At 46.3% G+C, this 70,033-nt stretch overlaps 6 protein-coding genes across 8 annotated transcripts in view; all 6 read right to left on the bottom strand.

Annotated features, from left to right (window-relative positions):
- Positions 1-3,233, bottom strand: part of LOC124484821 (vegetative cell wall protein gp1) — a 9,049-nt gene extending 5,816 nt beyond the window's left edge. Inside the window, exon 1 of the mRNA XM_047045933.1 lies at positions 3,082-3,233. The gene's annotated coding sequence lies outside the window, so the exon portion shown is untranslated. The remainder of the gene's footprint in view (positions 1-3,081) is intronic.
- Positions 3,234-3,323: 90 nt separating this feature from the next.
- On the bottom strand, positions 3,324-5,031 carry snrpd3l (small nuclear ribonucleoprotein D3 polypeptide, like). The gene is made up of 4 exons (XM_047045934.1): positions 4,959-5,031; positions 4,429-4,571; positions 3,999-4,191; positions 3,324-3,736 (listed from the first exon to the last, which is right to left on the bottom strand). Exons 2-4 carry the CDS (start codon positions 4,552-4,554, stop codon positions 3,672-3,674), a joined length of 384 nt encoding a protein of 127 aa, XP_046901890.1. The 5' UTR covers positions 4,555-4,571; positions 4,959-5,031; the 3' UTR covers positions 3,324-3,671.
- A 4,606-nt stretch (positions 5,032-9,637) lies between these two features.
- Positions 9,638-19,556, bottom strand: adora2ab (adenosine A2a receptor b). Its single transcript, XM_047045741.1, has 3 exons — positions 19,262-19,556; positions 16,029-16,791; positions 9,638-13,156 (listed from the first exon to the last, which is right to left on the bottom strand). The coding sequence occupies exons 2-3, from the start codon at positions 16,358-16,360 to the stop codon at positions 12,049-12,051; spliced, it is 1,440 nt and encodes a 479-aa protein (XP_046901697.1). The 5' UTR covers positions 16,361-16,791; positions 19,262-19,556; the 3' UTR covers positions 9,638-12,048.
- Positions 19,557-22,609: 3,053 nt separating this feature from the next.
- specc1lb (sperm antigen with calponin homology and coiled-coil domains 1-like b) lies at positions 22,610-42,994 on the bottom strand. Of its 2 annotated transcripts, none has more exons than XM_047044714.1 (16): positions 42,777-42,994; positions 38,225-38,429; positions 37,935-38,097; positions 35,953-37,733; positions 35,424-35,631; positions 34,983-35,056; positions 34,583-34,758; positions 34,282-34,448; positions 33,166-33,287; positions 31,452-31,530; positions 30,790-30,876; positions 28,535-28,688; positions 27,743-27,845; positions 25,267-25,383; positions 24,908-24,967; positions 22,610-23,727 (listed from the first exon to the last, which is right to left on the bottom strand). In XM_047044714.1, the coding sequence occupies exons 2-16, from the start codon at positions 38,390-38,392 to the stop codon at positions 23,638-23,640; spliced, it is 3,549 nt and encodes a 1,182-aa protein (XP_046900670.1). In that variant the 5' UTR covers positions 38,393-38,429; positions 42,777-42,994; the 3' UTR covers positions 22,610-23,637. The 2 variants fall into 2 exon arrangements, with proteins under 2 accessions (XP_046900670.1, XP_046900669.1); XM_047044713.1 differs by having other exon boundaries at positions 30,790-30,879; positions 42,777-42,993.
- Positions 42,995-46,994: 4,000 nt separating this feature from the next.
- On the bottom strand, positions 46,995-52,785 carry LOC124484716 (eosinophil peroxidase-like). Its single transcript, XM_047045781.1, has 16 exons — positions 52,725-52,785; positions 52,196-52,267; positions 52,018-52,105; positions 51,572-51,756; positions 51,342-51,474; positions 50,498-50,627; positions 50,176-50,382; positions 49,670-50,033; positions 49,296-49,456; positions 48,844-49,102; positions 48,568-48,738; positions 48,007-48,244; positions 47,718-47,929; positions 47,483-47,535; positions 47,249-47,296; positions 46,995-47,036 (listed from the first exon to the last, which is right to left on the bottom strand). Exons 2-16 carry the CDS (start codon positions 52,263-52,265, stop codon positions 47,022-47,024), a joined length of 2,334 nt encoding a protein of 777 aa, XP_046901737.1. The 5' UTR covers positions 52,266-52,267; positions 52,725-52,785; the 3' UTR covers positions 46,995-47,021.
- A 7,820-nt stretch (positions 52,786-60,605) lies between these two features.
- bcr (BCR activator of RhoGEF and GTPase) overlaps positions 60,606-70,033 on the bottom strand; it is a 61,483-nt gene continuing 52,055 nt past the window's right edge. Inside the window, exons 16-23 of one of the 2 annotated variants that reach the window (XM_047045618.1) lie at positions 69,949-70,033; positions 66,634-66,693; positions 66,155-66,264; positions 64,951-65,090; positions 62,343-62,477; positions 61,933-62,038; positions 61,531-61,693; positions 60,606-61,178 (exon numbers count right to left, since the gene is read on the bottom strand). The exon at positions 69,949-70,033 is cut by the window's right edge and continues 47 nt beyond it. In XM_047045618.1, coding sequence (XP_046901574.1) covers positions 61,089-61,178; positions 61,531-61,693; positions 61,933-62,038; positions 62,343-62,477; positions 64,951-65,090; positions 66,155-66,264; positions 66,634-66,693; positions 69,949-70,033 — 889 coding nt within the window. In that variant the 3' untranslated portion in view covers positions 60,606-61,088. The remainder of the gene's footprint in view (positions 61,179-61,530; positions 61,694-61,932; positions 62,039-62,342; positions 62,478-64,950; positions 65,091-66,154; positions 66,265-66,633; positions 66,694-69,948) is intronic. The other variant, XM_047045617.1, reaches the window with a different exon arrangement.

Raw genomic sequence — 70,033 nt, 5'->3', positions numbered from 1 at the left:
ACAACTATTTCTGTAACTCCTAGAAGCGGAGCCGACAGCTAGAAGCCTGTGTGCTTCTAGCAGTTGTGCAAACACAACTGACCCTCGTTTTTTTCCGGCTAATTAACAAAGCTTCATAAAAACCTTCGCCCTCAACAATACTTATGGGTAGCATATCCATCTCGATGGACTTACAGATCCGTTGGGTAATTTTCTCTGCTCGTTGTGCATCGCAGCTCCTCCGTGCTAGCACCAAGAGCAGGATGCACCGCCACTACCCAGGATGTACGTTATTCAAGTGGTACATCATTTGAGTCGTGGAGGAGTTGTATTTATACTCAGCTTTACAGTGTTGGCAGTGAACAAAGGAATTTTTTAGTCAATATGGTCTCACGCTACACTTCGCCGTGACCTGTTCATATTTACTTTTGAAATAGCTACATGGAGACTCGCCGGTAATTGAGTAGGCCTGTGGCGTTTTTTTCCAAACAGTGGCTTCATTTGGTAAAATGTTTCGCTAATTGCTGCCACATAGCGAAATCAATTGCAATCCTTCAAGATTCACACTACGCAACAGAACACGCATTAGTTTTATCGATGAACAAATAATGTTGTCGACTAAATTCTTAATGATCGATAATCGATCGTCGATTAATTATGCCCATCCCTAGTAACCACATAAGACAGTGGTCCCCTAGCTAAATTCAGAGTGAGTGTGTGTGGGAGACCACCCCCTCCAGGTGGCCTTGATTCCAGCCTCTCTCACTCCTTCACAAACAGTGGCTCTGCATTGCCCTTCTTTAAACCTTTATTTTTTATTTTTTCATCCCTTAAGGGAGCAAATTGCTTTGCGTTCTCCTTGGTTCTAACCTCCCCCTCACTCTCTTTTCTTTCTCTCTTTCGTAACATCTCTGCCCACCTTTTTCAGAATAGTCTCTCATCCTCTCTCTGCCTACTTCCGCTCCTGTCTCTGTTCCACTTATCAGTTTACAGTAAGGGAGGGATCACTATTTGGGAGTGTCGTGGATGTTTCGGACGGCTGCCAACTTTCCTCCTCCTTTTGTGAGGCTGTACCTGAAATCCTAACAGTTAAACCTCAAAGGTCCTTGGCCTGTGATGCCTGACACTACCGATACAAAGACAGCCTCCGGTCTTTTCCACAGAAGAGTCGTTTTTTTGACTACGACATTCTGTCGAACCTGCAAAAGCCTCTGCACTTGAATCCAACAACCTTCAGGAAGCCCTTATTTAGGCCTACATAGTTATGTATATCCTAATATATACCAAATGCTGTATTTTCAGCATGTAAACTTAATGTACACAGGCTATAGGTTGTGTTGACTAGGCTGAACAGAGGAAAACGGAGTGGACAGGCAAGAGGGCAGTTTTACATCGCAGGCCAAAGTCCATATTTACCTCCTTCCCCTCCTCATCCTTATTTTCCACAAAGATAACCCTGCAAATCTAACGTAGTCTGGCCCGAACAGTGCACCCCCTGCACATACATTTGCGTGTCCTCGTAAAACATCTGATAAGGTAGAAAGAGGGCATAGAAGAGTGGTGAGACCCGACCAGGGTTGTAGCCTAGCCTCCTCAACCATGGAGCACCAGCCACATTGAGCTTTTTGTGTCCGGGGGGAAGGGGGGCGCTGTGTGAGCATGACCTACTTTGATACGACTTGCCCATGAGAGATGATGGCCAGTCACAGAAATGGCCTCCACACATGCAGCATTACAATAAACACTGTGACGTGCTGTTACCCTGAAGCTAGTCGCAAGACATGGATGGACAAGACAGCGGACATCTCATGCTAAAGGGATGAGATTTGATCCTTCTCTTTTCCTGAGAGGAGCTAGGAACAAACAGCTGCTGTCTTGGATCCAGATGTGTGCCATGGATATTACTCATGTCACATGTCTGACCTTTGGCCTTTGTGTTGGTGGTCTAGGGGACGGAAGAGGGAGAAAAGGGGGCGAGAGAGTGACATGGGGAGGTTTAACAGGATATGGGGGTGAGGCTTCACCAGATGACTGCAACATTCACATGCTGCAGGACCATCTGGAGCAGAGGAGTATCCTCAGCGTCATTAAAAGATTAACAGAACATCTCTGTCACTGATCTGTGGACTGAGAACAGATAAGCTTCTGCCTCTGTGACTGACAAGATGAGTGTTCCTCTCACACTCAGCAGACTACTGTTACATTGGATCGGGGTTCAAAGAGCTTGGGGGCGGTCAAAAAACAAGCGAGTTTGCAGGCCATCATGATACCTAAATAGGACTTATCATTGGCTGGTTGGGCACACTCCATTTTCATCATTCATCATCGATGCTCAATGATCAATCCTGACATTTTCGCCTGTACTTGAAGGCCTACCGTGAAATTGTTAAATAAGGAAGTGTTTCAGTTCAAAGACAAAAGACCTGATTCTGTCACTGTTCAACTCAAGATAAAAACACATGGAACTGTGGGACATGAGATGCGGAGACACTATGGGCACAGACTTTAAAAGTAGGTTGTGATAGCTAGCAAGCTAGATACATCCTAATATTTTTTTTTCTTTCACTATTGTCTGCATGTTATCAATGAACATATTGCGAGAATTGCTTTCTCGGTGAGAGCCAAAACATATGAATAATGCAGAAGCATAAACATTCAAGCAGGATAAAAAAAAAACGATCAATGCAAGGTTCATAACAGCTTGCAACATGCAAAATTCCCAGATTCAAGAATAAATATTGCCACGACGAAGCAGCTTAATAAAAAATACAGCTTTCAACTATAACGCAACATAGCAATGTTATAGCTATAATTCGGATAATAGTTGAGCATACAAAGGCCACAATTGCAAGACTATAATGGACGGAGAATTTCTGGTCATCGTTCATAAACACAAAATAGTCCATTATAAACAGCAAGCTCGCTAGGAAGCTACAGTCATTTTGCAAGTATGTAAGCTAGCTAGCTAGCTAGCTGTCACTTGCGAGCTAGCCCCGTCTGTCACGAGACAGATGTTGGTGAAGAGATGCCCGCGCGTATAGCCAAAACACCTCTTGACAAAAGTCACGTTTGTGGGCGTGTAAACAACGTTCCTGAACTTACCTTTTAGCAAAGATAAATGAATGTTATAGTCCAATTTTCGTCATACAGTTATATTTTTGCCTTTGGACTGAATGCTTCTGCGTTAATGTTGTAGGATTCTAAATGAAAACGGTATGGGGCACAGCGATAGGCAGTGAACACTTTGAGGGACCAATGGGGCTGCGCGGCACAAAATAGACCGCGTGTGGAGGAAGCGTGTGGGTGGCAACCAGCAAAATGCTGTTCAGAAAACGTAATAAAATCGTACATTTATTTTGACAATCCCACATTTGAATTAACTAACACATTTTCAACATCTTCATGCGTTTTGGTAAAGTGCACAGTGCATGAAAAAATGTTTGGCCCTCTGGCTCCACCATGTGATTAACAAAGTGTAACAACTTCAGACTGGAAATAGCTTTGCATGCAACTGACGTCTACAAACTTAATGTTGAACAGACAAGTCAGAAATATCAATTAGAGAAGGCTTACAAGCAATCAAAAAAACATGTATTTAACTTCAAAATAAACAGGAGCATGGCTCAATGTTAGACAGATAGCTAGAAGTATTTATAAAAATAAAAAAAACTTCAAACTGTCAGATAGGCCTATTATCGCCTTTTTTGGAAAATGTTTCCTCTTCCCATTCCTCCACGACCTCGCCCTCTTGCAGCCACTGCAGAAAGAACACACATTTGATGTAATGCTGGCAACTGCAGGGAGGCCATTGAAGTAGCCAACAAGCACTGTGTTAATTGTGTAAAATATCAACATTATTTAGGCAATTAACCTACAGAGTGCAGATTTTAAAAAATCGGCATTATTTTACAGATGCTTCAAAAATGGGCATATAGACATAGCCAAGTAATTTATCCTAGGCCAGGAGAGACGACCCAGAAGGCTATGAATAAGAAAACCAACAAAATGTAGACACTCACCCTGGGCTTTAAGAATGGCCGCCTTCCCTCTCCCAGCACCAGCGGCCTGGTTCTTGTTCTTCATGCTCTTTAACATGGGGGCATTCTTTAGCATGTCCGGTAGGATCAGGAAGCGGATTTTGCTGCCTCTAATGTAGACCAGCTCCAGTTGGGCAACACGTCCATCTCTGTGTGTAACTGTAATGTTTGACATCTGGGAGAAGGTTAGTTTTCAACATCTGAAAGTCCAGTGTTACTTCACAACCACCAAGAGGGATGTCACTAAAACAATCATCCTTCAAAACATTCACTTTATGGCATGCTATCCAATACAATGACTAATATGCGCCAACTAAAAAGACAGCAGATGGGGAGAAAGAGGTCACATTAATAACAGTGAGACAGACCCAGTCAGGCATTGAGGAGTCTAAGACAACATGGCACAACTTACCTGGCAATTCATGTTGTCCTCAGCTTCAATGAGTTTACCTCTGTACACCTCGCCAGTAATGGTCTCACAGGTAACTATGTGCCCCTCTGCTTCATGAAGAACTTTGATGGGAACACCGATAGACATGTTTGCTCTTTTCCAATCTGTAAAATACAGACACCGACAAACATGTAATTAACTCATTAGGCCTAACTTCTAAATAGATTTAGCAATTAGTCCTAAATCACAGAGCAAGCTTGATGAGTAAAGCATCACTGAATGTGTGCCCTATTGTCTCAACTTTGTGGGCATAACTATATTTAGCAAGATAAGGCTGAAGAAATGAGTAGCTATGTAGCTATCCCTAATGCGTTGTCAAACTTACAAGTTGCACGAACATAAAAACATTACATGAAAGTTGTTCGACAATAAACAAATCAAGTTGTTAGTTAAACAATTCAATTTGTCAGGGAGTTGTACACAGATAAATGAAATAACGTTACTTTAATTCAATGTGTAAAGATATAAATGCTTTAAAGCATGTCTTTTACCTTCGGTCTTCAAACTGCAACATGTGTTGAACAAGACAAGAGGGAGATTTAAAGAGCGTTGTCTACAATACCCACAATGCAACAGGGTATTAAAGCTAGGGTGTGTAATCGTTTCCAGAAATCTTTTTTGTTTACTGGTTGAAAATATTTTCACACCTAACAGTAATCAATAATTGAAGTGGTCTAAATGTAAAACAAAATATATGAGGATTTAAAAATATTTTCCGTGGAAGGGATATATCTATATTTGCACACCACTGGGCAACTTCTCACACACATTCACAGATCATTAGAGGGTTCCTTGGCCCTTTGCAGAGTTAGCATGAGAATGTAAGGCAAACTGCAGCTACTTTATGTTCCTCCTGAACCACCAGTAAAAGAAAAATGAAAATGAAAGACCATGTTAGAAACTTCTACTATAGCGGCCATATGCCATGGTTGAATTGGTCTGTGCTTTGGTGCTTTTATTTTGGTATCTGGTGGGTGTGTATGCAGGTCACGTGGGTATTGGCATAAGAATTAGTGAATGAATATATGCACCTGGGCACCTGTGGTAGTATGGCAAGGGGGTGAGTAGGGAGAGCACATTTTTTGTTGACCGCTCAATATGCTGACTATTGGAATTTTAGATCAACTAAAACGCTTACTGGAAGAATTGCATGTATTTTAATATCGCCACTTTGCACAGAAGCACTTGCACTTTTCTATCTGCTGTCTTGTTCAAGAAATATATGTATCTGCCTATAAATAAACAGAAGAACGTAACTTCCAGAGCGGACATTGAAATCGATGGCAGCGCGTCACTCACGTGAATCTCCCTTACTTAACCTCTCAGCGACATTCTTGTGGTCGCTACATCTACTATGAAAAAACATCTGGATCAAGAGCATGCTAAAAGCAGAATTAACATTGGCATTGCTTTTCCATGCTGGAGGCAACTGTCGGACTCAAATAGTCTGAAGAATGACCCCATGGTTTGATTCGTTTAAAAAAAATACAATTTATTAATGTAATTAAGTATTTAGCTTTGATTCTGCATGTTTTCATGTATAGAGGAGGCGTGGCAATGGAGACACCTCTGAAGCGAGGTGTTCAAAGCTATCTTGCTAACTGCTAGCCTCTCTGGATTACACATCCTATCTTTAAGTTATCTACCCAGATAGTAATTTAAATCAATCAAATTTAATAGCCAAAAGTGATGCCGTTTGAGACATTCATTTTCTACATGCGTATGGAATGGTGTTCACTACGTCAGGTTTTCTTCTAAAGGTTTGTAGTCAATAAAATAATGTATCGTTAAGCTCAGAAGGAAGTTACCCCAGGCACCACAACCTTATGAACTATGGAGAATAGGAATGTTGATTAACTCTTTCTTTTGCTGGTATAAACAATTTGTGGTTCACACAAATTGCAGCTTACCGTTGGACACCAATAATAGTATAATACAACAGTAATATTATATTGGACACTGGCAGCAGAGTGCAGCAGAGAGTCAAGTTTACTTCATATTCCAGTCCTTAGATATAGAGAATACTGACTTTAAATCAATCACATTTTATTTATATTGCCATTTTTTACAAGTTTTACAGAGGGCTTCACATACGGCCATAGAACTGTACCATAACCAACATAAACCTTGAAAAAAACTCTGAAAAATAGACTTGATTGACAGTAAAATTACTTATCAACGGTTTATTTAGTACTATTTAGCAACACTGTCACAGTACCATCTATGACAAGCCTTGGTTTGTGTTGCTAAGATTATATTCTAGATGATTAATTTCAATCATATTTCCAAAGGAAACCCCAGCTGTATTAGCCGTCAACCACTCGTTCTCTCACTCACCCCGCTCAACCGGGCGAGGAGGTGGGACAGGTTTGCTCCTTTTTCCACATCTTAAATGCATATCCACCCCACTCTCTGTCACTGCCAAATCATTTGAACATCATTATGTGAGGCTAACTGATCCTGTCAAAGCTTTCTTAGTTGTCCTCTATTGCCCACCAGGTCCGCCATCCGACTTTGTGGAGGAGCTGGACATGATCCTCAGCAAGGGTGACCAGAAGCATGACCCTGAAAAGGAGGACAAAGGGTTAAAAAGGAGGACAATCCCCCAAACAAATTGACCGGGGGGGATGGAGGTATGAGTATGAAATTAAGACAATAACATTGGTCATTTTAATAAGTCAACGGTCTAAACGGCAGTCTAAACTCCTTTAAGAGTGGTGATGTGCATAAAATAATTTGTCAGCTCAGCAGCGGTTGTTTTTTCATCCGCTGTTGTTGTGTTCGGAGCAAAAAATAATATTAAGGAATAGTGCCCGGCAGAACTAGCATTATCCTTGCGCCGTTCTGTAGCGGCATGCCGCTTTAAAGCCTCTTTCTCCCTACTACTCACGTCTATATCAATGCGACAGAGCATAGAGAAGGCATGATATTGATTTTGCTGCTCTTAGTGGCAAAGTGGAGTTCTGAACTCCACGTAGGTTTGAAGGAGGTCTTTCTTTTTGGCACTGAAGCTCACGCGAGTGGTGAATTGCGACTGTGGGCAGGAAGGGTAAAAAAGAATGACAAAAGGGCAAAAAGGAGGACACGCAACAGTGGTCCAGACAAAGGGCTGGAGAACTGTACTGTCAGGATGAAAATCGGACGGTCCGGACAAAATCCGGACGTCTGGTCACCCTATCCTCAGCATCCTCCCGGATGATGGAACCCCGCTGATGATCCTTGGAGACTTCAACATTCACCTCGAAGGAACGCAGGCCGAAAACAGCTCGACCTCATCCTCACCCGTAACTGTATCAGTGACTTAACCTCTGTAACCCCACTACGCATTTCTGATCACTTCTTTATCTAATTTCTCTGTCTCTCTCCCTTCAACTCCTCCTACTCCCCCACAACTCGTAACTTTCTGCCGCAATCTCCGCTCCCTATCCGCCTCAAATGTCTCCTCCATGGTAACATCCTCCCTCCCATTGACAAGTTCACTTCTCACCCCACTGAAACTGCCACCAACACCTTGATATCCACATTAACTGCATCACTTGACACTCTCTGTCCCCTGTCAACCAGGCCTGCACGATCTTCTCTCTTTTGCCCGTGTTTCACGGATGTTCTTCGTGAAGAAAGATCCACTTGGCACTGTACTTCAGTGCATCACATCCTACCTGTCGGGAAGATCCTTCCAGGTCTCCTTGGGAGGCAATGTGTCAGGCCCCCGCCAGCTCTCCACTGGTGTCCCACAGGGCTTTATCCTTGGACCCCTCCTGTTCTCCCTGTACATCACCTCACTTGGACCGATCATCACCTCCAATGGCTTCTTCTACCACTGCTACCCTGACGACACGCAGCTGTACCAGTCGTTCCCCCCGACTGATCCGGAGATCTCAGCCAGAATCGAGGCCTGCCTTACAGACATCTCCGCCTGGATGACCAAGCACCACTTCCAGCTGAACCTCACCAAAACAGAACTCCTCATCCCGGCCAAACCCTCTATCTCCCACGATCTCTCAATAACCCTGGGATCTGCGACGGTGACCCTATCATCCTCTGCCAGGAACCTTGGGGTTACCATGGATGACAAACTCTTCCTCACTGCCCACATTGCTGCAGTCTCCCAGTCGTGTAGATTCACCCTCTACAACATCCGGAAGATCAGAAGATACCTGTCTGAGCATTCCACCCAGCTGCTAGTCCAAGCACTTGTCCTCTCCAAGTTGGACTACTGCAACTAGTTCCTCGCCGGTCTCCCAGCATGTGCAACCCGCCTTTTCCATAGGATTCAGAACGCAGCGGCCCGCCTGGTCTTCAACCTACTCAGACGCTCCCATGTTACCCCGCTCCTCATCTCCCTCCGCTGGCTACTCATCACGGCCCGTATCAGATTCAAGACCTTGGTACTGACCTTCCGAGCGGTGAACGGGATAGGACCTGCCAACATCAAGTCTCTCCTCCAGCCTTACACCCCCACCCGCCACCTTCAGTCTTCTTCTGACAACTGTCTGGTGGTCCCACCTCTCAAGAGCTCCCAACCCAAGCTCTTCTCCTGTCTGGCCCCCCAATAGTGAAATCATCTCCCCACCTCCATCAGAGACACTGACTGTCTCCCCACCTTCAAGAAAAGGCTAAAGACACACTTTTTCTGTGAGTACAACGGTACTTAATAAAGATTTGTGTTCCTCCAGGAACACAATGAGACTCATTGAGGGACTTGTTGCACTTGTTGGTTAGTTTTAACTGATTTAATTACTTGTACTCGCTGTCAATTATATTATTATTGCTTGCTTTCCTGCAGGTACACTCTTGCACTTATGAGGTTCATGCTGTTTATTTGTTTGACTACATGCTCTTATGTTTCTTCCTATTGGCACTTATTTGCTTTTCACAATGTATGCTTCGTGTTTTGACAACCAGCAATGTTTTGGGGGCTATCTCGTTGTTTATGATCATTGACCAGTGCACTGTAAAGCTCTCTCTCGGAAGTCGCTTTGGATTAAAGCGTCTGCTAAATGAATACATCTAAAAATGTAAATGTAAATTAGGTGATTGGGTAGTTTACTGTCTGCAATAAGATGGCACTCACACAATGTAGCAGACCAGTTCCACTGCTCACTCAGGCACTGGGTTTATGACTATATTACTGCCTGTAAAAGCAACCAACATAAAAAGGCATTGTTTTCTTGCAGGACACTGAGTCACCAGAGGGTCTGTCATCTACTGTCAGTCATTGTGCCTCCCCGACATCTCATTATGCCGTTTTCGAGACATAAATCTACCACAACATTTGGTGAGAGGTTTAATGATTGTCTAAATTACCGTAGATAATAAGTAAGCCTCATTTTCATATTTCCCATCATACTGCATTGATTATTTTTAGTAACGCAAAACAAAAACGTAATGAGGAGTCTCCTGGAGTCTGCTCTGCATTTGCATACATTGTTTACAAATTGGCTTCCGTGATAAATTGGTCAGTATATTACCATAATGTTTCTGTACTGAAACCCCTCCAACACACAAACACGCGCGCACACACACGCACAGGTGTGCACATACGCACAAATACACAACCACATAATCAATGCTTTGAGCACTTAAGCCGGCCCCCCTTCCCTCCATCAGGAGATTGCTCCTGGGAAGCAGACTCTACTTAGCGCAGGCCTTTCCCACAGTGAAGGCGCTTTCTAATGAGGAAAGGGAAAGTGTAATGGCATAATAAAAGACATCATCGAATGCACCTTCATTTGATTTCCATTGCATTAGGCCCAGTGACTGGCGTCAGCAGCTCGTCCGTAAACAGTCACACCGGTTGGTCAGTGTGTGTGCCTGCGGGTGTGTGTTTACCCCTTGAAGGGGAACAAGGGCACACTCACTGTTATATGAATAGACCAAGCGATGTAGAACACTTCTGTATTTCTTTGTTTGGGGCAGTCGGAAAGCCCTACAGTGAAGCTGCCTTTTGAGATTGTGAGTTGAATCAGACGATGTTTGAAGCTAGGTAGTCTGTGGCCTATCAAGCTGCCATCGGAACAAACTGGCAATCCTCTGGGATCTGTAGCTACAGTCAGACTCCTAAACTATCATTGAAAAGTTGCCTGGGGTTATATGACAAAAATTGATCCTGCCCCTCAGAGTAATGCGATTGTTTTTTACTACAGCTGTGATTTACTGTTCAATCAAATCCCCTTTTACAGCCCATAACAATCCCAAATTCAATTGAAATATGCTTCACATTTGTCTTATCAGGAAATTAGTATAAGGCCTTGAGGGAGTGTTGAACTAATTATTCAGTCAATGTCTTTTTCTGTCAGTGACAGTACACACACTAATAGGTGTGATCAATAATCAATTAACCATTGACAATGGCCATCAATCTACAATCCAAGATCGTTTTTTCAAAGACATTTAATCATAGTAACAGTACAGTACATACACCATCATTTGACAATACACTTTGGTTGATCTGATCAATCTGACGATGACTTAAACGTTCGTATTGCAACTGTGAGCTTTGGTCACATTCACAATGCAGTTGCACTCACTTAGTAGGAGCAGTGATTTTCAGGCCTTAAATATGGTTACATGGTTTACCACCAAGGAGAAAACAGACATTCACTGACCTTGATCATGTTCTCTTACTGGAATAATAAATGTTGTTAAACTGTCTACTTGTTTCTTACAAGCTAACAAACTATTTGCGAAGCTCTCTCTACACAATAACTAGAGCTGTTTTGGGTGCAAAATTTATTTTTATTTAAACTCATGCCCAAATGTGTGGAATCATACAGTACAGTCATGTATTTGGTCATGGTCGTATACAACTTACAGTAGTACAACATGGCAATGTGAAATTAGTACAGAACATCATTTTTTGTGGAAAGATACATTGTGTAAAAACATGTTTCCATGTCAACAACCTAAACAAGGTGTCAACTGGAATCTAGTACAATCCATCAAGAGAAATCAGAAAAGTTCTAGTTCATGCAGAATTCTTTAACAGGTCAAATTCCTGTAACAGTTCATTGCAGCTTTTCCAGCATGGGCGGCGCTAAGGAGGGGCCAGCAGGTGCTTCAGCTCCGCCAAGAAAGACCAAAGCACCCCGATAGCACCCCAAAAAATAATTTCTGGAAAATCCGATCGGAGAATCGGATGTCAATTGTACAGAGTCTGACACGGAGCAGTCCGCTGATGCGTTTGCCACGGATGCAGAGACGGCAGCTAGCACAACTGCAGTTCCATTCAAATTAGCATCAAGATCGGCCAAGTCTTACTCATTTATTAATAGTATTTATATATAAAATATATATATAATTGTGCAACTATCCCCCTGTCGATGATCTGGCACCCCCTCAGCACCTGCATTCAAAATTGTCTGGCGCCACCCCTGTTTTCCAGCCTCCAATTTCTTCCCCCTCTTCAGATTAAAAAGATATTGACACATTATCTTTGGTAACTCTCTTCTTCTCCCTCTCTTAATTCATGACATGTGACTCGTCCACAATGAAGCCATGCTCCAACATGAGGATTCCTGTCTTGAAAGGTCATGTGATCTAATAACCTTGAGATAATAATGTAGAAAATACAAACAGCTGTCATGCCACTTCAGTCAGCTCAACGGAGCGTGTTGGGCTAGTCTGTGTGAGGGACAAGGGTCTTGGATTAACAAAGAAAATGTGTCCTCCATCCTTCACCTCCATCAGTAGAGTTGTAGTTCCCCCACAGTGTGCAGCCTCAGTCCCACCTTGAACTACATGTCCCAAAATGCCAGTCGGGCCTAGTTCCGAAATGGAGTTCTCCAATTTATGGTGTCCATTGCTGATGACACTGATTGGTGCAGGGTCTGAGTGGGGCGGCGGTGTCCAAGGACAGGGGGTGGAGGAGACGTCTCTACCGACCCTGTGGGCCTCCTGGGTCATAGGGGGGCTGTGTTTGGGAGTGTGGCTCGTGCTGGGGGGGTCCCGAGCATAGTTGTTCACCACCGTCACACTGGAGCCATCCACCATGCTGATACGGCTGGACGTGCGCACGGTGGTGCTGCCCCCATCGCCCCTGCCGCCCGCCCGGCCATGCCCGTCCCTCTGCCTCAACACATGCTGCTGCAGAATCCTCCGGAAGGTCAGCCGGAACTCGCGTATGCGGTAGGCGTAGATGAAGGGGTTGACCACCGAGTTGGCATGGGAGAGGAGGATGGCAATGTTCATCAGCCATATGTGCAGGCGTCCACACTCCTGGCACAGCAAGTTGAAGCAGTTAACGAGGTGGACAGGCAGCCAGCAGAAGGCGAACAGCCCCACGATGATGGCCAGGGACTTGGCGGCGTGCACCTCCTTCTGCAGAGTGGACCGGGACGCCGACGAGCCGGCGGGGGCCGCGCCCGCCCCGGGAGCGTGGCCGTGCACCGCCTTGAGCTCCATGAGCCTGAGCTGGCGTCGAGCGGCCATGAAGATGCTGGCATAGATGGCCAGCATGGCCGCCAGAGGCGCCACCACGCAGCCGAAAAAGTTAAAGTAGACCATGTACTGCAAGGTGACCACGCCCTCAAACAGGCACTCGGTCAAGCTCTCTGGGCACAAGCTGCTGCTGTTGGTGGTCAGGCCCTTGTTCCAGCCCATCATGGGCGTGAGGCCGATGCCTGCGGAGAGGATCCAGCACACGGCGATGATCCCCTTCGCCCTCTTGCCCGTCACCAAGCTGTTGTACCTGGAGGACAGAGAACAAACAACCGTGGGCGTAAAACATCTTCGACCAGTCCATCTACCGTCAGTTGAAGCCAATGGATTTACGTGAGGGGCTCAAGTCACACGCAGTCAAGGATGGTTCGTTGATGACCATGTCGAAGGTAGGCCTACATAAATACACCAGCATTTAAAAACACAATGATGGCATTTGATCATAAATGAATACATTAAACCGCAAAGTCTAATGTCCATCACCTTTGACCGAGAAAAAAAACTCTGTACGTGATTAAACATTCTGACATTAGAAAAGGTTCCTTCATTCAACCCTACACGTTAAATTCAAAACACACCCCTTATTGTTTAAAAAAGACGGTTTCCATCTTCTGGTCTAAACGTGTGACTTTTGCTTTTCAGCAAACATACCAGTGAGTTCAAAGAATTTCTGGACAACCATCAGACTGGAAAGAAAACGGCATGTGGCTGGTCTGTGCATGTAGCAGCAACAGCTGGGGAAATGACTCTATTGTGGAACAGACCTGCACATCGCAATAACAGATGGAACAGCGGAAATCAGCTCTTGGTCTGTATGTGGGTTTAAGATTAGCATTTCCCAACCTGTATTGTGATGTGGCAAGAGTTACTATGGCCCACTCTTATCTCTGGCTTCTTTTTTGGCGGGTTAATCAGAAATTGTGTTGAGAACTACGGTGGAACTAGAAACAATGGTCTCCACCTTCAGCCTTGTCATTTCAAAACACATGTCTGTGACAAGCTCTTCTGAATGATTACAAATGGTTTATTCTTATTCTTACTCTCTCACTATATTATAGTATCTGTCTATGGGAGAGTACACAAACACATACCCTTTTTCTAGGAGGTTTAAGGGTTTTTTCATGGTTAGAATAATGATATGGGTTGGGGTTAGGAGTTCAGGATAGTTTTTTGGGTTAAGGTTAGGTTAAGAAAAAACTGAAATGAGACGGAATGATGATTCATACAAGAATAGCAATACAAACGTGTGTGTGTTTTTGTGTGTGTGTGTGTGTGTGTGGAACAAGGGGCGGCAAGATTATTAAACCCCTTGGATTATCGGTTATTGTCACCAAAGCTCAGGCACCAACCAAAGCTCATTTACTTACAACAAACCCGTAACAAACACATACACACACACACTGTTGGACCTTATGCAATCGTCACCTGCTACAGCTTTTCCGCCAGGGTGACGATGCCCCCCCGCAGAGACAGGGACACAGCATTTGTGACTCTGCATCGACAGCGTAAACACAGACCGGGTCTGGCAAAGCACACGGTGTTAAAATGGTTGCTGCAAACTGACTGAGTTACTGACAGAGAATTGGGTTTTAAAATTGAACCCCGTTATTTCCTCTTTTGATATTCTTCCTATAAATGGGAGAGGCAGCGCATGGGTTAACATCAAATGGTACCCTTGTGCCTCATTAGTTGCCCAGAAGTCACATTGCCGTCATGCAGAACTGAGTACTGCGCTAACCACGGCTCACAAATAAACAGACTTTCGAGCCATTTATTGGGGGCAATTTCACCCTATTAACGGTCAACGTAACAAGTGTCGAGTGGATAAGAGCAAGCTGTTTATGTAGCTGTTCACTGCCGCTCCGTCATCCCACCTCTGACCCTGGAACTGGACCTATCTGGAGATCTGAGAGAGCTGATTCTCATACCGTAAACAAATACTATGAAAAAAGCTTTGCAGGTTCGCAGACCACACCAACAACTGTTCCCGACCAACAGGTGTGTGATGTGGTAATACAGTATGTAACTCTATTTTTAGTGGGTTTCTGTTTTTGTCCCAGTTCTGTGTCAACATTACAGGCAGCTCTTCTTGTGGTAATATATGACAGGAAATAAAGGAACCAACTGCAACAAATAGAATACACATAACCTGTGTGATTAAATAACGGGTAAAAAAGAAAAACAAAAAAAACCCATATCTGTTTGATAGTTATGGACTCATAAATCGACATGACAACCTCTTTCTACTTCTTATCGGTCGTATCTTCCCGTTGAAACAAGTTCTTTCAACAGGAAGTCAAAGCTAGGGAAATGCAGCCCTTTGTGATGGTATACCTTGGGGACATTCAACACTATAAAATCTAGGGTGGATATGAAAATGCTTTCTGGGTGTTTGTGTGCTGACATGGCATGCTGCCGACCCCTACTTACATGTGTATCAATCTCATAATGCACCCGATAAGAGGCTCCTTTAAGTGTCCTCTTCTATCCTGTCTTCTCCACTCCTCTCCTCCCTTCCCCTCTCCCCCTTCCTCTTCTCTCCCCCCTCTCCTGTCCTCTCCTCACCTCTTCTCCCCCCCCCCTCATCTTCCCTCTCCCCCTCTCCACTTGGTGTTGATTTTGCGAGATGATAATGATCAAAGCACTGCAACACTAACCCACTCAAGCATGTCGTGACATATATCTCAGTCTAGGCTGACATTGGTGGTGGCGTGGGGTGGGGGGTGGGGGGTTGCCACTTTGGGGGTAACCCTTTGTCTGTAATTCAATGTGTTTCTCCATACACAAATGCATTATGCTTGGCACATGAGTTAGCCAAGAAGCAGAGCACTCCTGGTGTCCTCCGGGGGCGTACGTCCCAAATGACACGGAACCTCCACGTTTACGTCTAGCTGTGGAGGCTAAAAACGCACGCCCCCCCACTCCGTGTACGTTTTCTTTCCCTCTCGTTCTCAATCCGTCTGTCTCTCCATCTCCTTGCTTTCAGCGAAACCTCCGTGAAACCTCTGCGTCCGTCTCCGCCGCTTCCTTTCCCCCGACTTCAAACGTCGGCTGATGACCGCGGACCACTCAAGCCACACTCCCGCCCGCCCCCCCCCCCCCCCCCAAAAAAAAGGCCTCACCTGAGCGGGCTCTTGATGGCGATGTAGCGGTCGACGGCGATGGCCAGCAGGCTGAAGATGGAGCTCTGGGTGAGCACCAGCACGAAGCAGGCAATGAACAGGCACCCGTGGAAGTTGGCGCAGAAGCCCGTGCTGATGGCGATGGCGAAGGGGATGGCGAGGAGGCCCACGGCGATGTCGGCCACCGCCAGCGACACCACGAAGAAGTTGGTGATGCTCTGCAGCGTGCTGTTGAGGCAGACGGCCCAGCAGACCAGCACGTTGCCGACAACGGCGAGGATGGCGATGATCACCTCCAGGCCCATGTACACCAGAGAGTCGGCCGTCAACATAGCAGGGCGCGGGGAGAGGCAGCCGCGGGGTGAGACCGGCAGGAGATGGGTAGGAGACTTTCACTCTGCGCAAGCATTGCTCCACTGGCCCGTGCGAAACGTCATCCGGCGACGCGCTCACATACTCGCCTCTCGTCCTCTCGGTCTTTCTCTCTGTCTCTGCCTGTGGATCGTTATCGGTTTTTCCATTTGCCTATCGTTCTGTCGCCTCACCATCTACTTCCTGTTGATGTCAGCGGCGTTGATGAAGTGGTGTCAACAGCCACAAACACCAGGTTTGCGTAGTGATTTGTGTGTTAATCACCCTTATCTCTCTATCTCGTTCTCTCTCTCTTTCTCTCTATCTTGATCTCCTAGTTCAGCTGGTTCAGATCAGGCTAGTGCCTGAGGAGGCTGAAGGAGTGATGCATCCCCCCTTGTCACTTGCAATTCTAGGATGAGAGAGAAAGACACGTTGTTATTGTTACATTCATGCCGATAAAGCAACATTTCTATTTGAATTTGCGAAGGCTGCAGGTCAGTCACTGACAAACCTTTCGCACACTCCTCGCACACACTCACTGTGCACAGAGCAGGTCAGGAAGACAGTGTATCTTGCCGGAATTAAGAGGTCAATTTCTCACAGAAAAGAGGTCAACAATTCAGCTATATTTTACGTTTTCTCTAAAGCCTCTCCCTCCCACATAGATCACGCTGTGACATTTTCCTCCCTGATTACTGACAATTACGTGCAAGATAGTTCATTTGAATTATTGCTAGTTTTACATCCACACTGTTATTCTTGGAACAGACATTTTTGACTTTTGTTTGTTCTGTTCAAGGTGTGGTTTTCACCGATCCATTGAGAAGTCAGGGACTCCTATTCTAAAAACAGCTAACGATATATTGTTGAGATTGTTGGCATGTTTCCCTCCGGTTACCTTTAACAAAGAGAGTTTGAAAAGTGGGCTAGTCCGTTCAGTTTATTGGGTTGGATGGGCCCAGGGGACTGGGAGGAACGGAGAGGGAGAGAGAATATTTTGAAAATTTTTCTGAGAGAGAGAGAAAAAGACCTTACACCTTGGTAAAGAGATCAATCAGTCCAGGTTGTGTGTACGTGTGTGTACGTAATAGAGAAGTACTTTGAAGTAGTCAGGACTAAAGGAGCATGATGTTATCGGATCAGACAGCAGCCGTGTGTGTGAGAACGTAAGCTAATTACCTATCTGTGAAAATGAGGAGACAATCTGACTGCTCTCTTTATCCTCATTGGCCCTAAAGGCCCCTGTGTGGGAGCACACAGGAGCCCATTGGCCCACACACAACCCGTAAGGGACCAATAGTGTGAGATAAGGACATTGAATAGGGTGCTGGCCAAGGACAGTCATCCAAGTTGTAATCTGCACGTGCAAACATGACCTAGCTTCTTCTCAGGAACTGCCCGTGTGTCATAAACCAGGAATACCACATACTTGCTTCTCTTACTCCACTGTCTCATCATCAACACACCTCTTTATTCATTCTGACATCGAGCCACGCAAATGTTGCTACAGGCCACAGCCACCAACAATGCTGATGCATTTCCGGTGTAGTCATGTTGAGAGCTGAGACCTGACTTTCCCCAACAGCATCTTATCATAAATGTGTCTGTTCCTGCACTTGTAAACAGAAGGCTTCGTAAGCTGGGCACGAGTCAGCATAAAGACAAATGGAGGGAGAGAGAGATTTCATAGAAAGCCCCATTACTCTGGCATTACCCCGATTCCATGAAAGTCTATAGACAACCGTTGACCTCAGTGCTTTGAAACGGTTTGGAATTCCAGCTCAGACAGGCTAGTCACACCTGAGCCCAACCTCATGTCAAGACGAGATAGATGGCTAACACAGGAGAGAAAGTTTGTTTCTTTTTTCTACCCGGCTAACTAGCCTACCTCCCCTGTCCTCGCCTAACCCCTGACAGAGGCAGGGTCTGTTTCTGTGTCCTGCTTTCATGCAAGGGTAGGTCATGTGTTATGATAAAGGTAGTGCAGGAGTTGTTTATCTGTCTGTGTGTATTTGTACATGCGTGTAACTGTAGGCTATGTGCCAGCGTATGTGAGGCAGTAATTACAGTACATGACTCAGCATTGGTATGAGTGAGGGAGGGTTTGTGGGGCACATGTGTGTGTGCCTTGCGTTGGGAAGTGATAAGCACCCTCACATCCTTTGGAGGAAGCCTATCACAGTGCTGTCAATCAAAATATTGCCTAGGCACCACTACAGTAAAAAATAACAGTGGTCATGTTGCTTTTGGCTATGACTCTGTGTGTAAAGCTGGTGAAAGACAACAGGTCTGTCCTGCATCAATGCCCTGACGAGTCGACTAAGATTAGGACGGAAACAAAAACCCAGTTTCAACCAAGCTAACTATGCAAAACAAACTCGAACCGTCACTAACATCGGATCGTGTGACTTTTGAGATCTAGTAAATGAAAAATACATTTTGCTGTTAAAAACAAGTAGCCTATGGGCATCAGACCTTAAAAGAGTTGCTGCATACCACGTGTGGCTCTGAGACGAGGATAGTTTTATAATCTAGCGCACGCAGGAAGTTAATTTATTAAGGTAGGTATAGCCTTGCATTATCTTTTTGAGTCGTGACCATCAGACTCTAAAATGTTCAGTGTAACCGTGATAAAGTAATGAAGAAAACGGTTTCTCCCAAAATAACTCAATATTTTTAGAGCCAGTTACAAAACAATGTAATTAGGTAAATTCAGATATGAAAAAATGAATCAATCAATTAAATTTGGTAACTGTAATGCTATGTCACCTGTCAGAAAGCAGAAGCCTAATACGTTATTAATTCATTAACAGAGAAGTCCGGATACCTTTACATTGGATACAAAGTGTGGATAGAGAGAGGCTACGACTGGGACTTACCTTCTTGGTCAGTCTGCAATGCTCTGAAGGAAACGCACAACAACGATCAAACCATCTATCCAAGCAGGCTACGTGCGTCTTTGCGCTCGCCTTTACTTTTACAGTTTACGAAAACTATAAAGTTAATCATCTTTTTAACCCTGACCCACGAAATATTAAAATGACTTGTTTATTGAAAAAGCGTAAATTGGAGGAACGGTTTCTTCTAACGGGTGCCGATCGGTTATAGAGGGTCTAGAGAGCGTTTTGAGCTATTAACAGGGAAACGCAGTGGCAGGCGCTCTTTTCCAGGCGCGCGCCTTACACGAGGCACATGTAAGGCGCGCATTTTTTTCTTTCTTTTTTTTTTACACAGACTAGATCAGCCGGATAATTATTCTATTTCAAAAGTTTGCTACCACGCGTGTGTTCTGTTCGTAAATGTGTGTTTGCATAACAATACTCTAAAGCCTTGCCAGGATCCGTTTTAGTGGTGAGAAGATAAATAGACTATAATGGGCCATGTTGAGGTTTAACATCATCAAGTGTACAACTGCAGGGATCAGTCCTTCTCAGTGTCAGAAGAATTCCTAGTCATGTAACCAGTCTGTTGCTAAAATTAGATCACAATAAAAATGCATCCATTGTTGTAGGCATAAGACCACTGATCTATAGTATTATATCAAACTGAAACCACTCATTAACTTGCACACACGTCAGGTTTCAATTAATCATAAACTTGACTCAAAGGGACACAGATTAGAAATGAGATAAACGCTACAATAGGTATGATCTGTTTTCAGTAACAATTACATTTCCCTCTAAACCTGTTCTGTAAGATCATGTGGCTTTCCGAGAGTCGTTTAGAAACACAGAAAGCTCAGTGCCAGCGGAATATCAATGTCAATTTGAATATCAGTTCCTTGCTACTTCCAGAGAATGATGTTCCAGCTATCCTGTTCCAGGCATTAGCATGTTTGAATTCCTGTTATACTGTTACCTATTGCAGCTTTAAATGTGTTTCAAATCCCTGTGGCCTCAGGACACTCAACATTTGCTCAGACGTGCACATGGACGTGAATGAAAAGAACACAGATTTGATATTACATTGATTTGAAATCCTAGAGTCCAAGGCACTTTCTCATAAATGCAGTCATTGCCTTGGATTAGAGGGTTCAGAGAAGTGCAACCTGGTTGATGACCGGTAACACTGATGTCTAATCCTGTCTCCAGATAAATATGTTAAATATGGTTGATTTGTGTGGGCACCAGTCCATTCATATGCCCAGAAATCAGGGAGACCGGTAAGACTTTATTTATATAGCACATTTCATACAAGAATTACAACTCAAGGTGCTTTACATAAAATCAACAAAAAAAATAATACAAGTGATAAAAGTAATATATCTAAAACATATAACAAACCAGACAAGCCACACTATCTGCAGTCTCTCGAATCCGTCTTAGATCCGAATAGACCAGTGTTTGAGATGGGCTGATCGGGATTTAACTGGTACAGGGACCTGCATCAGATTACGGATTCAGAGTTTTAAGAGACAACGGAACATAAAATAAGAATTCTAATCCGACTACAAATTCGACATACACACCCTTCAAAGAGATCATCGGCTGTTATGCAAATGTCTCTGTAAGTGAATAGAAACATCCCACCCCTGTTGCACGAGCTATGCAACTGTTGTACTGCTTCCTCCAGTCTGATGTTGGGAGATGCATGGCCTGGCCCACACACCGACCTGACGTGGAGATGTGGGTGTTGTGGCAACACCTCAACCTATTCTAGGCTGCTCGTGATGTGGAAATAAACTGTTTCCATCATCTGCTGGAGGGTTGAAGCAAGGGTTTCACTTCCAATTCAGTTTCATTTCATGGTTTTTACAGAAGATTTCCGGCCATGTTTTTTTTTTTACCATAAAGACAACCAAAAGAATAGAATGATGATAAGGAATGATGAAAAGGAAACTTTTGACTCAGTGATTTTATTAGCATCAAATGGAACAAACACACAAGTTAGTACATAATGGAGTGAGGTGTCTGGCACAGAAGTATAGAGGTGCATACAATTATGATAAGTGTCGAAGATTAACATTATACACTCAAATGGAATCATACTGTATAATACTGCTACAAGGGATCTAGTACCCAACATACACACACACATACACCACTAATAAAGTGGGTATAAAACACACTTTAAATATACCTTTTTCCTCACACAATTAAGACAAATCCCCAGCAATTTGTCGAAAATAAATTACACCAAAATAATCTTTATGTGGAACTAACCCCTTACATCAAGGTTTTGACCCCCCGCCCCTCCAAAAAAAAAAAATAATAATATATTTATCACTCAATTCACCAAAGCCTTGAAGAAAATGGTCCTCTAATTCATGAATGTAGTGTTCAATATTACAGTACATAAAAATAACAGACACAAATAACATTCTTTGAGTCCATGGCTTGGGAGGACTGACACATCAATAAGTCACTCAGCTACCTGTGACTCTGGACATGTGAGGAGAGGTACAAGCAGGAGAGGAATCAACACCAAGCGTCAGTTTCCTGTCGACTGAAGACTCCCTTTCAACAGCACGTGTGTTAGATGTGCGACAAAGACTCGCCATTACACTACCCAGACCTTGACTAGCAGACATAGATTAGCAAGCCCAGACCAGCAGGCCTAGACTAGGTTATGCTGAATATCTGGAAATGACAGTAGATGAAAGGACATCGATAGCCCTATTTTGAAACAGATAGCTATCTAAAAAGACGTCTAGAAGTTTTATGGAGATGAAGCCGATTGCTGCTTAATTTGGTCGTTTCTACTGCGCAGGAAGTGAAATTTAAACCACAAAGTGCTTTTCAACCGCGCCACAAGCGTTTGACCGAGGTGAGAGGCATCACAGCACTTTGATCTTCCTCAAAAACTCTGTATTGTTGTTGACGGATAGGTCAGTTGACTGACTTAACAATTGAGAGCCACTCTATTTGACTATGACAGTTTGCTAGTGAAAGGCATATGCGGACCGAAGCTCATATGAAAGCTACACTGACTACCTCAGTCAGAGGAAAAAAACAACAACTTCAAAAGTCATTTCTTTGTATGTGATTAGTAGCAAATGAACATAACTGATACGTTTCTTCGTAGTGTGCTTTCATAAACTTTGAAATTGTCAAACATATTTTAGCAGTTCAATCAGCTTTCTCCGTGATTCGGAGCATATTTACTATAACTAACCAGTTTCTCCTCTTTGAGGGGAGAGGCTATGAAAGTGGTTTCCATGGCATCAATGAAGGTTTAACACATTCCATTGCAGGAATGAACAGCCAAGCCCCCCCCCCCCCCCCCCCCCCCCCCCGTTGCGCTAGGAAACCAACAAGGATTTGTTAAACACTAATCCATGCCTCGTTTACTGTAATGCCCCAACGTTTAGCTTATAACACTAGCTCCCTGTCATGTTCAGTAAGACTGTGGGTGTTTGCCACACTGAAAACAATGTAGCCCTTGAGCACAGTCAATATGGCCAAGCTCTAACCTTTACTAACTTAACCCCAACAACATACACAGCGCCGTTGAAAACGTGAGACGGCCACTGGTTGAAACGACAAACGACAAAATGTCTCCCATTGTTGATCGTCCTATTCACAGTTTGCAGAGATTGAGAGACAGACTAATGGTAACACTGAATGAGTTAATGATTTCCTCAGCGTCAACATTGTGACCTCATCTTTGGAATACGTAAGAACAATAGCTCAGGCAACTGTGCTTCTATTTGCTTCAATAGTCACAAAAGTGAGCTAACAAAATCAGGCCTGGTTCAAGCCGGCTGTCTATTTCAACAAACACAAGTCTAAAAATAGCTTCCTGGTGTCTCAAGAGGTTGGCAAAGCACTTTTTCTGGTAAGGCACTCCTACCAAACATTCATTTAGCGAACACAAAAATTGTGGATGAAGGCTTTTTTTTTTTTTTTTTTTCGACTGGCAAGCTTGTTCTTAAGAGGATAGCAGAGTCAGAACGCTACAGACTGTCATTCTTCAGTCCAGCTTGGCCTTAATGGACTCGGCTTGGCTCGCTGTGTGGGGTGTCAGTACAAGCAGGACCAGATCACCGCAGGTAGTCTGGGCAAGTTGGACAGCTCAAAGTCAAAGGATATTATCTCCAATAGCCTCCACCAAGAAATGTCTTTCAGAATTTGCCCATGAGAGCCCACGTAAAGTCATCTCAGGCCTTGGCATTTATCTCTACAGTTCAACGCCACTTCACAGCAGTGATTGCAGGTCGCATGGCATAAGGTTTTTCGATGTCCGGTGTGGCGGAGAGACGTGGGATTTGTAGTCACGATGGAAGGAAGCGTGGGGGTCTAGGCGGGACCGGAGGTCATGTCTCAAAGTACTTGTAGATTGCGGTGACGTAGGTCATCACGCTCTGCCAGTCTGGCCTCTCAGTGTGCACCATCTCTCCAATGTCCTGAGAGAAAGACGGACGTAGAGGCAGAGAGGGAGGGGGAGAGGGAGAGAGATAGAGGGGGAGAGGGAGAGAGATAGAGGGGGAGAGGGAGAGAGTTAGAGGGGGAGAGACAGAGAGATAGAAGGCGAGAGACAGAGAGATAGAGGGGGAGAGGGAGAGAGATAGAGGGGGAGAGAGAGAGAGATAGAGAGAGGGGGAGAGAGAGAGAGAGAGAGAGAGAGAGGGGGAGAAGGAGAGAGATAGAGGGGGAGAGGGAGGGAGAGAGAGAGAGAGAGAGAGGTCGTGGAGAAAAGAGCAATGGAGAGAAAAGAGGGGGTGGCAGAAATGGAAGGTGAGTGGAAGAGAAGAAAGACGAGGGCATCAAAGCTTGTTCGAGAGAGGAGAAAGAGGAACGTACAGAGGAGCTTCCAAGGAAGCCCTTCTGACATTGCTCGGAGTGCGTGAGGGACAACACATTCTTTGCCCACGTACTGCATAACAGACCGCCGAGGAAGAAGACACAGCACTTGGCACAGGAGGATGTCTTCCCAAACATTTTCCACTGAACTCTCCAACCCAGGGAGAGGCATGTTGTATGCAGTATTTAAATGACCATATAAGTGACACAGGCATAATGTGCTAGGCTTTCTGACACGTTTGTGTGTGTGTGTGTTGGGGGGGGGGGTTCAAGGTAGGAGTGTGTAAATGGCGTGTGTGTGTGTGTTCAGGGTGGAGGAGGGGGGTGACTGGATTTCTCAAGACGAAACCCAGACCTGTTTGCCTGAATTTACATTCAGCCCAACCTGCAGTAGCCTGCCATGGATGGAGCCATATGTTCTTTTAAGGTCAGGCTTCCTGGGCACAGCTGGGGGCTGAGGGGGGCCGTACATCAGCTCCGTGTTCCTGTTCAGCTCGGGCTGTTTAAAACAACGCTTCGAAGTTGCAGCGGCCACGGCCTAAATATTGACATAATGTACATAAGTTTAATCATTTCTCCTTTGGTTGGTCATGAGGAAGTTTGGCGGTTTGAATCCAAACCGTGACACGCTTATCTGAGGATTGGAGGGGCGAGAGGGCTCGAGTCGAATAAATCCCGTAGCTCATTTGACTAAACAGGCTTGTATGACAAATCCTTGAGTGACAAAGCGTTTGAAATAACCCCCGGTTTTGGCCGTTTCTAATGTCTTTGGAGAAACATTACCAGTGTGGACTTGATCCCCACGCTCTCGGCCGCCTGGAAAGCCAACGTGAAGTTCCTCTTCTGGAGAGGAGGACAGACAAGGACATTCCATGATTCAGCAAGGGCCAATAAGACGAGCAGAGCAATATTCTGCTCATGCTGTTCAACGGTCAATGGGAGTACATCATGCAAACGTTTTATGCAAATGATACATACCACTGAAAGAGTATTTGACTGCGTCTAACTGTACGTTTTAGGACTCCAATTTTTGTGATGTGACTGTGATAGAGATGTGTGTGTGTGTGTGTGTGTGTTTGAGAACATCAGAAACTTGTCTTTTTTCGAGAGGCGCGCACATGCGCGCGTGTCTTCGTCCTCACCTTGTCCTGGCTGGAGAGTTCCTGGTAGGGTATGTGGGCAGGGAGGTAGGTGTGGAGGACAGCACAGAAGGCAAGCCCATCGTTCCAGCTGCTGCTGAAGTTGGTGATGTCAATGTTCTAGAGAGAGGGCAGGAGAGAAGGACAGAGAGGTGAAGAGACCAGAGAAGACCCGTTTTCTTGGGGTTGACAAAGAAAACCCCCTAACAGAGCCACACCCATTCCATAGCCTCGTGCGTCAGGGCTACTCCGGGAATGCTAAGAACGTGGAACTTTTAAAGAGCGGCCCACATACAGCCTCGACCATCCTCTGAGATCCGACCCGTGTTCCGTAACGTTCCACGACGGGTGAAAACCAGCACGGAAATCAGAAAGGCAAAGGAGGAAAAGGTTGAGTGGCGTAAACTAAGGATGAGCAGCAGCCCAGACAAAGTGTGACGAGTCCACTCGTCCGGAACACCCCCTCCTCCACAAGACCTCTGGCACACTGAGGAAAGGCGTCCGTGCATTCAGTGGCTTGGTCGTGGCGAGGTTAGGGCCCAGGTCCCATCCTGCTCTCTGAGGAACTGTTTGAAAAATAGCCTGTGTTCAACCCTAAGGCTACGGAGGCTACGGAGAGCCAACTCCAACTCCGGCTTTCAGTGGACAGGTGACCTCGTTCGTCGACACCGAGGCGAGCCGGCCATTTTGGGTCGAGCGGTACGCCGTTTGCCACGCGGGGGATCAATCAAATGCTGGGGCGGAATGACAAGAGGCCCCCTGCGGAGAGGACGTAGGTCCACCGAGTCTGACGCCGGTTACCACAGGGCGCCCAATCAACGGTGTCGCGCCGTCTGAGTGGGATCCCGGGGAGAAACCAAACAGCATGTGAACCCGAGACAACGGACGGTCGTTAGCGCGCAGCGGGGCGACACCCAGAGGTGTGGGAGCACCCCGTGGGGCCTGAGAGAGACCACTTATGTCAGTGTGACAGCAGAGAAGCTGGAGGGGGTCGGGATCTGTACACTCTGTACCGGGTGGAAAGAGGCCGGGGAGACATGGTGCTAGCAGAGCATGCAGGGTGGATCCGAGCAGGACCCAGAGGCGGGTGGATCCTGGAATTGTTCTCATCTTTTTCCTGGTAGGGCCGTGTGTGTGTGTGTGTGTGTGGTAAAAGCCGAGCGTTTCACTCCACACACGCACAACCATCACTGAGGTAGTTTAATGAACAACTTTCACTCTGACGCTGATATGACTGACGCAAAGGAGATGGAGGAGATGAACAAGTCAAGCAAACGAGACATGTTTGTCTTGGGCGGAAACCAAAAACAAAGGGGAGGTTTGTCTACATGCTAATGTGCGCTAACCTGCACCCTCCCTCCTCAGAAAAGAGGACAGGCCGGCAGAGGACAAGACTATTGGTGAAAATTGGCTCACTTCCTGATATGGGCGGGACATAACCGGCGCCATGGTAACTACACGGTCTGGCTTGGTAGGTAAACATCTTTAAAAGCCTCAAAAGAGAAGAAGGGATGAAGAAAAGTACAGAGGAAAGGTGGGATGTATGGAGGGGAGGAGGTCAGTTTGGACGGGAAAAGACTGTTGTTGCTTTAGCCCTAAGGGCTAGACAGCGCTTATCAAAACACTATTCACAGGTAAGAATCACATTGTGTGTCCCATAAATACGTCATTGAACCTTGAGAAAGCAAACCTGACAAAACTGATTGGGGCAAATAGAGGATGCTGGTGTGTGCGTGTGTGTGTGTGCATGTGTGAGTGCATGTGTGTATACGTGTCACCGGTTCATATGCAAAGCGCACAGTAACGCCTGCACACGCCCGCGCGGTGACATCAAACCTCTGAACGCACGCGAGAACTTGACATAGCCTTAAAACGGACACGTCGTCCTCATCAGGGTAAGCCTCCCCTAACTGACAGCTCCCTCAGCCAATAGCGTTACGGATGTGTGGCGCTCGGAATTAGCATTCACACACAGGCATTCAGGCTTGACGCTGGCCTTGTGCACACAACCCATGACATATAGACCCGAGGCGAGTTCATTTTCGGACAAAGAGTCAGGGAAAAACGGCTCTGCGCTTCTAGCGACGAGGATGTTCATCGCCGAGCAAAGTATTTCGAAGCACGCACAGCACATGCCTATACGCACGCCTTATCAAATGTAATATGCACACCTTATGGTGTAGTATTCCTCGCCAGAGTGGCCCACGCGTAATTCACCCGTATCAGGTACGTGGTGAACGCACTGTGTGCAGCTACGCCGATTACACCCCAGAGTGTATACGTGTGTGTGTGTGTGATTGTGTATGTGCGTGTCTGCATATATATATTTGTATATATTTGTGTGTGCGCGCATGTGTGTGCATGCTAACTCTGTTGACAGACGAGCAGTCTGCTGTGGGCCAGAGCCAGGTGCCACAGAGGCTGTAACGTTAAGGAGCCAAACAGTGGCCCTGTAGCTGCTGGGCCTGGCAGGCTGTACCTGGTATCCCTCAGTCTTCTTCTGACACCACTTGAGGAGAGCGTTCCTCTTGGATCCCCCGTACTCCCTGGCCAGCGCCGAGAGGGGGTCCTTCCTCTCCTCCCTGGGAGGAAGAGAGAGACAGAGAGAGAGACACAGAGAGAGAGAGAGAGAGAGAGTGAGAGAGAGAGAACAGAAAGAAAGAAAAAGAGAGACGGGGACAGAGAGGGGGAAAAAGGGGAGATATAAAGTACAGTATTTACATGGCTGTTAGCTTTTTACAGTGTTGGTGATCTGGAAAAACCCTACAGAATCTCCAGAGGTGAAACAAAGTGTCCTGTTGAGCCCTTCTTAGGGACGGTAACACCCGCCGACAACCACTCTCCTACCCCTGCTCATTGTCAGCCTTCGCTGAGTGACTAGCATGACGGGCCAAAGGACAAAGGAGGCCCCTCGGCGAGATTAAATCCCTCAGAAACACGGTGACAGAAAGCGAGGGGGACAAAAAAAAGGGACAAAAAGGAGGACGGGTCTTTTCAGACCGCCCAGACGTTCGAGCGAATCGAGCGTTGGTCGATTTCTTATCGGGTTTCAGCTTGACGGGCTTCCCGTCAGGCCTCTCTGCGATGGCCAGTGGTTCCCGTCATCCTCCTGTTCCTGCTGTTAGAACTGGCCATTAAACTGTCAGCAAGGCTCATCTGCTTCCACGTTTATCTATGAGGTGGGGGGGAGGAGGAGGAGGAGGAGGGGCTGAGAGGGAACAAGCCTCCCCACACACACACACACACACACTGTACACAGGGTGCGCCCTACCGCAAGCGGCCCCTCGCCGACGGGGTGACGGAGGCTGTCGGGGAGGAGGGGGAGGAGGAGGCAGCCACGGCCAGGGTGATGAGGGAGACGGAGGGTGGAGCAGGGTCCGGCGCGGACAGGTCCCTCTTCAGCTCCTCGCTGCTCCTGCGGGAGACTGGGGGGGGGGAGGGAGCGGGCCGGGAGTGAACACACACACAAGCCAACACCAAACTGCACCAGACAATCTGAAACTGTGAAGAGGACACCATCCTCGATCGTGGGCTGTGCTTGCTACTATGCACCATTTGTATTTAGCTTTGAATGAAAACATTCTAAGCAAATTTCAGTCAAATCGATACCTCCACATTTTGACACGCACGCCTTTTCCACCCAGTTATTTTGACTGCTGGTTTGGAGCCAGTGCCTAACCTCAAACCAGTTCTTCACGTTTCAACAGACAAACTTTGTTTTGCTTCACTGTGCTCTGTACCACGTATACGATTGAAAGGTCAATAAAAGCCACCGGACTTGACAGGGATTCCTTCCTTGATTAGCTATATCTGAATTCTTCCATTCGATCACCAGCGTAATGGATGTTAGGTGGGTAGCTACATGCCACGGCTGACATTGATATCTTACTTCCGATGTTGAGAAGAATCCAAATAGGCTGTTACGTTATCATTGTTATTCTCAATTGTCATTTGGAATGTAAGGCAACTTCCGCCACTGTTAATGTTGTGTTTGGCGCTAGCGTTACTGGGAAGAATGAGACCTAATCCAGTGATGTTTGACCTGGCTCTGTGGGGGCTCTCGAGCCAGGGGAAAAAGCAAACCCGTTCCAGGCTAGTTAGCTGAACCAGCACTAACTCTGAACCAGCACTAACTCTGAACCAGCACTAACTCTGAACCAGCACTAACTCTGAACCAGCATTAACTCTGAACCAGCACTAACCCTGAACCAGCACTAACTCTGAACCAGCACTAACTCTGAACCAGCACTAACTCTGAACCAGCACTAACTCTGAACCAGCACTAACTCTGAACCAGCATTAACTCTGAACCAGCACTAACCCTGAACCAGCACTAACTCTGAACAAGCATTAACTCTGAACCAGCACTAACTCTGAACCAGCACTAACTCTGAACCAGCACTAACTCTGAACCAGCACTAACTCTGAACCAGCATTAACTCTGAACCAGCACTAACCCTGAACCAGCACTAACTCTGAACAAGCATTAACTCTGAACCAGCACTAACTCTGAACCAGCACTAACTCTGAACCAGCATTAACTCTGAACCAGCACTAAGCCTGAACCAGCACTAACTCTGAACCAGCATTAACTCTGAACCAGCACTAACCCTGAACCAGCACTAACTCTGAACCAGCACTAACTCTGAACCAGCACTAACTCTGAACCAGCAATAACTCTGAACTAGCACTCACTCTGAACCAGCACTCACTCTGAACCAGCACTAACTCTGAACCAGCATTAACTCTGAACCAGCACTAACTCTGAACGAGCACTAACTCTGAACCAGCACTAACTGTGAACCAGCACTAACTCTGAACCAGCACTAACTCTGAACCAGCACTAACTGTGAACCAGCACTAACTGTGAACCAGCACTAACTCTGAACCAGCACTAACTCTGAACCAGCACTAACTCTGAACCAGCACTCACTCTGAACCAGCATTAACTCTGAACCAGCATTAACTCTGAACCAGCACTAACTCTGAACCAGCACTAACTCTGAACCAGCAATAACTCTGAACTAGCATTCATTCTGAACCAGCACTCACTCTGAACCAGCACTAACTCTGAACTAGCACTAACTCTGAACTAGCACTAACTCTGAACTAGCACTAACTCGGAACCAGCACTCGCTCTGAACCAGCACTAACTCTGAACCAGCACTAACTGTGAACCAGCACTAACTGTGAACCAGCACTAACTCTGAACCAGCACTAACTCTGAACCAGCACTAACTCTGAACCAGCACTAACTCTGAACCAGCACTAACTCTGAACCAGCACCCAGTTCACACTGGTGGAAAAGGGGTAACAGACGTCCGCACTATACAGAGCCTGTTAAAGTTTAGGTGATCACACTGCAAGTAATGAGAATGTACCAGAACGTTGCTGGGGTTATCAGCACGTTTAACTGACACTTTCTAGACCCCTGTTGCTGGTCACACTACTATGTCGAGTGAACTGGCCTAATGCAGACTATACACACACACACACAGGCAGGTATGCAAACACACACACACACACCTGAGAGGGACTTAGAGGAGTCCATGTTGGGCACTCGCTGGAGAGCGGAGGGTGTGTGAGGCCCAGGTGACGCCCGGAGCAGGTGATCTGCTGTGGAGAAGAACACACACACACACAGAATGTTACTCCCGCACTCTCTCAAAACCGAAAATCAACCAAAGGGAACTCATGTTTCTCACCGTCTTTCCTACGCATGGACACAGCCCGGGTTAACAAGACTGTATGTTCATACCAAACTCAATAACACCACCTGCATTCAAATACCAGCTCGTGCCAAACGACTTTTCAGTGGCGACAAATCCCGGGTATTCGTAGGCCTCGCTCGCGGTATGGGGCTTTGGTGCTTAGCTGAGTGGAAAAAGGTGTGTGTCGGAACTGGGTGAAGCCGTATATGAATATATGAACCCAGGGATAAATACACACCAGCACTTATGTTATATTGTAGCATGGCTCCCCCTCTGAGACCTGGGACTGGCAGTGGTGTATGACGATGGGACTGCGATGTTGCTATGGCACTGGGATATTAGGTTCTTAAATATGTTCTCCTAACCTGCAGTGACTGCTCTGTAGTGGTGTGAGAGAGGATGTGTGTGTGCGTGTGTGTGTGTGTGTGTGGGCATGCGTGTGTGTGTGCATGTGTGTGTGTGTGTGTGTTTACCCACCTGTCATACTCAGGTCTGTGTAGCTGGACCTCTTGTCCACCATAGAAGACAGGGGCTTGGCGGTCGACACTGTGTGCCTCTACAACACAACGACAAACACAAAGACTCAGAGAACATGGAGAGAATTGGAAGGGTTTACATTTGTCTCTCACCTCATGATGTGACCCAGACACTAAAACCCCCAAAATGACCCCACGAGAGACATTCACAGGATATGGTGAATTTGGGAGAATGACAACAACTCAATGAGACTATATCTTTTTAAATGTATAATTACAAAAATGATATAGAAATATGAAATATTCGACATGCTGCATAGTCCGTCCTTTAGCATATACAAACAACAACACTGCTGCTGTTCTCCCCGACTGTCTCCCTCTTGCCTCTCTAATTCCGAGGGGGGGAATCAATCATTGATCCTGCTTGAACAAGAACCATCTCCGAGCAAACGCATCAATCCAAACATTCAGACAGACCCAAGGGGAAATCAAGTGAACCCTTCTCTTCAAACTGCTGGGTATACAATGGATCGTCAATCCCACATGAGTCAGCCAACATGACGGAGAGCACGACAGCGGGACACGGAGAGAGGGAGAGGGAAATAAAGGGAGGCGCGTCGAGGAGGAAGACACAGAATAACCGTCCTTCTCCCGCCAAAGAGTGGGCCCAGCCTTGTTAGATTAAAGTGATCCTTCACGTTGATTTAAAACGGCGAAAGCCAACTCAAGGAAGGAACCTTATGTCTATGGAGAGGGATCCGTCAAGTGTTGTCCCACTGGCCGTGTGGTGGTGCACTGTGCAAACTCATGAGACGTCCGACGACTATCGACGACTTTAGCCACGTTTCCCCTGCAGGAACTTTACCATGGAACTAAGAAGTTTCCCCGAGAAGTTACCGTTTCCATCGGCAGTAAACACAGGTCTACATTTAGTTATAGGGAGCAAAAAGCAGGAACAAATAAGTTCCTGTTTCAGAGCTAGTACATTTGTTGCGGGGCTTGCAGCAATTACGATTTGTGATTGGTCGAGTGAGCAGCAATTGGAACCGGTCACCCACAGTGACAAAGTGTATTTCATATACTTGAAAGGTCGTTCTGGGGAGTACAAGTTCCAGAGACTTGCAGTGGAAACTCGGCTTATGTTTGTGCCCATGGAACATTTGATCTAGGCCGGCGTGTTAAACGGGTGTAAATCTGTGTGAGTAATCAGCAAGTGACTGAACATGTCTAGAATTTACAGTATCCTTCCTCCCTCCATCTTCCGATCCAAGTTGACACCCACACACAAACAAACATCCTGTTTTGTCACACGGTGGTGGCCTTGTGTCACTCATGCACAATCTGTGTCAGCACGGGGAGGACTTCCTGACGATCCGCTGACCCGTGAGAGGAGGAGGGAGGCAGGGAATGGCCCGGGGATTTCCCCCAGGTCGTGTTGAGCGCAGGTCTGCTATTGTCGTATCGAGCGCACCCCCACCCTCCCACCCCTGACAGGGGAACCACCGGAAAGTAGGAGAGCCGTGATATCTGTTGAGCTCGGCGCTTTGAGACTTGAAGCTTTGCTCCCCCCTTCCTTTCCCCGTCTCCTGTGAGTGTATGTCGCACACACGTGTGAGTGTGTCTCGGTGTGTGTTCCATGTGCTAATGTGTGACAAATGAATGAGTCCACGTGTGTGTGTGTGTGTGTGTGTGTGTGTGAGAACTTCTGCTCCAACCTGAATGGGGGTCACTGCTGCAGCAGGGGGGGTCTTCAAGGGACTGGGGCTGAGGGGGGTCCGCGTCATCGCCGTAGCGATGGCCGGCGGCACAGTGGCAGTAGGGGTGGTGGGCACTGGACCTGCAGGTGAAGAGGAGGAGGGAGAGACAAGCACAAAGGGGGGGGGTGTTAGAAGGGAAAGGTGGCCCCTGGGAAATAACTCGTGAGGCTGGTGATGTCAGAGAGCCTAGAACATTCCACAGCTGTGGAAGGCGTGTTGTGGAATGAGTCTGGGATTTCTTCTGCGCTAATGCGCTATTAGCTATTTCCTTTTTATCTGGTCATGTGTTCTATGTCCTGTCATCTACTGGCCGTGTGTCTTATTTGGGGGGGCTGTTGACTGACTTTCATGCCGCAGAGAGACTTCAGAACGGGTCGTTTTCATGTCAAGGCATCTGTTTCACTTCCTTTCAAATCTGCTGGTTATATAATACTTAATCCAGAACCTAAACTGATGGTCACACCTTTCCAGGGAAGACGGACAGAACTGTCTTCCAAAATATCAAACTACGGGCAGAGATTTAGGCTTGGATTAGCCAATCGTAAGGGCTGGTCAACGGTACTAAACTATCAACAATAAGGTGCGTTACTGCTATCTACTGGCCTATCTGCCACCTACAGCCCCCGAGCATGCAGGTCACCGGGGCTGAGGACCGGGGCTGAGGACCGGGGCTGAGGACCGGGGCTGAGGACCGGGGCTGAGGACCGGGGCACAGGACCAGGGCTCAGGACCAGGGCACAGGACCAGGGCACAGGACCAGGGCACAGGACCAGGGCTCAGGACCAGGGTTCAGGACCAGGGCACAGGACCAGGGCACAGGACCAGGGCACAGGACCAGGGCACAGGACCAGGGCACAGGACCAGGGCTCAGGACCAGGGTTCAGGACCAGGGCTGAGGACCAGGGCACAGGACCAGGGCACAGGACCAGGGCACAGGACCAGGGCTGAGGACCAGGGCACAGGACCAGGGCTCAGGACCAGGGCTCAGGACCAGGGCTGAGGACCAGGGCTCAGGACCAGGGCTGAGGACCATGGCTCAAGACCAGGACTGAGGACCAGGGCTGAGGGGTATACCTGTGGTGGAGGCGTTGTCGAAGCTCTTGATGAGGGTCTTGACGGTGGGCGAGGGCTCGGAGGTGGCGGACGAGCGCCGGCTCAGCCCCATGCCCTGCCTGAGGACCGCCAGGTCTCTCTCCACGGCGTTCATGTAGTTATACACCCGGCCCCTCTCCTCATCCTGCCTGGGAGGGGGGAGAACACACAGGGGGGGGGGGGTTACTACGCTGGGAGAGGGGGAGGTGCACACACGTGTACAGATGCACTCACTCACTCATCCACGCACGGGCTCAGTTGGATCCGGAAGATTTGGACATACTTGCGGTTCTTGAGGTCCTCCAGCTCCTTGCTCATCTTCTCGTGCTTGTCCTGCGTGTCCAGCAGGCGGCGCCGCAGGTCTCCCATCTCCTCCTGGGCCTCCGACTTGATGTCGTTGGCGATGACCACGGCCGTCTGCAGGTCGGCCTGGAACTGGCGCCACTCGATGGACTCCTCCTGCACGGAGGAACGAACGCACACATCGCCCGTCACACACACCCACAAGCCAATGTGAAGGAAGTCGCACGGCAACACGGGATGACACGCCCGTCAACAGGCGAACGCAGTGGAGAACACATTTATGGGTGTCAGAATAAGAGTCTCTTCGACTTTGACGTGTTTAAAAGGACAAAACGAGGGGAAAAAAACGCGCGTTTGCCTAAACGCGTGCTGGAGCTCACCCGCAGCTTCCGATGGAGAATCTTGATCTCGCGCTCCATGTCGTGTTTCTGGTCCTGAAGCTTCTTCACAGAGTCTGGAGAGGAAGAGACACACGGCAGGTGGTGAGCGAGGGACGCGAGGGTGCAATCATCAGCAGAGCCCTTTGTTTGGCGTTTCCCCACCATCCCTTGGCGCCCCCTAGTGTTTGAAGAATCAGCTGCATGCGGCACTCAGCCCGCGTCCCCACCGTCCTCGTCACAAATGTGCCTCGTTAACATGACAACGACGCAGACGCCGAGTGTATTTTGAGCAATGCAGAGCGGCTTGTAAACGATCCTACGGCGAATAAGGATATATCAATGTTTGACGTGATGTGATTGTTGATCTCGCCGGCCACACGACGGTGTCTCCCGGGCGCCCGTGCGAAGCCCCTCGTACGGCGCGCGGTCGCCCCCACTCACTCTCCAGGTCGGTGATGATGAGGTTGTCGTGGAGCTTGACGGCTCGGTGCTGCTCCACCTCGTCCTCCAGCTCGAAGATGGTCTCCTTCATGTCGGCCACCTCCGTGTCTCGCTCCTCTAGCTGGGAGCGCTGCTGGGCCAGGGCGCGCTTCTGCTCGGCCAGCTGCTTCTGCACGCCGTCGCGGAACGCCCGGAAGTCCTCTTCCAGCTGAGCGGGAACCACACACACACACACTTTAGTTGAAACTAAATCGAGACTCGTGGAATTAGACACAGGTGAATGGGAAACACTCGCGACCTAGACATGGCGAAAAACCACAAAGCTGCACAAAGACAAAAGCGCCACGGAGCTCAACCGCATTTCATGCGTGGTTGAGCTCACGCGTTTTATTCAACGTTTTCTGCTACGTGTCTGTCTGCCACTGCCTTCATGTGTGAAGAGAGGCGCTGACGTCTCCAAACCCCCCCCCCCCCCCCCCCCCCCCCCCCCCCCCCCCACCGGAGTCTCGCGGAACATCCGTCCCCTCACCTTGCTGATGCCGTCCTGCAGCCTGGCCGCCTCGTTCCTGGTGTGACCCAGCTCCTCCTGGAGGCGAGCCGCCTCCGCCTCGGCCCTCTCCTTGTCCCTCCTCTCGCTCTCCAGCAGGTGGCGGACGTCCGTCGTCTCCCCGGCGTCGTGGAGGGCGTACAGCTCGGCCACCCGCTGCCTCTCCTGCTCCAGCTGCAGCCGGCAGCGGCCCAGCTCCGCCTGCTCGCCGCCCGCCGCCTCCCTCAGGGCGTCCAGCTCGGCCGCCGCCGCCCCGCGCTCCCGCCGCGCCACGTCCACCGCCCGCTCGGCCGCGTGCACGCGCTCCTTCAGCGCCGCGATCAGCCCCTGGGCGTCGGCGTTGTCCTGCTCCGCCATCTTGAGCGCCCCGCTCAGGTGCTGCTGCACCCCCAGCAGCTGCTCGCGCTCGAAGCGGGCGCCCTCGTTCACCTCGGCGTAGCGGCGCTCCAGCTCCAGGTAGCGGCCGCTCTTCGCCACGTCCGCGTCGGCGGCCGCCGCGTAGGGCACCCGGTGCTCGTCCAGCAGGCCCCGGAAGTAGTCCATGTGCCGGCCGTAGAACTCCAGGCGGTCCCCCTGCTGGCAGAGCGAGTCCACCAGGATGGCCTTCTCCTCCCCCAGGCGCTCGTTCTCGGCGCTCAGCTCCTGGGTGATCTGCTGCAGGTCGGCCAGCTCCTGCAGGGTGGCCTGGAGCTCCTCCGACGTGCTGTGCTGGTTCTCCTCCATCTGGTGGATCCTCTCGGTCAGGCACGCCACCGACACCTCGCTGGTGTTGCCGCTGCTGCCCCGCCGCGAGCGCCCCTCGCCGTGGCCCGGCGGGCCGCAGCAGCCCTCCGACTCGGAGGAGGAGCCGCAGGCCGAGGCGGAGCCCGACGGGGCGTCCAGGGCGTCGTCGCTGGACGTGGCGGGCTGGTAGGCCTCGCTGCACTCGCTGTCGTCGGCCGCCTCCGGGGAGACGGCGCGGCCTCGGGCGTGGCTCAGGAGGTCCTCCGTGGAGCCGCGGGCGGACCCGGGGGCGGAGGTGTGAGGGGAGGTCCCGTCGCGGTGGAGGGAGGCGGAGTGGCGGGCGGCCCCTGCGCCGCAGTCTCCCTCGCCGCCCCGGCAGAACGAGATGGGCTCCGGGCTGAAGGAGGGGAGGCGCAGGGCTTTGTGGGGGCTCTCCAGCCTCTGCTCCAGGGAGAAGCCCAGGGCGTTGAGCCGGTCCTTCAGCATGCGGTTCTCGTTCTTCAGCAGGTTCAGCTCGCCCCGGATGCCCGCGTTCTGGTCCTGCAGGAGGAGCAGGGTGGACTCCACGCCGGCCGACATGAAGAGGGGGGCTTCTCGCTCCTCCTTCGCCTGGGGGGGGTCGGCGCTTGCCTCCGTCTCCTCCCCTTCGCCCTCCTCCCTGGCTCTGCTCTCCCTGTCACTCTCCTCCTCCTCCTCTTCGTCCTCCTCCTCCTCCTCCTCCGGGAGTCCCAGTTGGACCCGGATTCCCCGCAACTCACTGCGCAGGTGGAGGATCTCTACATCCTTACTCTTGGCCAGACCCATTAGGTCCTTGACCCGAGTTTCCAGGACCGCCTTATTGCTGATCTGCCCGTCCGATCTGGACTTGCTCATCCGGGACTCGGATTCGGCCAGGGTCCTGGAGCGGGTCCTCTTGGGCGGGCCGGCAGCATCGGAGGAGCCGGAGGGTTTCCTGCTGGCGCCGCAGGTTCTGGAACGTTCCCTGACGCTCTCCCGGGTTGAACCGGGCTCTTTTGCCACGGAGGACATTCCGCGCTTGGCTGAGGAACAAGCAGGACAAGCTTAGAAACCAGAGCTGAGAGTCTGTGCAAACTCAGGCCTCGTAAAAAAAGGCTACAGTGTGTTAGTAGTATTCTGTAGATTTATGATGCTTATTAGTAGATTTAGTATGCATGTTCATGAAATAGGTTCATCAAAATAGATTTTCTCCCATTACTCCATAATGGTTTGAGGGTCCATACCTGAGCTGGTCTTGATTTTGGCTTCTGAGTTGCTGACACCAGGGTTGGAGGAGGCTGAAGAGTGGGCGGAGCTTGTCTTCTTTGATTTGGCTACAACTCCACTTCCTGCCGTGGCCCCGGTTCCTGTCGTGGTGGCTGATGGGAGATCATCACTGCTCTTTGCCTTTGGACAGAGACAGGAAAAATGGCGGCCTTTAACGATGCGGGCCTGGGCCTTTGTTTTTAAATTCTTTGTTGTCGTTTATTTATTTATTCATTAGTTTATTAATAGTGTTAGCGTTTGTATTCACCTTAGAGAGGGGGGCAGAGGTGGAGGTCTTGGTGGTGGTCTTGCCAGCTGTGCCCATGGTAGTGTTGATGGAGGCTCCTTCAGGCTTCGCTCTGTCTGCGGTCTGGGTCTTAGTCGTACTTGGGGTGGCCTTGGACACGCCGGGCACTGGCCTGCCCGCCTTCCTCATACTGGGCTCCAGCTCTCTCCGACATTTACTACGCAACCTGCGAGTCAGAGAAGAGTCAGAGAGTAAGAGAGTCAAAAGAGTCCAAGCCAAGTTGAGGACAGTGAAAATAAAGACAGATAAAACCAGTCAGTGCAGTCAAATGAGTCTTTAACCGAGTCAAAATGAAGAGGAATACAAAACGGTCAGAGTCAAAAATGATTCAGGGAGTCAAAATAAAGAGGAATGAAATCGGTCGGAGAAAGTCAAAATTCGAAACAGAAAGTCAGAGAAAAATGAAGCGCAGTCAAAAAAGGTATCAAAACAAATATTTTTATATTACAGTTAGAGGCTAGTCAAACGAAAGAGAACTGTCAAAAAACAGGCAACTGCTAATGGTAGAACCACTCCAAAATCCACAATCAGCCTGTACCAATAAGAAGAGTGTAGCAATTTAAACACCACCGCCATATGACATGACACTTCAAAAAACAACTCAGTAGAATTTTTCTAATTACCAAATGGTACTACATTCTTGTATGGAAGTGAGGAACCTTTTTAAAGATCTCAATCCACTGTCAACGCCGAAGGGAACATTCTTAAACGTTTGAGAATATTCACACATCTTTGGTATGTGGTGGAGTCTAACAAGCACTCAACAAAGCTTTAAAGAGCCTAGGCCTGGGTTTCAGTTGTTAGTGAAATAGCCCTTATAGTAGAGAAGCAAACTACCTTATGCCTGAGGCAGTTGTTTTCTTGGGAGAACACATGCTGGTTCACAGTCGATGAGCTGGTCGTTGTAAGAAACTTAGCAACTTTCCAGCTATGTAGTGCTGTGAGCTATTTATGTGAAAATGCTTGCGCTACCTAACTCGGAGACACCGGACAAACGGCGGTTGTCGGATGAAGGTTTGAAAGCACACAAGACGTGTGATTGGTAGGTCTTAGACGAGTCTGAAGTGGCTCCCAGCTTTACTACCATAGACAGCAATGGTGGTCTGGGATGCCTGTGTGTGTGTGTGTGTGTGTGTGTGCATGTGTGTGTGTGTGTGTGTGTGTGTGTGTGTGTGTGTGTGTGTGTGTGTGTAAAGGCAGGCCAAGATAACGGTACCCAGACAGAAGGTATTTACTGTTGTCATAACATTTCGCTGTGACCGGAGGGAATGCAGTTGTGTAGCTTGAGCCGTTACATGGCTGGCCGGCACGAGACAGGACTACAGGAGTGCCAGCTCAAAGAAAAGGGATGTTCTCATTTCGCCACGACAACCCAAAGCCTAAAATGGATTTCATGCAGCTTCCTAAACCCACGGTCAGTAGCCCACAAGGCAATCTGATTACCTGTCACAGTCTGGAGGACTCGACTCTTGCTACAATGTCTATCATAGACGCCTTGCAAAAGGAGAAACCTGCCCGGGCCCTCACTGAAATGAAGACACAATAGCTTTAAACAAATGTAAGAAAGAAGCAGGTAGCCCTTGTAAGACTGGCTCTATCAACAGGCCATTTAGTCTCCGCCCTGCCCCCCCCCCCCCTTCTTCTTTGAACTTGATCTGTTTGAAATGCACGACCAAACAAAGACAGCCTTGGATATATGACTCTCCGTGGACAATGCCCCAGCCCCAACCTAGCCCCCAGCCCCAACCTAGCCCCAGCCCCAACCTAGCCCCCAGCCCCAACCTAGCCCCAGCCCCAACCTAGCCCCCAGCCCCAACCTAGCCCCAGCCCCAACCTAGCCCCCAGCCCCAACCTAGCCCCCAGCCCCAGCCCCAGCCCCAACCTAGCCCCCAGCCCCAGCCCCAGCCCCAACCTAGCCCCCAGCCCCAACCTAGCCCCAGCCCCTAGCCCCCAGCCCCAGCCCCAACCTAGCCCCCAGCCCTAACCTAGCCCCAGCCCCCAGCCCCCAGCCCCAACCCAGCCCCAGCCCCAACCCAGCCTCAGCCCCAGCCCCAACCTAGCCCCCAGCCCCAGCCCCAGCCCCAACCCCAATCCACTCCCCTACCCCCACCCACCTGAGCTGACCTGATAGTAGCCAGACTACGGGGGGAGGGGTTGTTGTAGTCCATCGGGAGCTGACTTCCTGACAAGAAGACGTCAATTCTCCACCAGCTTGTGTCTGCTTTGACTACGATTAAGGCTGTAGATGAGAATCGCTCCAGAACACCAGACGGCCTCCAACCTTTTGATTCGCAATTGGGCAAGGGAGGAGATCTGCAGAGCTTTCGAAGCGAGTAGCAAGGCTTGTCAAGAAGTAATGAGATGTGAATCAGGGGACCAGGGTACAAAAGTTTTCCCTGTTAAAGGATGGAACAGCACAAGACAAGGTATCATAACACGTCTGGAATTCCACACGTCATGAGGGATGCGGGGGATAACAACAGCTTCAGCAGGGGCTTGGAAATAAATACAATATGTATCCAGAAAATCCCTGACAACACCACCAACCTCACACAACCAAACTAGACGCTTGTCACTAACTAACCCCCCCCCCCCCCCCACACACACACACACATTGATATATTTGTTTCCCAATTGAGCTTTAGAAGGATCACACTCCAAACAGATGAACGGAGCGCATTTTTAGAAGGGAAAAAAAGAACGACCGTGTTCTGTTTGTCGTTTTACGTCCCTGTTTTTAAAAGCTTAGGCCCTTGGAGAAACAGACTCTACTAAACAGTGCAACACAAACTGACTCGACTCTTCAGAGAGTTAAAAGGGGGGAGGGCTGTCTTGAAAGCCAAGACAAGACACTCAAACCTAATTCCGCATATCTGCCTCAATCGCAACACTTCCACAAACCCAAACCAATCTCTGATGTCAAGTTTACTGCAAGACATCCACATGTTCAGCATATAGCAAATGGGAAAATAAACATGAGTTAAGGTAGGCCTAGTGTATTTCTAAGTGCGCAGGCTTTCTTACCACTAATACATTTGTGTACTTCTCTAACCTCTTCTCTTGGGATCGAACTACTGGTGCCTTTCAATGCCCACGAGTGTAACTGACTGTCGTCCGATTGGCCTAATTCAAACTCCAATCAGATCCCATGGCCTAGTGGTATCGTAAACTACGGTCCAATAAGTTGGTACCAATTCAGGAGGGAACAGCTTGTATTTTTTAACTATCACCAAGGGGTAGAGTTAGGGTTAGTAATAAGTTGTTGACGGCAGAGATAGATATCTAGGAGACAGGAAATGTGATAACTCAGGAAGAGAAAACCTAATTTTATAGTGGACTTCTATAGACAATTATTAGCTATTTCAACTGAAACCCTACAGTGCCACAGACTGTATGCATGACATGGATAAGACAGATTTTCCAACCATCACTGTGAGGCAGTTCACAAAACACCAGTATTTACAACACCAGATGGTTTCTGAAAGGTATGCGATTATATCATCAGTAGAACAGCCTTCATGGCCACCGACAGGAATGCATATCAATTAGAGAAGATACATAGATGACAAACCGTATCTGGTCACATATAGGCTAACTGAAAGTTGCCTTGGTCTATTGGTAATTTACAGCTTATTGTACAGTAGGTAACAACAGTCTCTCTTTCTCTTCCTGAATCCCCTTCCTCCATACACAGACACAGGGAGGAATGTTTGCAATATTTACAGTAGCAAGGGACATGAAACTAAGAATGTGAAGAAGAACAAAAAGTAGAAGAAAACTAATTGTTTTTCATTGCTTTCCTTGTCAGGGGTTGAAACTGCATTATTACCGAGAAGCTGAGAATTACTAAACACATTATTTAGCGTTATAGTTTACTGCATAGTGTCAACCTTCATCACTGTCATGATTCATAGTTTCACACCTTTGGGTCGATGACACTGTGGTATCTAGCTAATATACACCCCAGCTGGATAATAATAGGTTCCCAAGATGGATAGTTGGCTAGGAACATAGGCGATAAAGCAAGTTGACAATTTTGCTAAGCTAACGTGTCACTGAACTAGCTGGTAGAACATGTCGGCCTACTAGCATTACCAGCAGAGCCGACGCCCAAATAGAATACTACTGATCTAGTCAGACAAGCTTTCCAGCCCAATTTCATGACGACTGTCATCATTAGCTTGTAGCTATTATCAAAGAATAGCTCGTTTCTATTTCGATAACGTTTGCTAGCTAAATGTTGGCTAGCCTACTAGCTAGCTGATAGAATTCCCTAACATAATGCACTTTTAACGTCTAGCCAGTCAGCTAGCTAGGTTTGTTAGACTATTTGTCGGTGATTTTAGTGCTACCTTACTGTAGTTTCAAGGCTCGTACATAATTGTATTCTTAGCTAGATACTGTCATTCAGAGAAGATGGCCAGCTAGCTGGGCTAGCTAGTAAAATTAGCTTACTGTATGTCTACCTCACTCATTGAACAGTACATTCAACAACGACAAAAAGCAGTTTTACCTGGTATGGATTCGTTCAAGTAAGCTACATAGATGCTGAGATTGGTTTCAAGTTCCAAAATAGAAAAATCTCGCTTCCCAGCATCCCGTTCTCTCCTGCCTCTTTCTTCTATTTGACAGAAAAGACCGGGGGGAATGACTTTGAATTGCAAAAGTCCAAAGTCAGGCTTTTAGAGCCCTCCCTGCCAAACCAAAGACATGCCTACTCCATATATTGCACAATAGAGTGACACTTGTGTAAAGAGACAATTAAATTAATTCATCAACAAGTCAAAGGGATATTAAATGGGAAAAAGATGTCATTAGGTGTGCTTGCGTTTGGAAAGAGCACAACCTATTGTAATCTCAGATATATATTTATAATTTATTATGATTTATTTCCCCACCCCTAATTTTTTTTTTTAAATTCACCCAATACAGAATAAATCAAACAATTCATTCGAAGTAGCCTAAATCACAAAAAAATCACCCACCCATCTGAATCAAGTAGTAGGGCACCTCCTGTCCTAACAGTAGTTTAGAAGTTTGGAATTACTCGATATGTCTAATGATATATACCGTGTGTGTTAAATGAGCCACCCTGGACCTTAAGGAACAGTGTGAAATACCCCAAAAACCCAGTCAATCACCCCTTTAAAGATGCAGAAGGGCAGTAAATTACAACCGCCCGTTTCATATAGTGATCCACCACACCCATAAATAGTCACCCCCCCCCCCAAAAAAAAATCACAGATTTGAATCTAATAGTAGGGCATCTCCTGTCCTACCAGTTGCTCAGAAGGTTCCAATTGTCAGACATTTATTGTGATTTCTAGTAATTTCAATGATAGTACGTCATATATTAAAAACCAACCCATTTCTATCGTGATATATTAACCCATTCCTGTGTATAAATCCCACAATGCATTCAGATCTGTATCTTTTTAACAGACAACTCCAGGTAGGCCCCATTTAATTTCCTGGTGAACTTCTAGGACCAATAAATTATGTGGTAAACTTGAGCTATGAGTTATGCATTGCAGTAGGCTACTGTGTATGAGTTCTCTTTATCTCACATGCTACCTCACCAATTTAACAATCCTTAAAAACAACTGCTACTTGAATCAACTATTTAACGATGCAGCAATTCAGTATTTCTTTTTAACATTCTGGGGAGAAGGATTTTCACTCTTTTTCATACGTGTGCCATAAAAAGCTTTTGATACTAGTTGCAAAAATGTAATAGTTAGAAGGGAAGTAAGATTTTGGCAACACTGTTTTTCATACCTACCGAAATCCCCCCCCCCCCCCCCCCCCCCCCCCCCCCCCCCCCCCCCCCCCCCCCCCCCCCCCCCCCCCCCCCCCCCCCCATATCTTGGGACAATAAGATCTGACACACTCCAACTATGCGGGGATGTGGACAATCTGGATGGTAACACTAACTGGGTAATAGCTTGTCAACTGGTATTGAATACAATACTTTTTCACTACTACACCCATTTATAATGAAGCGTTGGTATTTCTTTGTATGAGAGGTAATGTTATTATAGGTATATATATATACAGTGCCCTCCAAAAGTATTGGAACAGTGAGGCCAATTCCTTTATTTTTGCTGTAGACTGAAAACATTTGGGCGTGACATCAAACGATGAATGTGAAACCAGAGATCAACGTTTCAGCTTTTATTTCCAGGTATTTACATCAGGATCTGATGCACAAATTAGAAAATATCACCTTTTTGTTCGAACCCACCCATTTGTCACGTGAGCAAAAGTATTGGAACATATGACTGACAGGTGTGTTTTGTTGCCCAGGTGTGTCCTATTACATACATTATTCAATCAATAAATACCACTGAATGTCTACACTCAGGTTCAGATTGGGTAAGATAGGTTTTGTCTATGCAGACTGTATTCAGAGGTGAAAACAACATGAAAACCGGAGCGCTGTCTTTGGGTGAAAAACAAGCAATTGTGAGTCTTAGAGAAGATGGAAAATCAATCAGAGCCATTGCAGAAACATTGGCCATAGCCAGTACAACCATTTGGAATGTCCTGAAGAAGAAGAAAACTACTGGTGTACTAAGTAACAGACGTCAAACAGGTAGACCAAGGAAAACATCAGCAGTTGATGACAGAAACATTGTGAGAGCTGTAAAGAAAGACCCTAAAACAACTGTTAGTGAGATCAGCAACAACCTCCAGATGGCAGGAGTGAAGGTATCACTATCTACTGTTCGCAGAAGACTTCATGAACAAAAGTACAAGGGCTACACCAGAAGATGCAAACCACTCATTAGCAAGAAGAATAGGAAGGCCAGGCTGGAATTTGCCAAAAAGTACAGAGATGAACCTCAAAAATTCTGGGACAAAGTTTTATGGACTGATGAGACAAAGATTAACTTTTACCAAAGTGATGGAAAGGCTAAAGTTTGGAGAAAGAAAGGAACTGCTCATGATCCCAAACACACAAGCTCATCTGTGAAACACGGTGGAGGTAATGTCATGGCTTGGGCTTGCATGGCTTCTTCTAGGACGGGCTCATTAATCTTCATTGAGGATGTAACACATGATGGCAGCAGCAAAATGAACTCGGAAGTCTACAGAAACATTTTGTCTGCCAATTTAAGAAAAGATGCAACCAAACTGATTGGCAGAGCCTTCATCATGCAGCAAGATAACGACCCAAAACACACTGCCAAAACAACAAAGGAGTTCATCAGGGGCAAGAAATGGAAGGTATTAGACTGGCCAAGTCAATCTCCAGACTTAAACCCTATAGAGCATGCATTTTACCTGCTTAAGAGGAGACTGAAGGGAGGAACCCCACAAAACAAACAACAACTGAAAGAGGCTGCAGTGAAAGCCTGGGAAAGCATCAAAAAGGAAGAATGCAAAAGTTTGGTGACGTCAATGGGTCACAGACTTGCTGCAGTTATTGAAAGCAAAGGATTTGCAACTAAATATTAAGTCTTATTCACTTAAATATGTTTTAAGTATATCTGTTCCAATACTTTTGCTCACATGACAAATGGGTGGATTCAAACAAAATGTGATATTTTCTTAGTTGTGCATCAGATCCTGATGTAAATACCTGGAAATAAAAGCTGAAACGTTGATCTCTGGTCTCACGTTCATTATTTGATGTCAAGCCCAAATGTTTTCAGTCTACAGCAAAAATAAAGGAATTCGCCTCACTGTTCCAATACTTTTGGAGGGCACTGTATATATATATTTGCCATTCCTAATGTTTGATCATTCATTATCATTCCACAAATTCGTCTTAATGTTTATCCAAAATCTCAGGTTGGCTGTGACAGCTTCCTCAGATGGTTCCATCAGTGTTGTGTTCAAATCCACCTGACAGAAGGATATGTCTGTGCTGCCTGCCGTAAACAGCCCTGACCTGTTTTCATGATCAAGCCTCAAACTTGTTAAAACTCTTATTGAAATTATCACTCAATTTCTTTCTTTTTTTCTACCTTTTGTTAAATATATCATCACAGTTTTTTTTTATAAATTTGATGAAACCAATCAGAATGTCATCATATTAGATGTTTTTTACTAGCCATTCACAAAGGAAGCACTGAACATTGCAAGTGGGAAGATACTAACAAGGCTGTGGGAAGCAGGATCTATAAAAAGGATATGATCGTAAACACAAAACAGTGGCAAGTAGTATACTGAAAGGGAAATAGAAGTTGAATTCGTAGGAAAGACCTAAAATAATCTAGCTATACTCATTTACCAGACGATTCTATTACAATTGGCATATAGTGCATTTAGTAAGTAGCCTATAATAGCAAGTAATCAAGAATCAGAAATGAATAGTTATACTAAAAGTGATTTGTACAAATAAATACAAACAAAGATGTTCGCTTTTAGCAGACAGTGACTATGATAACAGCAGTCGCAACTACAACATAATTCACATATTACCTCATTACGATAATAGGACAGTGTAGCACAGCATCAACATCGTTTCTCAAGTGAAGCTCAACATCACGTCTATTTTTATGAGACAATCATTCAGATTTGACATGCAGCACGACAGACAAATCATATAGGCTCTCAAGAGCAGCGCAACATCACTTATATTTGAATGAAACATTAATAAAATAGCCTACTGACAGTTTCCTCAAAGCCTAAAAAGAGGGAAACTAGGCTTAACATTTTACATCATCGAGATATCAATAATTTTTATATATCGCCCAGCCCTAGTTGCTGGGTAGCGTTGCTGTTGGATCGGGGTGTCCGGGGGGACCCCTTAAGCCTTCAGTACCTGGGGATAATCACCAAGGAGTAGGTGGGAGTTATGGACAGTTAATGTCAAGTTCTTAATGCTTGTCATAGTACTTATGACGATAAAGGAAAACATGTATATTGTTTGATATATATGTTTACAGTAGGCTTTTTACACAATGTCTGATATTAACAACAACTTATGATATATTGGATCGATACATTTATAATCTTTTTGCAATAAAGAACTACCTCGTTCTCCTGGGAGTCCTGGGGGCTCAGCTGGTCCCTGTAAACAATCTGTGGGTTTAGGAGGAGAAAGCATTTAACATGAAAATTATAATAATCTGTCATATTTATTAAAACATTGATTCATTTGGTTCATAAAGTGCATTCCTTGCAGCAAACAGACCCACCACCAAAAGATTTGATTTGACTGTATGTGTTGTGCTTGCTTAAATTACTTCACGTCACTCAGAATCTGACCTCATTTCTGTCCTCATTTTCCTCAATGTCATTCTTGCAACTGCCTGTTGAGCCTGCAAGACCAAACACAAATACATGAGCCCTGAAGACAACGTCTTTGCTCTCTATCATAGGATCATTGTATATTCAAATGGGAATACAGATTTGAAACCAAGGCAAAGTTGCCCGCTGCTTGCTGATAGAATGTATAGCAAATGCAAGGGGTGAAACAAAACCTTCTTCAGTGGCCATTTACCTGTCTCACCGGGTATCACTCTCCAGGGTGAGAGGTTGAGGGAAGGGAGGCCCCTGCAGCTGACAAGAGGGTTTGATCTCGAGATGATGCGGAAGGGGTCGCGGGGGACCATGTCGATTCCAGTGTTATCACAGATGATACGTCCCAAAGAGACTGACCTCAGGGAAGCTCTTTGGCTTGAGTTGAAGACGCCTATCTTCTCGTACCACAGCCTGGCAACAGCAATACAGTAACAGGTGAAACACAGCCTCACAATACATAATACATTTTGATGCACCAAAACCCTTACCTGTCTCCCTGGCGAATCCTCTTAAACTGGTTGGCTATGAGACAGGCAAAGAGTGGGCCCACACGTCCATTCGGAACAAAGGGCTCGGCCACGCCTCCCAGCCAAATATCAATGTTGGCTGGTGTGCCGTAAAGCTGTAGAAGCCTGCGGGCCAGTGCAGGGTTCCTCAGGACCTGTGCCAACTCTTGTAAGTTTCGGGGCTCAGAGAGCCCGCAGAACTTGCGCCACTTGTTGTAACCTTGAAGGGAACAGGTAGTGTAAGTTGGCATATACTGTAAATGTTTGTTTCGATTCACTTTCTTTTATCCTATGCGGTTAAACATGATTTAATTTGCCTTTTTTTATTTAAATAGTTAACAATAGAACAGAACGGAATGCCTTGTACAGAATGTATAAGCCAGAATGTGTAAGAAAAGAGATTATGCTGTACACTGGAAAAGGCCTGATGGACTGTTAATTCTTATAAACAATAGAGGGAGGTGAGTATCAGCTGTGGGATTCAATTCCGGAGGAAACGGAATGAGTGAGTTTATAAGTGGGAATGGAGAAGGAGGTGTGTACCGGGCAGTCCGTGGTCACGTCCCCTCTGCATGTTCAGAGAGGCCAGGTCCAGAGCTATGTGCATAATAAACTGGAACAGTTTATCCCTCAAAGCGGTCACCATCATGTGGTCCTGAGTCCCCAATTTGGCCGGACGGATGATCAAACCACGGAGGAGAGGGTCAACACCACCTAAAGGGAGAGAAAGAGCGAGAAAAACACTATCAAAGGTTTCTTACTTCCAGGTGATAGAAATCTGACAGGCGTTTCCTCCATAGCCCCTGCCTTGTCACTTACCCTCAAACACCACTCTCCAGGGGGTGAAGAAGGCCTCAAATAAAGGCACGTTGGGAAAACGACGATTCTCATTGAGGTTTTGGTCAACACGGAACACCACGGGCTGGATGGCGAGGTGGGCAAAGCGGTATGCAGCCGTAGCAAACACGTTGGCGATACTTGGATCAATGGCCTCATTGTAACCAGGATAGCGACCTAGCTGACGGTTCATCACATCCGGGCCCACAATGTGAGGCAGGTAGTCTCGGAAGACGAAAGTCTGATAAGGGGATGGAGAGATTTTGTGTATGAAGGCAAAACTGATGTAAATATGCTTTTGTTTGTTAGCTCAACTGTATGAAACTAAGTTGTTTGTCTGGAATAAACCAACTATTATTATTATTATTATGAAGGCAAAACGGTGAGAAGAAAAACGGTGTGCATGTGCAAGTGTGTGTGTGTGCATGGGTTACCTGGGCGTAGGCGCCCTGAATCTTGCGGGCCTCTTGGTAGAGTGTCTCACTGTCCCAATGTGGGTTGATGCGACGCAGCTGACGAGCCAGCCGGTTGTGCTCACGCATAAAGAGTGTGTGAATGGATGTTAAGCCGATATTCTCATCCACACGTGAATCACCTGGGGCAAAGAAAGTGACTCGAACATCAACTTAAATAGTCACAGGCACCATCATTATAAAAGGTCCCATTAACAATTGTCCACAGCCAACCACTGAACCTAGATGTTTTAAATCGTCGCTGCCCTTCAGTTTCTGGTTGCCTCAAGTTAAGTTTGTGGTTGACTAAAAGGTGTTAGCATATTGTAAGAGAAACACAGTTGAGATCGACCAACCTGCAAAGAAACAGGGCACCTCCTTGGCATTTGTGTCATTGGTGATCCTTTTGCGCGTGGCGCACATGTTGCTATTGAGGGTGGCGAAGGGGAGCAACTCCCGCCCGTTGTCTGTAAACTCGGTGTTGACGCGCAGAAGGCCGCCGTCATCGGTCAGGTTACGGAGATCCAAAGCCAGCGCCTCCTCTGAACCATATACTTGCCCCAGGTCTAGGAAGGCTGTTAGAGCATTGATCTGCTCCCTCTTGTTGCTCACACCGCCAAACATGTAGGCTGTGTTTCCTGTGCCGCAGACTGGTGCAGATCGGAAGACGGGGATGCAGTTGTTGGGGCCAAAGGGAATGCGAGGGTCCCGCCGTGGAATCTGGTCACGGAGGATGGTATATGGTTAATGGCAAAAGCGTTGAACTGAGTGTTTACAATGTAGGATGACCCATTTATAGACAATTAAGCACCCCTTCCAAACTGTAGATGTATTTAAAACTTGGGAAGTGAAAGTCACTGACTGGGATGGGGAAGCAGGGTTCCGAGCGCTCACAACTCTCGTCGCAGTCCAGGCCATTGCTGAAAGAGCGGATGCTAGGGGAGAAAGGCGTGAATGTCAGGTCGTGGTCATTCCACTGGCCAAACAGGGTCACGAGATGGGTGAACTCTTTATCGCTCTCCACAGCCTCATCCGTTGTGTTCACAATAAGGTTTGAGACCTCCCTGACCTGAGAACAAACGGAAGAGAGAAAAAAACAAAATCCCAGGCGTATTAATGACCAGTTTGTGACATTTAAGGTGATATCTTGCTTTAATTTCTAAGTTCTGCTTCTGCAGTCATACCAGAGGAAGCACGAAGTTGTTGAACGTCTTATTTTGGTCCCAGCCTATAGGCTCAGAGATGCCATCGTCATACTGGGCAGGTAGCAGGCGTGTGAAGGGGGTGTTGGAGGCTCCGAAGAAAGGGTTCTTCCTGGAAAATAGACATTGAGAAACCTAACTTTAGAAACTCTAAGGGAAAGGTTTTCAAATTGTGCAGTAAGGGTTCTGTGGCCAAGGTTCAAAGAAACATCCTTAAACTTCAGCTGTTCTTCCTCAAAAAAATACCTTAATATTTCACAACAGACTAACCACACAAATGTGTTGGTACCCTTAAATGTATGCAAATAATTATATTTGTGTAGCTTTTAAAGTCTGAAAAAAAGATAATGTGGTTGCTCTTATAAGAGGTCTATAGGTCGTGTTCACACTTGAAGTTCGTTTCTCTTCTTTCTCTTAGTTCGGACCAAAAAAGAAAATTATTAATTTAGTCCTGGTTCGCTAAGCGCTCACACTGGCATTTTTAACACCGAACCTAAACAAAATGCATACAGATAAGGGCCGAGTTTCCCAGATTCGTTAAGAAGGTCTTAACGCTCAGAGCTTCTTAGGAGAGTTCTAAGAACACTCTAGAACGCTATTGGAACGCTCCTAAGAAAGCTCTTAGCGTTAAGAGCTTCTTAACGAATCTGGGAAACCCGGCCAAGGTTTGTTTGGAATCCGAGACCCTTCAGGCGGTCTCGGTACGCTTGTTTGGTATGCACCAAGATTCAGATGGCAGTGTTCACACTTGTTAAATGAACAGAGCAATCGCACCAGAGTTCGTTTTAATTTAACCAAACCTGCCAACGTGTAAACAAACCCTTACAAGTTGTTGCAGACACTTGTAGCTGTGCGATACTTGTTGATGTTGGGGGTGGAACGACAGGATGGAGGCCTTACTCTAGCCGCACAGCCAGTTACTCTGACGATGGTTTCAAGATCCTGGTCTGAGAGTATATCTGAGGTCACAGGAAAAGATTATTAGTATGTGTGTGAGTGCCCGATACGTCAGCGTGTGTGTTTCTCAGTTTGTTTGCATGCCTATGTCTAACTGACCTGTTGCATTAATTACGTTGATGGAGCGTTTGTGTGCATGGTGTACATTGGCTTTGATCAGTCTCAGGGTGTTCTCCATGTAGTCTGCAGCTCTCACGGCGGACCGTGTGTCTCTGCGCGGTTGCTTGTAAAGACGTAGCACATCTGAAGGCTTAACTGACGCGCTACGCACTCTGGCCAGACTCCTGAGGCACAAACAAACATACACAGATCATTGATATAACATGGCCAAGCGACGCTGTGTATCTATTAATCTCTGCCAGGAATACAAAAAGCTGAAATATTTAGAAACCCAGAAATGTTTTGCCTGCATTGACCACAGCTGGGATTAAAACGATGCGCATTGCGCTATTTCGCCAGACAAACAGTTGCTGAACACCAATTAGAAGTTGGCCTACTAAGACAATTTTGCAAATAGAAGATGGAAACTTGTCAGCTTCACTCACTTCTCTCTGGAGTACTTATAGGCATCGTCCACAATTCTCTTTGCCTCCTCCAGTGCACTTTGTAAGTAGGGGCTGCCCAAGCTTGCCTCTGTTGACCATGATAAGCAAAATAGGTCTAGTATATATGATATATGCACATCAGATTAGGAAATGTGGCCTGTCTGTTTAAGTTTCCTACCTGATAGGACAGAGTAGTTGAGTGTCAGCGCCAAGCCCAACGTCAGAAGGAGAGAGGGAAGGAGATTCATCTCTGAAATGATGATGAGAAATGGTGTTGAGATGCCATAACTGGGAGTTACATTCCCTTGCACGACTCTTAAGGACACAACGTCATTTGGCACAGCCAGGAATCAACCCAGCAACCTTCTGATTAATAGCCTGATTCCCTAACCGCTCAGCCATCTGACCCCCGATCCCATCTGAGTTCCTCAAGAAGACTCTTAGGTCAAACCAATAATATCACAAAGAATATCAAAGAAACAAGTTGTAAGAAAAAATAATATATATATTTATATATACCACCTGTATTGAACAACTATGACAAAAATGGCTTTATAATCACACATACACATACGTACATAAACAATAGACACAGCTTTGAACACAACCTACCAATCTACTTTGAGTTAGATGTTCATTTATAAATAAAAAATAACTATGACCCTCATCTGTAAAGAAAGTTAAGTGTAAGGCTTAAATCCTCTTACCTGTGTGAGTCTTTTACAACTGCATGAATTGGAAGATCAGCCTAGTGTTATATCTAACCAGGAACTGTGCATTTATAGAAAAAGGTGAAGCCTCACCCTTTATTGTGTTGCTCAAGAGGACAGTATGTTTCTCACAAACCGCCACTTACCTCTTCCTCCTTCCCACTTAGAGACCTTGTCTCATCCCCTCAATGTTTGATGGAATGAAGACTGCTTTCTATTGTAAAACTATGAACATAACTAATAACCAACTATAAACAAAACAAAATGTTGAGGGGTTTTAAGGGACAAGTGAAGACTCACTTGTTCAGGTTAGCTTTTGAGTAATCTCTGTCTTTGGTCTATTGATAATTTGTATCTGTTTTTATTTATTTTATTGTTTATTATTAGACTTTTATGTTATATTGACAATGTACATTGTAAAGCACGTTGTGACCCTGTCTGTGAAAAGCGCCTTGTACCTACTTACTTACTTACTTGCTTACTTACTTACTTACAAAAGGTGGTTCGTTTGTGTATTTCTTGGCCTTGCATAGTTTTTGCATTACGTACTGAATCTTTATTACCTCATCTTTCATTAACTAATGACTGCACACCTTTAAGCTTTTGGGAAACAAATATTGCACAGTTTAATTACCTTTAATTACCTTGGGTGAGTTCACCGTCAAGGTTTCTATCTAAGGGATGCATATATTTAAACTTTAGTTCCCCTGAAGAACCACTATTCCACCTTCAAACTGTGTCTCTGTTGAAATTGGGCCTTAAATGGAAATATTGCTTTCTCCTACAGTATGTTGACATGGCGTTGCTCTACACTATTTCCACACAGAATGTTAACTAGAAGGAACTTTCTGTGCAGTAGAGGAAGTGAGTCAAGACCCATGTTACATGGAGATAACTTTGATGTTACTGCTGCTAGCCAAGCCAATTATGTTACAGACACCCTTGTCTCTTTTCGTGGGCTGCAGCCAGTCAGACGTACTAAAAGAATACAAAACAATCAATTCATTTCATTCGGATTCATTTAATGAGTCATTCATTTAATGAGTCATTCATTTTTACGCCCTCGTTATTTGTATCAACTGATCTTGGTTTTATCTATAGACACCTTCATATTTACACACTCAACTGATCTTGGTTTTATCTATAGACACCTTCATATTTACACACTCAACTGATCTTGGTTTTATCTATAGACACCTTCATATTTACACACTCAACTGATCTTGGTTTTATCTATAGACACCTTCATATTTACACACTCAACTGATCTTGGTTTTATCTATAGACACCTTCATATTTACACACTCAACTGATCTTGGTTTTATCTATAGACACCTTCATATTTACACACTCAACTGATCTTGGTTTTATCTATAGACACCTTCATATTTACACACTCAACTGATCTTGGTTTTATCTATAGACACCTTCATATTTACACACTCAACTGATCTTGGTTTTATCTATAGACACCTTCATATTTACACACTCAACTTTCCACAGTCTCCAATGTCATTACGATCTGAGCATCTTATACAAAGCTTCACTGATAACTTATACCACTAAACCATCATGAAGTGGGACTACTTCATTTCAGCAAAATTACCATGGGAATAGGGGAAGGAAATTATATATAAAAAAAGACCAGGAAATTCCCTGGTAATGTTTGACTTTCCTCAGTACTTATCAATGAATCATGTAGATGTATGTTTTGAATTGGATTATTGTTCTGGGTTAACCCTGACTGGAGCACTTTTCATCTCAATACAATTTATCATCAAAATAAGGTCTTGGGCTTAGAAGTAATGGATTAGAAAGTTATAGGTGGTAATTCTTTGCAACAGGGTTGCATGCCCTATTACTGTGCTTTGTCTGTATTTAAGTGTGCTAGAGGCAAGTGTGTAAGAGGTGAGAGATAAGACAACACTATTGATCTACATTTATCTAAACCTACTTTGTAAAAATGGAAAATGGAGGTGTTACAGCAGCAGAGAGGTATGCAAATTATTTTACAATAAAATAAGAAATACAAAATATAATTAAATGGACAAATAATAGAATCTGAATTAACTTGACTTACCATGTAAGTTCACATAAACATGTAATATAAACAATATGAACACATCATATAAAATACTGTGTGGATGTGTGTGTGGGGGGGGGGGGGGCAGTTATAGGCACGGGGGGTGGGGGCTGTCTCAGGTCCTTTTGTACAGCCTGATGGCTGTCCGATCAAAGGAGTCACTCAGAGCCTGTTGCTGAAGATACTATTCATCAGCCACCACTCACTATAGAGGGGATGGAAGAGGTTTCCCAGGTCTTGATTTTGTCCTTCATCCTCCTCTCCACCACTGTGTCCAGACTGTCTTGTTTTAGACCAACAACAGAGATGGCCATCCTCACCAGCTTGTTGAGTCTGGTGCCTCCTCAGCACGCCACAGCAAAGGACAGTGTGCTGGCTAACTAGTTGAACATCTGCAGTTGTCTGCTGTTCACCTCAAAGGACCTGAGCCTCCTAAGAAAGAATTACAGTAACGTTTAATGTCTACAATAAATATGAACTACCATAAAGATTGGCAGAGAAGTAAAGCCTTGCACAGCACCATTTTTCACTTGGGAACTAGACAGTTCCCCTTTACAGAAAGCCAAATTGACATAAAAAAAGGAATTGGCAAGACATTGGTTCATCATATGGTAATACCATGACCAGGGCCGGATTAAGACATTTTGAGGCCTGGGTCTAATTACCAGGATGAGGCCCCTATATCGCCTCAACGCACATCATGACACGCACACAAACCCACACCAGGTGCACTGACACATCAGTGCTTTAAAGTCCACAGAGCCACTCTATAAATATGATCAGTTTAAACATGTGACTCACCATCATCACATCAGTGATATTAAAAGGTCAGTTTTCTGCTCTTTCTCAATGCAAACTCATCAATGAGCTCTTCAAAGTAGAGAACAAGTTGAAAGAAAAGAAAGAAGTTGGCGCAGTATGTCATGCTCTACTAGGGATGCACCGAATCCAGGATTCGGATTCGGTCGAATATTGGGCTTTCGGATGCGATTCGGTTTCGGCTGAACCTTACATTTTTTCCCACCGAACCCAAACCCTACGCTTGCGTTACGCCGGTTACGCTGATCGAAATAATGACGCCGCCGTTGAATTGACATATCCAGATGTATCCTTAATATTTGTCTCTTCTGTCATCTTCTCTCTTCACACCCAGAGTCCAGAGGGCAGTACACTTTGACTCAGACTCCTGCAGTGAAAGCTGTTCCTTCAGGAGATACAGTCTCTATAGGATGTAGAGTTAGCAGTCAAACCAACCAGCCAGACAAAGGAATCACTTAGTTAAGGCAAACAAATGAACAGTAATCGGCTGAAACGGATTGTTGCCTATTGCAGTGCCCCTAGAGCTTAAATAACATGACCTTTTATGGACCTCTTTACAACACGGTTCTGAAACCCTATATCAACTTTGGTGTCAATGCAGCAACGATTTGGGGTCCATGTACGGGAGTTTAATTCCTTGTCCCATCAAAACGGAACAAGCAGGTAATAAGGAACAAGTACAACTTTTGTGAATCCGTTTTTTTGTTCAAGTCCCATTGACTTGGGAGTTCGCCTTTCCAACTTCATTCAATGCATCAACTAGTCCATAATTGATGTAGGGCTTACTGATTATAAACGAATGCAAAAATGCTGTAGTCATGTTTTTCCATTTCTATTTAGTAATATTATAAGATCACAGCAATTATCATTTGTATTAGCCTGTAAGTGTGGTGGTCTTTCGGTAAATGGTTAGCTAACTGATAGTGCTTATACAGTTGTGGCCATAAGTTTTGGCAATGACAAATGTTGTGTTTTGCAAAGTTTGCTGGTTCAGTCATTTACACAGATACAGGAGATTTTATTTAACTTTTGTGTACAAACAGAGGCTGCAAATGCCTTCCAAACTTCCAAACAGGTATTTGTCCTCCGTTTCCCTTTACAGCTCTAGCAGAACACACAGATGGTCAGAGAAATCTATTTGAAAAAAGACAGAAAGAAACAATTACAATAACTGTGTCTGTGGTTGGTCAGCAAGTCCCATCAATTCATTCGGGAATAGATTTCCCAACAGGAAAAAGGAATACATGTCATATGATTTAAAATAAACAGTAGTAGATGATTCAAAATATACCACTTATAATATGGGAATGTATTATTATGTATCATTATGACAGACTATTGCCAGGCTCGTCATTTTACAATAACCAAAATGAATACTTGTTCCACACTATGCATAGGCTACACTGAAATGCGTAAGTCATACATAGAGTAATATATTCTATATCTTAAGACTTTAAAACCTTATCCACATATTCAAGATGACACAGTTTGTCCTATGTTGACATATATTACTTTTTCATGAACAAAAGGGCTAAAAAGCCTATAGCAGGAACCACATCTCAACTTTGGAAACAGATTTTGTACAGCTCTTACAGGAATAATAAGTCTCATTCAGATGCATGTATTGACCAAACTCAGATGAACAGCACAATAAATAAACTTCAAGAACCAGACATCTTGGATTTCTCTGGTAAGATATATATCGTACAACCATGAGAAAAAGTTAAACATTAAGCGATACAATGTCAAATCAAAATTTGCTTTTGTAGAGGTTTAAAAAATAAACAAACACAATAAACTGTTTCAAATGCCCACATCCTCACAGTGGGCAATCTGCAGTTAAAAACAATAATGAAACTGAAAAACAGATTGTGTATGCTGCATGGTTTGCATGTTGACTTGTCAGACAGGACGAAATGGTTACAGACTGTTTGGCAATTACATTGAAACAAAAGTAGCAGAAGTTGCCAAATTTTGAATAAGCAAACTGCTAGATATGGAGTCAGTTATGACAAAAAATAACAAACAATACAGACACCGTTCTCTTACTACTGTACAAAGTGAGTACCCGGCTATTACTAATTTATTTCCCCTCAGATGAGTGTTTTCAACTTCATAGATACAGTAGTCGACTTTTTTTTGCACACACATGAAACAACAACAAAAAACGGAATGCGGCATTGGATATCCTGTTTATTTCAAATGGTCACAGAGGCCTAAGGCAAGGTGAAGGTCGTTGACTTAGTGACATTTGTCTTTTCTCACCCCAAAAACCTTTGAGATACTTTCCCTCCCAAAGATGATTTGGGTGTTAGTTTGGTCAAACCTTTTATACTTCAATGGGAATATGGCAGCATCCACATCCTACAATGTATTGAAAGCAAACAAATCTCAGGTCTCTTTCTGCTGTTAATCTTAGAACACAGTAGTCCATATGCCCCAGATCTTTGTTTGCCAAAGGCATAGTGGGACATTGGCATCTGTAGTCTTCCTGACATTTTTCTACTGACATATTCATGCTTTGAATCCAACATGAATACAAACTTATCAAAGCAAGCATGTAGAGGCACAAAGGGGCAGAGCAGGGCACCCAAAAAGGCCTAATTACAGTAATGAAAGGGGTGTAAATGAATGATGAATGCACTGCCTGTCCTTGTCATAGCCCACTAACTTACTATGTGAGTTCTAATGCATACACTTATGCAATGCACAGGTCATGGAAGAGTCAGGGATGGAACAAAGACCTGAATAAGTATCGGAATGAAGAATTCTATAGTTCCAAGAAGAACGTTCTATTGTTTCATGGTTTTGCCAGGTTTCTTTTTTGAACATCTTTCACAGTGATCCTTCAAAACTGTGATCAAATACAGCAATCCATTCATTCAACACCCACGTGCATGTGAACATGCATGCTCATCTGCATGCACAATCACACACGTCCTCTAAGATACACACGCGCACAGACTTACTGTAGACATGCCAACGCTGTTTTATGGGTTATGCTATAAATGTCTATGTGCTAAACTCAGTACCTCAACATATTTATCTCAGCAGCGCAGGCAGTATACAATCTGCCCACTTCACAATCTGCTGGTTTCTAACCAGCCAGCCAGCTTTTGAACATCGTATAACCAAACCATCTTCGAACGAGCTCAACCAGACTGGTTCTGAACCCTGTGTGTCACTCATACCTCCTGGACAAACGTGACAACAATATCTATGACAACACTGAGAACAAAGAAACAAAACTTTATTAAAACATGCCTGCATGTCAAATCAAGGTACTAACATTAAACTATACTATCATAATATTTTCTTTTTTTCCTTTTCAACAAAATATCTTAAGAGCTTTAAGTCTTTAACTTCAGTGGCTGACTCCTGACAGGTTGGAGTGGACATAAAGGGATCATCAGGAGGTTTTATTCCGCTGTCTGAAACATCCAATAAGAATGGGTTGGGCTTGGAAAAGATAGATCTTCTTACTTACTTCATACATAAAAAACAAAACCAAAAAAAACAAAACAGATATTCCTTCATTAACAACCGGACAGTTCCACCGGACAGTTTCTTCAGTACAAGTTCAACTGTTTAGTTCTGTCTTTTTTTTTAATTATTGTTGTTTCTTCGGTAATTAAGCGCAAAGCCCAATCACAGACAGAAAACATTGTTTGTAGCACGCATCAAACCCTCTGACATGCTCTCAATTGTTTTCAAGTTATGTAACTGTGAGATGAGTGGGCGGTGGTCTCGAGTTGAACTGATTAAAGTGTGGCACTCGCTGTAGCAGTTGAATAGGTTATGATGGTTCTCAGCCTCGTGTAAAATGTTTCTAGACATGTAATCATTTTATCATAATGATTTTCTGAAAAACAGAAGGCCAGATGACGCAGATGAATAGGTACTTCCGGAACAAAGCTTATTCCAGGTTGCACAGGGCAGGACCAGACAGGGTGAAACCTACCACTGCAATGCTCCATATAATCAGAAAGAAAACATGAAAACAAAAACACGTTTTTTTTTCCCCCTTCCTAAAATAAATTATGATGTAACATAGATTACACTGTTAACAAAAAGAAAAGAAAAATGACAGCTTCAAGAGTATGTACATGCTGTATCTGTAAATACACAGTTGTTGTTTCCTTCTCCCCCCACAAACAGATTCTTTTGGCAGGAAATCCTACATTAAAACAAAGAAATATATCTCCACATGAAGGCTTTGAACACAGAAAACTCCTACGTTCGAAAATATATTGCTTCCCGGATGTTTAAGCTTGGGGACTAGTCAAGACACAAACAGCACGCAAAATAAGGAAATTGCTTGTTTCCGATGGGTTCAAACGGAGTAGGCTGATTGTGATGTAAGAATGACAATCTGCTTCAGTTCAATAGGTTTCTCTGTCTGGTGTGTTTATCTTACAGAACATGTATCACTTAGAAATATCTTTATCTATTTCACCACAAACACCTTCAACAAACAAAAAAAGTCAGCCAATGTTCTCGCTTGCATGACTGTCCAAAACGAATAAGATCTCAGAAACAACAATGGAACTGTTAAATAATTGATGTGTTGTCAATGTAGGGCCTATGGCTTGAACCTAACCAGGAAACTGAGGTAACAGAAGCCAAAAAAAAGCCCCCAAATAACCAGAATTCTGGTTATGGTGTGTTTGATTCTGGTTGATTCTGGTGTGTTTGTGTCTGTGTTTGCAGCCATGGGGTTCTGCAGAGTTGCATTCGGTCAAGCCAAATCACACACACAACACAAGCTGTGGAACCCAGGCTGGAGGGCTAGGGGCCAGGCTGGAGGGCTAGGGGCCAGGCTGGAGGGCTAGGGGCCAGGCTGAAGGGCTAGGGGCCAGGCTGGAGGGCTAAGGGCCAGGCTGGAGGGCTAGGGGCCAGGCTGGAGGGTTAGGGGCCAGGCTGGAGGGCTAGGGGCCAGGCTGAAGGGCTAGGGGCCAGGCTGGAGGGCTAAGGGCCAGGCTGGAGGGTTAGGGGCCAGGCTGGAGGGCTAGGGGCCAGGCTGAAGGGCTAGGGGCCAGGCTGGAGGGCTAAGGGCCAGGCTGGAGGGCTAGGGGCCAGGCTGGAGGGCTAGGTGTGGGGGGTGAGAGTGACCGAGAGAGGAGCGAAAATTAAGCTGCGTTGGAGGAGGCACAGAGAGTCACGCTGGGTGTGACGTGATGCTGCATCGTCTGAGATGTGTGTGACGTGGAGGACTGGTCTTCCGGCTCCCTCTGCTGACTGTTTCAAGAACACGGGGGGGGGGGGGGGGGGGGGGGGGGGGGGGGGGGCTGCACTGTGGAAAGTAGAACAGCACTGCTTCAGTCCAGCAGTGGCCTGGTCACACGAGTCTCCCCAGATAAGACATACTGAACTACAGGCTCAGTATGTCAGTTCAGAGCCAAACGTCCTCTCATTCTCTCCGTCTTTCATTGTCTTTGTAAGGTAAAACGAGGGTCACTCTATACTTCTGTTGAGAAGAGGATGCTCTGTCGTTTACTGTCCGGAGTGGGAATAGTCTCCAGCTGGAGGAAGTATAGCAACACCTGGACCTGCAGATGGGCAGACAGACTGTTGGTTAGCCACAAATTGATAAAACCATTGAATGTGAATTGATACGGAGAAAAGCTGAGACAGAGGGAGTGGAAATGAGGAAAGAGAGCGGGGAGAAAGAGAGCAGGGAGAAAGAGCGGGGAGAGACAGACCGTTGGTGAGTGAGGCTGAAGGGGAGGGAGAGGGAGGTGAAAAGAAAGCGAAAAGGGACAGACACAGACACACAGCTATAGAGAGAGATGGAAAGGAAAGACAGAGGCACATACAGAGGAACAGATGGAGAACCAGAAAGCGATAAGAGTGGACAAGCAGAGGGACCGACAGACGGGCACAGACAGAGCCCGGCCCTACCTGTGACATGACCTCCAAGGACCAGCTGTCGCCCATACTGATAGGCTGCGTGGGGTTGGTGGGGATCTTGCTGTCCTTCTCCGCGGGCCTCAGCAGGGTCGGCCCAAACACGGTGGCCAGGTTGTGGAGAGACATCTTGTTGATGCTCTCCTTCTCCGCCACCCTGGGGGAAGACAAAGAGAACAAAGTCGATTGGAACCGAGAGGTAAAAAGAATCGACCCTGACCACAGCAATACAGGCTCTTCTCAAGGCGCCGATGACAACAGCAGGAAACCGATATCCCAAACAATGAATCCCCACGGCAACCGCATTCGACAGCTCTGAGAACATCCCAGAATTCCACTGTCCCTTTATGAGAGGAACAGATCAGAGGATTCTGCCACTACAAGGAAGTACAGTACCTCTTGAGGTGGTCCAGCAGGAAGAGGAAGGTGACCAAGTTGGGTTCCGGTAGAGACAGCAGCAGGTTCAGCATACAACTCTCTTTGGCGACACTGTCAGACAGGGCTGTGTGTTGAGAGAGAGCGGAGAGGACATCGTAAGAGGATATGTAAGTCAGGTGGCTGAGTGGTTAGGTAATCGGGCTAGTCATCAGAAGGTTACCGGTTCGATTCTCGGCTGTGCCAAATTACGTTGTGTCCTTGGGCAAGGCACTTCACCCTACTTGCCTCAGGGGAAATGTCCCTGTACTTACCGTAAGTCACTCTGGATAAAAGCGTCTGCTAAATGACTAAATGTAAATGTAAACACACAGTCCCAATGATGGAGATTGTGATGATGATGAAGATGATGAGGTAGGAGGCACTGTTACCTATGCCTCCAGCAAAGTTGGGGTAGAGATCGTCTGTGAAGAGGGGTTCTGGAAGTTCTCTGAAGTAAAGCTTCAGGGTCCCGGCGATAGCGTTAACGTCCATCTCGCTCATCATCACAGACACGTCCTTGTTATCTAGAGGGAGGGGGGACAGGAAGTGCAGGTCAGAGACCCAGGAAGTGTCGCTACGGCAAGCACGGAGGTGAGGCCATTCAATTTGGATTGTCACAACAGGGCTTGGAGAGCCTTCAGCATGCTCCAGTCGGTTAGAGGACGGAAGAGCAAAAGAAACGTACAAATGCACACCCTCACACACCGGTGTTAGTTCTCAAACCGACAAAAACAAAACTCGAAAACAGTGAGGGAAAGGGTCACAAGTGCATTGCTCTCGTCAAACCAAAAATACCCATCGTCCCCAACAAAGGAGCAGCAAAACCTTTGGTTCACCTGAGGAACACATCATCATAGTAAGTCTTTTCTGAGTCATGTAACACGGGTACACATGTACATACATACAGTGCCCTCCAAAAGTATTGGAACAGTGAGGCGAATTCCTTTATTTTTGCTGTAGACTGAAAACATTTGGGCTTGACATCAAACGATGAATGTGAAACCAGAGATCAACGTTTCAGCTTTTATTTCCAGGTATTTACATCAGGATCTGATGCACAAATTAGAAAATATCACCTTTTTGTTCGAACCCACCCATTTGTCACGTGAGCAAAAGTATTGGAACATGTGACTGACAGGTGTGTTTTGTTGCCCAGATGTGTCCTATTACATACATTATTCAATCAATAAATACCACTGAATGTCTACACTCAGGTTCAGATTGGGTAAGATAGGTTTTGTCTATGCAGACTGTATTCAGAGGTGAAAACAACATGAAAACCAGAGCGCTGTCTTTGGGTGAAAAACAAGCAATTGTGAGTCTTAGAGAAGATGGAAAATCAATCAGAGCCATTGCAGAAACATTGGCCATAGCCAGTACAACCATTTGGAATGTCCTGAAGAAGAAGAAAACTACTGGTGTACTAAGTAACAGACGTCGAACAGGTAGACCAAGGAAAACATCAGCAGTTGATGACAGAAACATTGTAAGAGCTGTAAAGAAAGACCCTAAAACAACTGTTAGTGAGATCAGCAACAACCTCCAGATGGCAGGAGTGAAGGTATCACTATCTACTGTTCGCAGAAGACTTCATGAACAAAAGTACAAGGGCTACACCAGAAGATGCAAACCACTCATTAGCAAGAAGAATAGGAAGGCCAGGCTGGAATTTGCCAAAAAGTACAGAGATGAACCTCAAAAATTCTGGGACAAAGTTTTATGGACTGATGAGACAAAGATTAACTTTTACCAAAGTGATGGAAAGGCTAAAGTTTGGAGAAAGAAAGGAACTGCTCATGATCCCAAACACACAAGCTCATCTGTGAAACACGGTGGAGGTAATGTCATGGCTTGGGCTTGCATGGCTTCTTCTGGGACGGGCTCATTAATCTTCATTGAGGATGTAACACATGATGGCAGCAGCAAAATGAACTCGGAAGTCTACAGAAACATTTTGTCTGCCAATTTAAGGAAAGATGCAACCAAACTGATTGGCAGAGCCTTCATCATGCAGCAAGATAACGACCCAAAACACACTGCCAAAACAACAAAGGAGTTCATCAGGGGCAAGAAATGGAAGGTATTAGACTGGCCAAGTCAATCTCCAGACTTAAACCCTATAGAGCATGCATTTTACCTGCTTAAGAGGAGACTGAAGGGAGGAACCCCACAAAACAAACAACAACTGAAAGAGGCTGCAGTGAAAGCCTGGAAAAGCATCAAAAAGGAAGAATGCAAAAGTTTGGTGACGTCAATGGGTCACAGACTTGCTGCAGTTATTGAAAGCAAAGGATTTGCAACTAAATATTAAGTCTTATTCACTTAAATATGTTTTAAGTATATCTGTTCCAATACTTTTGATCACATGACAAATGGGTGGATTCAAACAAAATGTGATATTTTCTTAGTTGTGCATCAGATCCTGATGTAAATACCTGGAAATAAAAGCTGAAACGTTGATCTCTGGTCTCACGTTCATTATTTGATGTCAAGCCCAAATGTTTTCAGTCTACAGCAAAAATAAAGGAATTCGCCTCACTGTTCCAATACTTTTGGAGGGCACTGTACATATCATTGAATACCTAATACTTTTTATTGGCTATATAAATATATCACATTAATTTGCTTAAGCTGACTATGTGCACTGAAAGCAAAATCCATTAAATAAAAACAAAGTACATCAAAGAGTAACGGGTACAGCCATTCTTTCATTTCCACTGCTATTTCCCCGTTAACTTTGGGTGTGGGGGGGAGCAGGAGAGCAGTTAGTGGGGATATTGTCTGGGGCTGCTGTTGTGGGTTCATTTGTTGTATTTTGAATTGTTTTATGTGGTATTTTAATGGTGTTTTTGGGATTTTATGTATCCCACAACAGTTTTGATGCTGGTCTTGCTGCAGAACATATGGCCCCTTTGGGGACAAATCAATCAATAAATGAATATAGCAGGAGGAGAGCATGGGAGGGTTAGGGTGGGAGTGCGGACGTGTTCCACTCACTGGTGTCGAAGGCAGCCTTCAGGGCCTGGATGTCTGTGGCCACCCCAGACACCCTGTAGATGCCCACCTCCTCCATCCCCCGTCGCTCAATCTCCTCCAGGCACTGTCTCACGATGTAGGGCACCTTGGAGCGCTCCCGTCTACATGGGAGGGGGGGGGAAACACCCATAGGTGAGCATATAGATAGATACTTTTTAATCCCGTGGGGAAATTCAGGTGTCTCTCACAGCTCTCATACCAACAACAACCACGGTCGATATGTACAGACAACGCGATACAATACAAACAGACAACACAACGAGGCCATTTACAGAGTAGATCGGATGCAGTGCAAAACGTAGGACGTAGGGTGCTGAGCTGCATGCAAGCACACGCACAATATTGTGTCGAATAGTTGACCGAGGAACTATTCTATTGTACGTTACAGCAGATGTAGAAGGCTTGACGTGTTAAGAGTCATTTCCACGTCAGTAACAGTGTTGACAAGGCCACAAGATCATTAAACGTTTGCTGTCCATTTCAATGGTGAAACGCACATCAATTGTTTTTTGTGTCTGGTTGCTGTGCCAGCATGGAAAAGGGATTATGTGCTGAAGAACCTGGCAACCATGTGTCCGTGTAAAAGCTTGTAAGTGGTCTGTGTTGGTGTTATTGCTAACATGTTGTCTCCCTCATCTTCTGCCGTTAAACCTATTAGGACACTCATTAGAACCAATCCTCATTACTGTCACTCACACAAACCACCACTGGCCATAAAACACCCAATTAATCCAGTAACACACACACTCGCTACACACACAATTCTCCCTATCCTACAAACTCACCGTCACACAAACACATTCACACACCATCGCTCACCCAAACCCTAACGCTGCTTTCTCGTGACTTACGCTGCCACATTTGATTCCCATGCAGTGTTTTAGAAGAGTCCAGAGCCACTTCATCCAACTCCCCTTTCTCTTTCCCTCTCTCCTTTCCACTCCTCTCTCCTTTTCCACTCGTCTCTCATCCCCCCCCCCCCCCCCCCCCCCCACCCCCTCCACCCTTCGTCAGCATTCTCCCTGGATGTGAGATCAGCCCGTCACATTCGCTCGGCTCACTACAGCCTTCACCGGCCGGCGTGGGGACTCCCGTCTCCATGGTAACGGGCCAGATGGTCAAGACGGCGATCGGCGTTTCAGAACAAATCGTCCAGACGACTCACTTTGTCACCGTGGAGATCTTGATGCCGAAAACGCCCATCGGTTTCCGTGAGGGCATCCTCTTCAGGCTAAACTCCCGGCTGGTGAACTTCATCGAGAGCTTCACCTCAATCTGGGGGAGGTGAAGAGGGGGCACAGGGTTGACACTCATACATACATACACGTTTCATTTTGTTGGACATTCTCGACATTTTCAGTGTTCATCGTGTTGAAATGTTCCCTGTGAGCACCTTCCCACCAAAGTCAAATCCCTCGTTTGTGACCACTTACTTGGCGATGAAACTCTAATCCGGACACACACAGAAGTCAGTGCAGGCACACGCATCCACAAGTGCACCCACTCACAGATACAAACAAATACACAAACACCCCCCGCACGCCCTTCTGCTCCTCCCACACACACACACACACACACACACACACACACACACACACACACACACACACACACACACACACACACCTGCACAAACATACTTACGCCGTTCATGGGGACCACTGTTCTCTGCCAGTCTTTGCCTTGGAGCGTCTGTGGGTCCAGCTGGTAGGCAAAACAAACAAACAAACACATGAATGACCGTCCACCGCATACAGTCCAGTAACCCATACTGAACCCTTTCGCGACTCCCGTGTTCCACATGCAGCGTCGTCTTTGAAGTGACTTATTAGAGGTGAAGGCAAACGAAAGTTGGAACTGCCGTCCCCCCCATGGATGACTTTCGCTGGTCGTCTGGTCCGGTGAGTGCAGGTCGTGCAGCTCAGTCCGTCCAGCCCCTGAACATGACCTCCCCCCATGCTCTAAGCGGAGTCCTATCGGGTCAGGTGCAGCTCTGAATCACGACACGGGACTTGCCCACGTCATCCACTGATGGACGTAGACAGGTGTGTGTGTGAGTATGACATAGGGGTGGGTTGGGGATGGTAAGGGGGAGGTGGCTGAGTGGGAGGGGGGGGGGGGGGGGGGTTGGTAGAAGAATAAGGGAAGGCTTGTCGGAGGTGTCAAAGCATCTACTCTCACACACACACACACACACACACACTGTCATGAAGGTCATCTCGACAGGCACAACTACACATAGAAGCAGGGGGGAAAAACATCTCTCTATGCAAACCTAGGACAAAAGGGCTTGACATATGGCTGCCCACAAAACCAAAAAGTCCTGGCAGTGACTGTTCAGTACAGGCACATCATGTTTCTATGCCAGCTTACGCTACGCAGCTCACAAAAGTAGCACCACACACACACAAACGTCCAAGGGTCCCTCCCCTTTCCTCCACCTTCTCCCCTTCGTCCTGGGGAGGCACCTGGGGTCGCTGGGCCTCTCGATGTGTGGGTCCCCGTCTCTCAGTCTTGCAGGACGGTTCCTATACAGACACAGTTCTCGCTACTCCTCACGCCAATTACCCGGAGCGACGGACGAATGTGCGCGCGTTTGACTGGCTGGCCCAGTCACACACGGGCACACGCGCACCTGTGTTGTCGTGCTGTCGGACCCACTTTCTCTGCTCCCCCTCTGCTCGTTTCTCCTCCTCCCCTGGCCAGGCGCCTCCCTCCTTCCTCCGCTCCTCCGCTGTTTGCTCCCTCTCCCCGTCACTCCGGTTAGTCACAGCTAATCCCCCTGTCTTAAGGTAGCTTTGGTCTAAACTGTGAAATGCACCGTCACCCCTCCTCCCATCGCCAGCCTCTTCACGCTCTACCCAGGCGCCTCCGTCTAAACCCTAGGTTGACGACGTCCAAAACAAACAAACAAACAAACACACACACAGCCACACACACATATTTAGGCAAACACACACACAGACACACAAACAAACATGCATGCACTCCTCCCCCCCCCCCCCCCCCCCCCCTCCAGACACACACACAAACACTCACACACAAACAAACATACAGCAAGGCCAGCGAGTTGAGCCCAGAGCGTCGGATTCCAACCCTCAGGAAAGACTGTGAGCACGAGGAACGCTGATCTGAATCATCTGCTGGGACTTACATAATAAGCCGCTCAGCTTTCAACGACGTGTGTGAATTTCTGTTTGGGTGAATTTGTGTGTGTGTGTGTGTTTGTGTGCGTTGTGAAGCTAGATGTGAAACACTAAGGCTTCATGGGTACAGTCCATACCACCCAGAGAGGATCATGGGAGAGTGTAGAGTCGATAAACACGTGGTGTGTACCGCAAAGCAGGATGATCCTGCTACACGGCTTCTCACAGCTTTGGGAGGGTTTGTTCTGGCAGCCGTCCGCAGACCAATCATCTGGGTTTTATTTGGGCTTCTTCCAAAATGCAGCCTTCCTTATTCACTTCCTGTTATGACTTCCCTGCTCTAAAATTGGATTTTCCGTCCGAGCTATGAAGGGAGGCCTATATTCCAGCAGGAGGAGAGGACAACACACGGCATTCTACACTGCATTACATCTTACATTTACATTACATTTAGTCATTTAGCAGACGCTCTTATCCAGAGCGACTTACAGTAAGTACAGGGACATTCCCCCTGAGGCAAGTAGGGTGAAGTGCCTTGCCCAAGGACACAACGTCATTTGGCACGGCGGGGAATCGATCTGGCAACCTTCTGATTACTAGCCCGACTCCCTCACCGCTCAGCCATCTGACTCCACACATCTTGTACATTTGTATTTTTACATTGTAATTTACGGCAACTTATAATTAATTTTATTGTATATTATACTTAGTACTGCAAGTTTATGTACCCTTAGTATAGATATCCCACATATTTCCTATGTGTTTATTGTATGCACCTTCCTGCCAAAGCAAATTCCTTGTCTGTGAAAACTTTCATGGCGCATAAATCCCATTCTGATTCTGCAGGTACTTTGACCACCACTAGAGGGGGTTGTAGGTCCATTTTTCAGTTGACAGACAACAAAAGATAAGGAAAACTACATCCAGCTCTGGCTTTCAGAAGGAGTACACGTGCTTGCACACACACACACCTGGTATGATGTCGAAGAGATGAGGGGAAGGAGATGAGGACACCAATAGAGGGGGAAGCAGTGACAGTAGGGTTCAAAGCCCAAGACGTCAACCAGATAAAAGCAGAAAGTCGAACCAAGACCTTTAACAAGGCCTGCCTCTGTCCTTCAAATCTAGTAGTTACACACACACTTACACACTTACACACACCCCCCCACACGCACACTACATCTGCAGAAGCAAGGTCACCATGGAGACAGGGTTGCCAGATCTGAGCGCCAGCCCCAGGGTCTGTCGAGGCCCTATGAAGGACATGACATTTACAGGAAGCTATGAATTATGGGTACTATCAAGACGGCCACAGGAAGTCCTGGTACTTTCGCTTTTCCAGATAACCTGCTCTCTTAAAAGGGTTGACAGTCTGAAAGCAAGGATCACTTTCATCTCCTGTTACCAGACCGACCACATCTGTTTCTTCAAATGAAAATGAATAGATAACCAATGATGGGATCATGTACAGTATATTAAGGTTTGGGATGCATCGTGTACACACAGTGAGGACTGTGTTGTGGCCGTCGCTATGCAGACGGTCAAATCTTGAGACTGAAGTTTATGGGGAGATGTACAAGACAAGAAAAGACCCAGGTCGAGCTGCTGTATGAACTGTGCCAGTAACTGTGCACTCATCTCAAAAGAGAACCCTTCATCGCTGGAACTGTGTTCATCGTGACATCACACTGCAGTCCCGCAATGATGACATCACCGCACGCTGCAGCGATGGTCTAACAGCATGACGACGACGGCGATGACTTGCATGCGGTGAGGGCCGTGCGCAGGTGAGGAACATTGTTGACATCCTTACCGGTATCTGTCCTTTGCCCATGATGTGGTCTGTGCCGTCACCATCCTCCTTGTTGGGCTTGCTCTTGTTGTAGCTCTTCTCATAG

This window comes from Hypomesus transpacificus, chromosome 22 (assembly GCF_021917145.1).
Source record: "Hypomesus transpacificus isolate Combined female chromosome 22, fHypTra1, whole genome shotgun sequence".
Lineage (NCBI taxonomy): Eukaryota > Metazoa > Chordata > Actinopteri > Osmeriformes > Osmeridae > Hypomesus > Hypomesus transpacificus.
Note: the sequence above shows the minus strand (reverse complement) of the source record. Positions and strands in the feature narration are given on the sequence as shown.

Bases quoted from the DNA above. Each gene is read 5' to 3' on its own strand.
- LOC124484716 (XM_047045781.1), bottom strand. From the start codon at position 52,265: ATGAATCTCCTTCCCTCTCTCCTTCTGACGTTGGGCTTGGCGCTGACA. The intron at 49,457-49,669 runs GTTGGTCGATCT...TCTTTGCCCCAG, and splicing joins GGTGCCCTGTTTCTTTGCAG to GTGATTCACGTGTGGATGAG. The intron at 47,930-48,006 runs GTAAGGGTTTTG...TGCTGTTGCCAG, and splicing joins AGGATTCGCCAGGGAGACAG to GCTGTGGTACGAGAAGATAG.
- adora2ab (XM_047045741.1), bottom strand. From the start codon at position 16,360: ATGTTGACGGCCGACTCTCTGGTGTACATGGGCCTGGAGGTGATCATC. The intron at 13,157-16,028 runs GTGAGGCCTTTT...TCTGTCCTCCAG, and splicing joins GCCATCAAGAGCCCGCTCAG to GTACAACAGCTTGGTGACGG.
- snrpd3l (XM_047045934.1), bottom strand. From the start codon at position 4,554: ATGTCTATCGGTGTTCCCATCAAAGTTCTTCATGAAGCAGAGGGGCAC. The intron at 4,192-4,428 runs GTAAGTTGTGCC...ACCTTCTCCCAG, and splicing joins AGGACAACATGAATTGCCAG to ATGTCAAACATTACAGTTAC. The intron at 3,737-3,998 runs GTGAGTGTCTAC...TTCTTTCTGCAG, and splicing joins GGCCATTCTTAAAGCCCAGG to TGGCTGCAAGAGGGCGAGGT.
- specc1lb (XM_047044713.1), bottom strand. From the start codon at position 38,392: ATGAGGAAGGCGGGCAGGCCAGTGCCCGGCGTGTCCAAGGCCACCCCA. The intron at 33,288-34,281 runs GTATACCCCTCA...CTTCACCTGCAG, and splicing joins CGACAACGCCTCCACCACAG to GTCCAGTGCCCACCACCCCT. The intron at 25,384-27,742 runs GTACAGCCTGCC...CCCTCTCTCTAG, and splicing joins AGAAGACTGAGGGATACCAG to AACATTGACATCACCAACTT.